This window comes from Medicago sativa, chromosome 4 (genome assembly GCF_051527215.1).
Source record: "Medicago sativa cultivar Bolivia chromosome 4, Bolivia_mono, whole genome shotgun sequence".
NCBI classification, from domain to species: Eukaryota; Viridiplantae; Streptophyta; class Magnoliopsida; order Fabales; family Fabaceae; genus Medicago; species Medicago sativa.
In genome coordinates, this window is record NC_140752.1 from 20,261,013 (window position 1) to 20,333,101 (window position 72,089).

The 72,089-nt window shown below is 31.5% G+C and overlaps 3 protein-coding genes, 1 long non-coding RNA gene and 3 other non-coding genes across 8 annotated transcripts; all 7 read left to right on the forward strand.

The window, feature by feature from the left end:
• The first annotated feature begins 7,797 nt into the window (after positions 1–7,797).
• LOC146927091 (small ribosomal subunit protein uS15-like) lies at positions 7,798–12,682 on the forward strand. Its single transcript, XM_085700480.1, has 5 exons — positions 7,798–7,900; positions 7,998–8,070; positions 11,355–11,493; positions 11,603–11,789; positions 12,449–12,682. The coding sequence occupies exons 1-5, from the start codon at positions 7,878–7,880 to the stop codon at positions 12,480–12,482; spliced, it is 456 nt and encodes a 151-aa protein (XP_085556606.1). The 5' UTR covers positions 7,798–7,877; the 3' UTR covers positions 12,483–12,682.
• On the forward strand, positions 9,561–9,648 carry LOC146927092 (small nucleolar RNA Z221/R21b). The gene has a single exon (XR_015009253.1). It is a non-coding gene; the product is annotated as a small nucleolar RNA Z221/R21b (small nucleolar RNA).
• On the forward strand, positions 10,377–10,467 carry LOC146927093 (small nucleolar RNA R72). The gene has a single exon (XR_015009245.1). It is a non-coding gene; the product is annotated as a small nucleolar RNA R72 (small nucleolar RNA).
• On the forward strand, positions 10,576–10,668 carry LOC146927094 (small nucleolar RNA R72). The gene has a single exon (XR_015009244.1). It is a non-coding gene; the product is annotated as a small nucleolar RNA R72 (small nucleolar RNA).
• Positions 12,683–20,773: 8,091 nt separating the features above from the next.
• LOC146927095 (uncharacterized) lies at positions 20,774–23,479 on the forward strand. Its single transcript, XM_085708124.1, has 6 exons — positions 20,774–20,885; positions 20,971–21,018; positions 21,100–21,209; positions 21,405–21,511; positions 22,062–22,173; positions 23,161–23,479. Exons 2-5 carry the CDS (start codon positions 20,989–20,991, stop codon positions 22,166–22,168), a joined length of 354 nt encoding a protein of 117 aa, XP_085564250.1. The 5' UTR covers positions 20,774–20,885; positions 20,971–20,988; the 3' UTR covers positions 22,169–22,173; positions 23,161–23,479.
• A 7,919-nt stretch (positions 23,480–31,398) lies between these two features.
• Positions 31,399–32,937, forward strand: LOC146927096 (uncharacterized). The gene is made up of 4 exons (XR_015008162.1): positions 31,399–31,649; positions 31,838–31,924; positions 32,096–32,151; positions 32,374–32,937. It is a non-coding gene; the product is annotated as an uncharacterized LOC146927096 (long non-coding RNA).
• Positions 32,938–38,163: 5,226 nt separating this feature from the next.
• SEC6 lies at positions 38,164–60,074 on the forward strand. 2 transcript variants are annotated; one of them, XM_085700481.1, is made up of 25 exons: positions 38,164–38,545; positions 42,374–42,412; positions 43,264–43,352; positions 43,478–43,568; positions 44,030–44,119; positions 44,669–44,748; positions 47,210–47,302; positions 48,070–48,096; positions 48,245–48,352; positions 49,310–49,448; positions 49,596–49,640; positions 52,029–52,084; positions 52,411–52,519; positions 53,188–53,328; positions 53,430–53,609; positions 54,378–54,461; positions 54,565–54,651; positions 55,573–55,617; positions 56,333–56,411; positions 56,817–56,889; positions 58,256–58,343; positions 58,496–58,585; positions 58,735–58,851; positions 59,075–59,137; positions 59,534–60,074. In XM_085700481.1, the coding sequence occupies exons 1-25, from the start codon at positions 38,414–38,416 to the stop codon at positions 59,663–59,665; spliced, it is 2,277 nt and encodes a 758-aa protein (XP_085556607.1). In that variant the 5' UTR covers positions 38,164–38,413; the 3' UTR covers positions 59,666–60,074. The 2 variants fall into 2 exon arrangements, with proteins under 2 accessions (XP_085556607.1, XP_085556608.1); XM_085700482.1 differs by lacking the exon at positions 56,817–56,889 and adding an exon at positions 56,944–57,013.
• Positions 60,075–72,089: the final 12,015 nt, after the last annotated feature.

Genomic DNA, 72,089 nt, shown 5'->3' on the forward strand with positions numbered 1-72,089 from the left:
ATTAATCAACAATGAAATTTGAACATAAATTATTTTCACTAATATGTCACTTTTATGACATTATATTATATATTTATTTATTTCTCAAATTGTCAAGGGGAAATGATGTCTATGAAACAATTTCCTAAATTAATCTCCTCATATATGTAAACCCACTTGGGTTGACCTAGTGGTATTGGCTTGTGACCTGAGAGTGTGCTCCTCCTCGAGATCTCAGATTTGATTTTCACCGGTGTCAATTTAGGTGGGCTAATTTAGTTTCTTAAAAAAAAAAAATCTCGTCATATATGTATTCTGTGTGCAAATACAGCAAAAGAACACATATATTAATCACCCAAATTGACACCGATGAGAATCGAATCTGAGAGAGGAACACACTCACAAATATCAAGCCAATCTAAATGAGTTCATCTCAAAAACACATTAAAGTAAATCTTAAGGTGATCAACAAAAAGACACCAAAGATGATTATTACACTTAATTGGTGTGCGAATTCAGAATTTTCTTTAATTGGGTCAATTTCAGAATTACAATTTTTTCAATATTTTTAGCATTGACCAGCTCTAGCAAATATTTCAATTTCTACTAAAACAATAACTACCCACTATCAAGTCGTCCTTATCCCTTAAAAAAACCAAGTATCTCATCCATTGAAATTTTTTACTAGACTAGATGTATATGACTATAAATTAACGATGCCAATGGACGGGAGATATGGCATGGCATGCCATCTATACTAGTTTTGTCATCGTGGTAAGCCCTAGAATAAACCTTACAAAATTAAAGAGTACGGCACAACTATAGTTGACTAAGATCATAAGAAACAAAATTGTTCGTCTACAAAATTATTTTTTATCAATTTATATATTTTTTTTGAAGGATTTATCAATTTATATTTAACCAAGTTGGGAAGGGTGACATTTTATATATACGTCTCTATCGTCTACAAACATCAATCTTATTAAACAATATTCCTTTCTATGATGTAAGGTAAGTAATACATGATATATCTAACAAATCCACGTCATAGTGTTTAAAGAAATAGATTGATTTGAAGGTTCAAAATTTTAAAAGGTAAAAGTTTTAACCAAATTGTTTTGACAAGAAAAGTGCTAACCAATTTATAAAATATTAGTGGGTAAAAGAAGATTTTTATCTGTATATCTTAAATTTTGTTTTTAGTCCTTTCAAAAAATTTCAGCAAGTTTTAATACACTAAAGATTTTTTGTCACGATTTTTGATCCATGTTTTTAAATTAACTCATATGCATCTTTTACACTTTTGAATGAATATTTACATATATGTTTAGAATCTTATAAGAATCTCTTTCACAGGGATTTCAAACTTTAATTTAAAAAAATATTAATTAGTTAAATAGAATTTTTAAGCATTAAAAACTTAAAAATTCGCATTATAGACCTTAGACGTCCCAGAATTTTGATCTAGATTTTTAAGTCGACTCAAAAACTTAAAAGTTCAGGTTAAATTCATCACTTGTTAGAAAAAAAAAAAACTTTTGTAAGAGAGAGCTCTATTAAATATGAATGCAAAAAATAATTCAAAATTTTGAAGGATACACATGAGTTATTTAACCGCATGGACCAAAAGTTGTCATGAAAGATATTTGGAGGCCAAAACTTGTTGAAATTTTTTATTAAAAATGAAATTTAAAATATTCATTGGACGACAAATATATGTAACCCAATATGACTATGACTTTGATTAATTGTATTATCATGTGCTCTCTTAAAGGAGGGATGTCGTGTCCTCATGAGCTTAGCTCAGTTAGTATGAACAATGCGTAATGTATGCAAGGTCCGGAGTTCAAACCTCAGCCACCACAAAAAAAAGGAGGGATGCCGCTTGAAAATAGGCATTATAATGGTTCAAATATGGATCTTTAATTCTTCATGGCCAACCATGGCTTTGTGACCCATCTGCATATGCAGCGGCGGATCTTAGTAGAGACCCATGGGAGCCATGACATCCCCTAAGCTTTCTATATATACAATATTAGGCGTGTTATATTTGTTAGTTTCGTCTGTTGCAGTGGATAGGTAGACTATAAATGGTTGTGGCATGGGTTCGACACTCACGCCATCTGCTTTTTGCATATTTCTCTTGTGTTCGACACTCACGCCATCTGCTTTTTGCATATTTCTCTTGTATTTTTTCATATTTTATTCAAAAAAAAAAATGTTTGTGGGGGATTCGAACCTGCACCCACTGCTACTTTCAAACAAATTTAACGACTAGGCCAAGTAATGACTTATTCTACTTTCTAAAACCGTTTGATATATATTTAAGAGTGGTTTGGCACCCCCAACAAATTTTCTCAAGATCCGCCACTGTGCATCTGGACGTCAATGTACATAGAGTGAACCGACTTATGCTTCTTAATTCTTGTGTTTCGAATTCTCAGTACCTTCATTAGATTTATTCAGAGAATAGTATTATGCAGAATCTTTAAATTAAAGTGTCGCTCAGTCAAAGCTAGGTATAGGTTGTGCATGGAAAAATTTAAGGATGTGAATCAATATCAAGTGGTTAGCAATTAGAGTTCGATATGGAACTTAAAGATGTCCCATAAAGTTGAGCATTGCATTTTAAGACTAATAGAGTTATAGTGAATTAGTGTCTCATATATTAGCTAGTTAAGGTATTAATTTTATGTGAAGCGTAAGACTTTGTGAATGTATCTTGTATCTGGAAAAGTTAAGCTTGATTGTTGATGAAAGATATGAACCCTTCAGAAGAGTAAGTTAGATTGTTAGACCACTTTTGTTTGCCACAAATTTCAAGGACAAAATTTAATTGACAAGGGGAGAATGTGTAGATCCTAAGTGTGTAGAATTTTCCTTAACAACCGTAGAATTATGGATTAGTAGATTAAAGAGCTTAATGTATCTTATTCTTTGAGAAATTACAATTCATGCCTTTGTCGCATGATGGGTGTTACCGCCTATACACGATCTACGTGTTTTACTTTTCGTGTATATGTCTTGCATTTGCGCGCACGCCAAGTTTTTGCGTCTCTTTTGCACTGTTGTTGCATTTTGAAAGCTGACAAGTACAATCACGCATGTGAAACAACATTAAAGTAGTTTTAGAGTGATCTTAGATGAATTCACCCCCTCATCCATTTCCCTCATTCTCTCCATCCGAAACCCTTCTTGTCCAAATAAAACTACGTTCTTTTTTTCTATACTCTCTTTTAAGAGGTAAACACCTAATTTGGATGCTTTTGGAGCGTACACATCTAAGACATACAATTTGATTGTTTAAATGAAACACATTTAATATTTTATATTACTTTATACATTCCAATTATTTAAACAACTAAACTACATTTTTTAAATATTCATACAATTCACTTAAAAAAATCAAACATCCATCAAAATTTCCAAAATAGTCTCCCTAGACCTACAATAATATCCATCATAGCCCATAAAGTGTGTGTTACTTTTAATTTTTATTTTTCTTATTCCAGCACAAACATAAAGCACCATGGTTTAATTGGGGGATGATGCAAGTTTGAGAATGTTTTCCAAAGCCAAATATCAATAATGTTTTTGGTTTCAATTAAGACACGATAATATTCAACGAGCAATGATGCTCTTAGTTTTTATTGTTTATCTTATGTTATGATTTCCTTTTTTTTATGTATTCTTTTGCATAAATAGAAATAAAATATCAAACCACGAATACAATTTCTGCCTTGTAAGAAAGAAAGAAAAAAAAAACCACGAATACAATTATTTTCTTATATATGTGTCATGCTTGAATATGTAGTTGATCAAATCAACACTTTGATTAAATATTTGATAATGTTATCTTTTCATTACTCCACGTATTAATTTATTTACAAGAAAAAGTGACATGTTTGTTTGTGTTTTTCTAATATGTTTTTGAGAGGATCTAACACAATATGTTTGTCATTTGGCCACAATTAAGATAATTAATTTTTAAAAGGGATAAACTAAAATGATTAATGAGATTTATATAAATTCTCAAAAAATTTACAATACAAAATAAGTTAATTAAGTACTTTAGTCCATTCCAATTTATGTGAAGGGATTTAAACATTTTTGGGATCACTTTATTGCATATTACAAAATATTTATTTTGGTATTCAACAGTTTAATATTTTTTTTAACAAATCAAAAGCTATTTTTTTAGAATTCTAAACTAGCTACCTTAGCTCTCAATTCACCTAACATTGTTCCTTGGAAGTTGAAGAACAAATGGCTGAACTGTCTTAGAAAGTTGAACTTTATACAATTTATTTTGACTCACGTTTATAAGGAGGGAAATCATTGTGCTGACAAACTTGTTAATCTTGGTCTAACAGTAGTAGATTTCATTTGGTGGCAATCACCTCCAACTGTAATTAGAGGGGATCTGGGTAGGAACAGACTAGGTCTCTCAAACTTTAGATTTTGCTAATTATTTTTTCATAGGGTTTTTGATTTGGTCCCCCTCTTTGTACACCACTCTTTTCTTTATTACTTTTGGATGAGGCCCCTCTTTTTTGGTTGGCTCATCAGTTTAAAAAAAAAAAAAAAATCTCAAAATAATCATCATGAGGAAATATGTGTGTGTATAATATCCGTACACGTCCACAAAAATATCTTTTTTTTAAAAGAAAAATTGATATATTAGCTACAAAGTGAGCAAGTTGTATTCTTTTTAAATAATTTGACGCAAATATTGCTATCAATTTTACATATGCATCAATAATTAAAAAATGCAGCTCCACATATAAAACAAGCAACTACCAAATAGTCATAGAAGCAATTAATCTAAGATGAGAATGATGATATGACTCTAATTAATACCTTAGTTTACTTATTTTGTACTTGTTTTTTGTAGCTGAACTAATAGATGGACGAATATTGTGTCAATTTGTCATACTATACGTTCGTACCAAAGAATCTATCATTTTCATTTTTCTATCAAGTCAAAACCTCTTATCTCACTTTTTTTTAAAATAATAAAATTTCCTCTATTTTTTTATCAAGGAATGTCGTTATGGTACAAGTCACTTTTTTTAACTTGTCGAGCCACTTGATACCAGAAAACTTCGTATTTTAATTGGTTCAAAATTTGAACAAAATACATCAATTTATGTTGATATTTTTTTGCTTACATTTTGGGACGGATGGAGTATTGAGTATTTCATGTTTTTTATACAAAAATTTTAGAATTATAGGATGGTGTTCCAATTAGACTCATCAGTGTGGAACCAAGATGAATCTTGATCTGATTCGACCAGGATGGCTTGTTTCAATTTCACAACATATGTGTTATCTAAATTTCAATACTTCATATTGTATATTTTTAAATTGAGAAAACAATTGTGATTAAAGGTAAATTTGTATTCGTATAAAAAAATATCTGATTAAACTTGATAGTTATTTTTGGAGTTGCTTTAGTTATTACTATGATACAATAACAATAAAAAAATATTTTTGTGTTTAACAATAAAAAACTTCTAACTTAGAACTATTTTTGTTATACTACTTGTCACATGGAACTAGTAATTTGTGTTAGCTTGCTTAAATCATGGACTGTCATGATCATGATTTATGAAGTGGCTTTGGTTGGCTGAATTATTTTGAGCTCACAGTGTAGATGAAGAAGTCTTGTTAAAACTTTATACATTGTGGAATTCCGATTGCTGCCTTGGTTTCAATAATTGGGAAGACACCAACAATGAAATTATAAGAAGTGGAGTTTATATGTAACTGGATTCCAAAGAAATTGTAATATTCCTTTTAACAATATGTGTTTAGTTTTTGTGTAAATTAACCGAGTGTTTGATTGATCTTTTAAGCTTATGCAAAAGTTGTACAAGTTGGAACCTAAAGTCCAACACTGTGAATGCATGGTGGTCGGTGGATGTGCTTAGCCGAGCCGGACATGTCGAAGAAGCCATGAAACTCATCTAAAAGATGCATATTCAACCTAATGATGTGGTTTTGAATACTTTGCTTAGTGCTTGTTATAATCATGAAAACGTCTACATAAGAAAGGTTATAAAATCAGCAACTGATTGAATTAAAGTCATGCAGTGCAAGTTCTTATGTATATGTGCTAGTTTGGGAATGTGGGATAATGTTAGAAGGGTTAGGACAGATATGAAAGACCTACATTTAGGCTTTGTTTGCGAGTTTGGAGGGGAAGGGAGGGGAAGGCTTGGGAAAAAATGAATAAGTAAGTGGAAGAAATAGAGGAAAATGGGAGATGAGGGCTTTGGGGGGGTTAACTTTTCTTCGTAATACAAAACCCTCCTCATTCGGAGGAACTAAAAAATTGTACTGGACGAGGGTTTTGGGGGGTTTTGGAGGGTCAATAAGAATTCTTCAAATTTAATTTATGTTGTTATAATATTTTTAAAATTAAAAGTAAAGTAATCATATGCATTGATTTATCATTCTCTAAAAAACCACTCTTTTAATTTTTTTTGAAAGATTTCTCCATTTTCCCACATATTTTCCACCCCTCAAAGCCTTCCCCTCCCCTCCCCTCCAAACTCGCAAACAAAGCCTTAGGGAATATCTCATGTTGTAGTTGGATTGAATTGGGGGAACTGTTCATAAGTTCTTTGTACAAGAAAGAACATACTCTCAAATTATTGACATTTATTCTCTGTGGAATAGTTTGTAAATTCAAAATAACAATATTTTTAAACCTGGAGATCAAATGGTGAGACTTTTGGATTATGGTTCAATTGGTTGAACAATGATTGAATCAGATGACTAGTAAATAAATAAGCATTTTAAAAAATAAAACAAAAAAATTAATCGACTGAACCAAATTGGTTCAATCTGATAAGCATTTTAAAAAATAAAACAAAAAAATTAATCGACTGAACCAAATTGGTTCAATCTGGTTCTAGCAAACTCAAAATCGACCACAATTCAACCAACCAATCAGAAAGTCTTATTCGGATGTGAAAACAGGATCCTCTAAATGGATAAAGCTTAAAATGAGAAAATTAAAGGTTGTTGTTGTAACAAGCTCATAAGAGCATCTACAATGGTGAGGTCTTCACCATTTAAGACCAGGTACCTAATAGGTACTCCCATTGTGGAAAAAAAAATTGAAGGTCTTAAAAGATCTGAGGTCTAACTTAAGACCCCATTCTTAAATGAGCCCACATCACTTTTTATTAAAATAATAATTTTCATGGCTATTAAATAATATTTGTGGGACCCTATTAGACACTATGTTAGAGGATCTCCATTGGAGTGGTTGAGTACCTATTAAATACTATTATTAAAAAATTATTAAAAAGTTATGTGTCCATGTGAGACCCATTTAAGACCTCAAAATTGAGGGTCTCCATTGTAGATGCTTTAATTTGTTATGATATACCTACAATATCTACATTTAATTTGTTAATTAACGATTTATATTGTCTAATTTACACTCTAAAGTGAGTTGTTTACTTTCTAGAAGTCGGATCTCCAGTGTAAAATAGTTTTTGAAATCATATAACGTTTGATTAGTAGTCACCAAATCCATTTATATAACAAATGTGAAATCTAATTCTTTTTCTTTTCGAGATACACCAAAATTCAAGTCAAAATACTCTTTTTTTACCAAAGGAAAAATAGTATTAACCTTTTTTTATTTCTGAACTAAAATACTTGTTTTCTTCCTACAAATGTATAAAAACGTGGATTAAGAAAGCTGGGCCAAACCCAAGCCCAATAAATCATGGGCCGATCCAAGTTTACCCTAACTTCCCTTACCTTCATATTAGGGTTTCTCTTCTCTCCTCATTTGTCACTGGCACAAAGCTCAAGCAGCAGCAGCGAAGCGTAGTTAGAGCCTTTCTTCTTCTTCTTCTTCACCTCAATCATTCATCATGGGTCGTATGCACAGTGGCGGGTATGTTTTTATTTTTTCGATTTTCATAGATTTCTCAAAATCGCTCAATGTTTTGTTTTTGTTTGTCTAACGTTGTTGTTTTTGTGTTTTGTTTCAGCAAGGGTATTTCAAGTTCAGCTCTTCCTTACAAGAGAACACCAGCAAGCTGGCTCAAGATCTCTACCCAGGATGTATGAAAATCGAAACCCTTTAAAAAAATTTAATTTTTAATTTATTTTCTGATTTTATTTTATTTTATTGGGTTTTTTGTTAAATGCTGGAAAATTGTTTCTGTTAATTGAAAATCTGTAATTTTTGTTTGTTATGTGTTTTTATTTTTATAAATTTACGAGTTTTTAGTTTTATGAGATTTGTAACGTGTGGTTTGTTAATTTGTGTTTGATTGTTTGTTTTACTTTGTTATGAAATTTTGAATTTCAATGATTATTACTTTAAGTGATTTAGTTTTTTGACACTCGGCTTAAGTGATTGTTTGTTTTACAGCTTATCATGATGAATAAGCACTAACTATATCCTTGCATTAGTTTTTTTTTTTTTTATATAGTAGTAAAAAATAAAATAATGTTAATTGTTTTTGAATCTGCTATATGCTGTTTTTATAAGACCTATGACAATAAGTTGAAAAAAGCTTGTGAAATTAGTCATAAGCTGTTTTCATAGATTCTCCCTAAGAGTATCATAAAGCTTATGTCAGTAGGGAAGCTCATATAAGCCAATTCAAACAGTTTTATACACTGAGGACTTTTTAGATTTTCATCACAATCTCAATTAATTTTGTCTTTCATTAATCACTTTAGAGGCGCCAATTCTTTTTGTAATGTCTAGTATTATTTTTAATATTGTGACGAAAACAATAAAACTGTGTTTGTGAATGTGTGTTTGATTGTTTGTTTTACTTTGTTATGAAAATTTGGATTTCAATGATTATTTCTGAAGTGATTTAGTTCTTTGAAACTAGAGAGTAAGGGTCTCTTTGGATAAACAGTTTATTTACAGCTTATCATGATAAATAAGTGCTTATGTATAAACTTGCATAAGTTTTTTTTTTAGTAAAAAATAAAATAATGTTAATTGTTTTTGAATATGCTATAAGTTGTTTTTGAGTATGATAATAAGTTGAATAAAGCTTATGAAATTTGTCATTATGGAAGCTGAATAAGCCAATTCAAACAGGCATGTACATGCTAAGGGACCTTTTAGATTTTCATCCCAATCTAAATTAATTTTTTCTTTCATTAATCACTTTAGTGGCATCAATTCTTTTTGTATTTTCGATACATGAGTCTAGTATTACTTTTTATATTGTGACGAAAACAATTGAACTGTGTTTGGCAAGCTAACTCTAGCAAAAACATTGGCATTTTATCTTCATTTTCACATATTTGATTCATGTTAATAGATCAGTAAGGGTAATAGTAACTGAAAAATTGTGTTTTTTAATGTAGTCTGGTTTATTCAATTGATTCATTGAAAGAGCCTAATCCGAATGCATTTAAATTTTAAATTGGCGTGGTCATGTGAATTGGATTTTATTCCTGATCAGTGTTGTCAAATGGATGCTATAGCGGCTCAACAGCATTGTGAAATTTAAACAAATCACTATTGTTTTGTAATATTATTCTGTAATATGCTTGTTTGTATGCAGTGTTGTTTACTTTATGGGCTATGATGAATCATAGAGATAGTCATGCACCACTCTGATATTACAGTGCTGATAATTTTCTCATACCCATTATTTTTCTGAGCCCTTTTCTTTTAATTATTAAAAATCCCCTTTTGAAGTTATGCACTTTTTTTTCCAGTATTTCTGTAGTTAATTGTTAACTTATTGTCGGGTGTTGTTTAAATTGGGGTACAAAAAGATGTGGGGAAAGTACAGCATTACAGCTTCTGGGGATGAAAATTTGGTTTTCGATGGTTCTCTCATCATTCTATGTTTAATTGTTTCTACTAGGTGTACTTTTTTTTTTCTGACTCGTTGCTTTTGTCAGATTACTTGATGAATTTAGATTTTTTTTTCCTTAGATTTTATTTTAGTTTTTTTTTATTTACTTGACCTCTAAAATTTATGTATCAAAACTTGGGATTTTGATTCTATTTGTTCTTGAAATCTCAATTTTTCGCTTTTATTATCATTACTATTCAGTATCTTTTTGTTGTCGATTTTTCGTTATAAACTCATCCTTGAAAGGAAGTGCTTTATGTCAATTTTATATTTAGGTTGTCTCATTCAGAAATTAATAACCTTTGTAAGCACATAGTACATTCCAAAGATTTAATCGAGGAGAATCGAAAACCATCCATATACCCTGTGTGGCACTCTGGTTAATGTCCTGTGTTTACAGAAATAGAAGTGTTCCCCCTTCTATTTCTGCATCTCGATCGATGATAACTATTTTATTCTGTTGATTTTAATTATGATCATCATTTTTTTTATCTACATGTGGATGATTTTTTATCATTAATGTTAAGGAAATAGCAAATGATGAGTTTATTTTACGATGACAAGAAGCTCGTGTATTTGCGAGCGATGTTTATCTTATAGTACTTCCATGACTCTGATGCTTTTTTTAGTGCTCAAGATTTATATATATATATATATATATATATATTTTTTTGGGTATTTTTGCTTTTTTTATGTATTACAAGCAGATGATTTTTTAATTTTAAACAAGTAGCAAATGATGAGATTTTAGTCTGTGATAATGAGAAGCTCGTGTATTTGCGAGCGATGTTTATCTCCTAATACTTCCATGACTCTGATGCTACTTTTTAATTCAATTTAACTAATGTTTTTAGTGCTTCAAGATTTTTAATTGTTTGCAATTTCCAATAGTTCGAGTATGAAAGCATACTCATATTTCTCTTTTTGGGGGTATGTTTGTTCAGTTTGATACTTTGATTGGCTTATCTAGAATTCTTCAGCTCATTTTTTCCTTTTTCAGTATGAAATTAAAAAATTATGTCTTAAATTCGACCTTTTAACAAAGAAGAAAATGCTAACAGTATAACACTTAACATGGTTTTTTTTTTTTCATTAAAAAAGGTCTGCAATTGGTTCACTTGTACTGCATGACTAATATCATATTTTGATCAAACTCTCCTATAAGAAGATATTAATGATAATAGTCGATGAACAACCGGATCTAAAAGATTAACTAGGTTTTTGTTGTTCATCACAACCAATCATGTTTGATGCGATGATTAAAGACCGAAAATGTTGTCCTGCATCACAACAATAATTCAGTATCACAACAAAAATGATGCAATAAAGTTTCTACAACAAAATTTAACACCAAAAAACGAAAATTGACAAAAAAATCAAATTTAAAAACATTGTTCAAACAAGCCACTTTTATGATCTGTAAACACTGGTTTTGATTGTATATTATTAATTTTCAATTTCTTTTAGATTATCATGATTTTTATGTTCTGATGTTCATGAATTGCACAGGTTGACGAGACCATCTGCAAGTTTGCCAAGAAAGGTCTAACTCCATCTCAAATTGGTGTTATTCTTCGTGACTCCCATGGAATTGCTCAGGTTAAGGCTGTAACCGGAAACAAGATTTTGCGCATATTGAAGGCGCATGGTATGCTTGACTTGTTTGTTTTGTTTCTTTGTTTGTTTGTTTTAACTTGACTTGTGTATAGTGTTTTGAATTTGATGACTTAACTATTCTTTAATTTCTCTTTTCCTAGGGCTTGCTCCTGAAATTCCTGAAGATCTGTATCACCTGATCAAGAAGGCTGTCTCAATTAGGAAGCATTTGGAGAGGAACAGGAAGGACAAGGACTCCAAATTCAGGCTAATTTTGGTCGAGAGCAGGATCCATCGCCTTGCTCGTTACTATAAGAAGACAAAGAAGCTTCCACCAGTATGGAAATAGTAAGTATTCAGTCTTCATCATCTCTATAAATGACATTTTTTTTTATCGATTTATTAGGCTTGATTAATTTGTGAGGTCACTGAATTTTTTTATTTGCTTGGTTTTGAAGGCCTGAATTTTCTTGGTTTTAAATGCTCGACTTTTCATGTTTTTATTAGGCTTGATTAATTTGTGAGGTCACTGAATTTTTTTATTTGCTTGGTTTTGAAGGCCTGAATTTTCTTGGTTTTAAATGCTCGACTTTTCATGTTTGCTATTGTTTATAATATTAACCTTTCTATAAGCTAATGAACTTCTAAGTGCTTGTAAGCTATATTTTGGAAGCTTGTTGAAATAAGTTTAGGAAATCTCATAAGTAATTATTTTAGGTAGATCCAAACAGGAATATATCATTGTTCACCATGAGATAAGTTTAAACAACCTCTGCTCTATGCATTATTAAGCCACATTTTATCTTTATAATGTTCGATTTGTCTCGCTTGCAGTCAGTATTCTCTATCTTAATTTTTGGATCATAAATTCCTTGCAACATGTTACTTCATTTTAGAGTTTTTGTTATTCTTCGCTCTCAATGCTATAATAAATTTTTGTTCCTGATTAAGGAATTGCCATTTTGCATCTCATTTCTAATACTTGTTTGGTTTATCCACTATTGCAGCGAATCAACAACTGCCAGCACTCTTGTTGCTTGAAGAGATGGTCGGCGATATTATTATAGTTGTGCTTTCTGTGTACTTTATTTTTGTATGCAAATGAATTGCTTTCATGTGATTTTGAAATTTTGAAACATTTGAAATTCATGTTTAGACTCTTGTGATGTTAGTTTTGATGATGGATCTTGTTCCTTTAATTGATATACTCTCTTTCAATCCCATTAGTTTTAAATTTTCTATTGCCATGGTCTTACAAATGAATTTATAATTGAAGATTAGTATTCTTCTATCTGTTTTGGTGAAAATTTTGTCCGGATGTATATTTATTCTAAGTGATGGACCTTGTTTGAGACTCAAATTATTGAGCATATCAAACCTTAATTAGTCAATTGCCAATAACAGCTTAACAGTAGTTGCATACTGAAATGAATTATTTGTAAATTGATGCAAGTCACCTGTCTTGACACACCCCTCCTAATAATTGGTTAAATTGTGTGTAGACAGAAATGGCAAAAACATGCAATGAGGGATGAACCAACCTATATATATTAGCACAAGTGATGGGAGTTAATATTGACTTATTGAGAAGAGCAATTAGTCCTAAACTATTCCTAGGGTCATGTTTGTGGTGTTACAAGTTTGGCGATTGCTTATCTCCGTCATTGGCGATTGCTTATCTCCGTCAACTTGTATACTCCTAAATACATTGATTCCTTTACCAATAGAGAATACATCTGCCATACATGAAACACTTGATTTATAAAACAACTCAAGCGAGGGAAACACCGAGACTTAATTTCATTGCTTGCGTTTGGTACGTATTTTAGCATTTATTAAATGTTTGCTGGAACTCCTGATTTGGTTGATAGGTTTGAGGCTATATGTTGTGGTTATTGATTTTTGTGTGAATGTAGCTTGATAATGGTTCTATATCACAAGGTTGTGTTATATTCTTCATATTTCAACTTCTTTTTCTTTGAATCGGTTTAGAGATCCTTACGCATGCATTTGAATGTTGAATGAATTTCAAAGGTTTGTGGTTCTATATAGTTTCCTGCATATACAAAAATTTCTTTGGTATCCCTTTTAGTTGATATAAAGTTGATTGAAGTGGAGGCATCAAAATATAAATATGGTTTTTTTGGTAGTGGCCGGGGTTTGAACCCCGGACCTTGCATATTTTATGCATTGTCCAACCAACTAAGCCAAGCCTACGAGGACAAAATATAAATATGGTTGAAATTGAAGTTGAAGCGTTACTAGCTGAAAATTATTATATAAAGATAATTGAAGTGGAAGCAAAATTTCTTTTTACTGGAAACATCTTAAAACATCTTATCTTCAAAGAGATCAGAAAATACAATGGATGAACCTACATTTCTAGCAATGCCAACAAGGGTATGAGTTGTGCTGCATCTTTTGGTACACAATAAATTGACATGAAACAAATGAGATAACAACTCTAAAAAGTCAGCAACAACCAAGTCTATAACAGTAAGTTTAAACTTTCCAAGGACACACTTCGCCACACTCTCAGCATCCATCTCAACTATAATATTCTGCAATTTTTGTTCTTTAATCCAATTTAAGCACCATCGTAGTTTCATAGCTTCAGCTAGGATTGGAGTCATGGAGACAGTTTCAATCTTTGTTTTTGCCGTAATGATTGCACCCTCATGGTTTCCAATGATCAAACCCTAACACGTGTGCTCGATTTCAAAGCATCCAACGGAGCAACAATTTGGATTAATGTAAGTCAATTTGGTGTACCACGAATCTGATAGTCACACTGATAATTTAGTTGATATACTTTTTTTTTTACTTTATTTATTTATTTATTTATTTTTTGGTACAAACTTCATACTTTTTAGCAATATGAGTATCCACAATGGAGACCATCAACTTTGAGGTCTTAAATGGGTCCCACATTGACACATCACTTATTATTATTTTTTAATAATAGTACCTAATAGGTACTCAACCACTACAATGGAGATCCTCCAACAAAAGGTCTAAATAGGACCCACCAATAACATTAAAAAACCAAGGTAAATTGCAATTGGAAAGCAATAGTACAATGACATTGATTATTTTAAGCAAAACTAATGTGGGATCCACTTAAGCATTGAGGTCTTAAGTGAGACCCTGGGTCTTAGAAGACCCCCAAAAAATTTCTCCACAATAGGGTACCTATTAGGTACCGGGTCTTAAATAGTTAAGACCCTACCATTGTGGATGGTTTTAGTAAATATTTTTATGTTGAAGGATTAAGTTAATTTTAGGTTCAATTTATGTATTTAACTATTGTCAGTTGTTTTTTTTCTTCCAAGTGATGAATTTTGTAGTTTTTCCCAGTGGATAAAATCATTTTGCAAATATAATTATCACTTTTCTTAGAGGTTTTGATACCAAATGATATAATATGTAACAATTATGATTAAGGAAAAAATTATAACTAAGAGTAAGATAAAAACATATTTATATATAAAGCTTACTGATGTTTCTAGTACCTGTTGTATTACAAATTACAAATAAAATGAGTCATATACAGCATTTAGGTTCATGAATTTGAATTACAATAGTATAGCAGTCATTGTTTTCCATCCTTTCTTAAATGAATGATTAGATTATGCTATATTATTTTTTTTGAAGAATCAAAAATGGATTATATTAACAACGACAGCAATGCCCCTTTAGCATAAGGTGTGCTAAAGAAGTCGCCCCTTTAGATTATGCTATATTCTGCTTCAACAAGAGCATTCAAGAGCAATCATAGAATCAGATAGTTTAAAGGTTATTCAGTTATTGACTCAAAGAAATGAGTTAGAGTTTCATGAATACAGTTCGTTACTGCTAAGTATTACCAGTTTGATCAACCATGTCCCAGGTATACTCTTGCATCATATATTTCGAGAAGCTAATATCAGTGATGATTCGTTGGCAAAATACGGAAACTCTTCCGCTATGGGTCTCACTACATGGTCCTCTTCGCCTTCTGGGCTCCTAGATCAGCTGTCTAGGGATACTTTGGGCACTTAGTGTCTTTTTGTTCTTTTCCTTTTGATTTTTTTCAATTCACCAAATGACTTAATGAAAATTGAATTTCCTCCTGCTATGTAGAGTCACTAATCTTTGATTACTTAACCAAAATATCATTATTATAATCTAAAAGAGTAAGTCATTATTATAAAATATATATAATTCTCTAATTATAAATGAATATAATTTACATAAATATCTAATTGCAAGGATGATAACATTTTCAAAATTGTATCCATTCTTTTTTTATAAGAACCTATATTAGTCCACTCAAACTGACACCAGAGAGAATCGAACCTGTGACCTTAAGAAGGAGCACACTCTCAGATCCAAGTCAATACCACTTGACTAATCTAATTGGGTTAATTGTCTCCATTCTTAATAAATTGTTTTTGGTGATATTTAATTGATAACAATAATGAGGCGATTTTAATTCATGCTTTGAATTTTAGCATAAAATGCAACATTGCACAATTCATTATATACATAAAAGATATAGTTTAATATTATTGTGCGCCAAATATTTATTTGCAAGAAGACACTTAATGAGAGTGTTTATTGTTAGCAATAGAGAAAGATGACTAGGGTTTTCATTAGAATAACAATTGTTGAATAGAGAAAGAGTTACAATAGAATATAAATACATGGTGCGAATCAAATGACAAAATGAGTGAGTCCTTTTATCGTTTGGTGTAGATAGAATCGACTATGAAATAAAATATCCTCCATGAAACTTTAGAAACTAGTTCCCTTAAGTTAATTGAGATTTATTTAATGGGTTGATATTTTCAAACAATTTGTTTTCACATACACACACCAACCAAATGGAACTAGACCAAATAGTTAAGGTGTCTAAATATCTGCTACTTATGCTACACTATTTTGGTCCACACCGCAAGACTTCACTCGTAGATTTTTAGGATATATACTTTATATTTGTCATTAAACTAAATTTTATACAATAATTCATAGTAGAAGTTAGTTCTCCTTTAAAAAATAGAAGTTTTGATATATATATATATATATATATATATATATATATATATATATATATATATATATATATATATATATATATATAGTCAGGATCCGTTGACACCAGGTGCCAACGGATTCGTTGACACCAAATCTCAACCGTACATTATATTTATCAAACGCTCACAATTGTTTCTAATTTAACTCACTGTGCACCCTTTCTCTCAATCTCACACTATTGTTATTTTCAATCATTCAAAAACTTAAATTGCATACATGATTGCATCATGATATATTTCTTGTTTGCATCTCAGATCTATTATTCTCTCTTGGTTCATTCCTCACATCGATCACATCGATCACATATCAAGAAGAAAACGGTGAATTTAGGGGTATATTTGATGATATTTCCTTTAATGATGAGATTTTATGTATGAGAGAATTGAGTTTCTAAATTGACCAGGTTTGGTGTTTACCCATGACTTATCAATATTAAAATGGTTAGTTTGTAAGTCATTGAAAATAATTACACATCTGAATGCATATTATATCTATATTTGAAATTAATCGTAGAGAATCTTTAAATTGAATTGCTGCCAATTTCTGGTGTACAAACAAAAATCAAGAGTTATCTATGCTGGATATGAATGGCGGCGACCATGTAATTGAGAAAAATCAAGAACTTGTTGCGTAGATGGAAAATACAGAGTGCGTATAAGGAGAATTAAAATTTGTATGGATTTTAATCATAATCAAAACAATGCTTAAAAACCTTGCTTACCATGAAGGAAACAAAAATTCCTCTGCTTTTGGTTATGAAAACAATGTTTAAAAAACATGAAATGTGTGGGTTTTAATCATAATAAAAACCTACATATTCTCAGAGACTTGTACAGGAGGTCAAAATCATCGTCTTGCCATAAGCCTACGCGTGTGTTAAAATCATAATCAAACCAAACCAACTTCAACTCTGAACTCACTATTCTCTTCCTTCCACTCATTAAAATCTCCTAGCTTTTCTATTCCCTTCACTCTTAAATTTTCCAGACGAAAATACTTTTATCTCCACTTAATAAAATATCTAAATTTTCATTTTCATTCAACGGTAAGGTATTTTTGTTTTGTTTTGTTTTTGAAAATTAATATTCACTTCATCGATTTCTTCTCTTAATAACATTGCTGCTATTTTTGTGTTTGTTACAACCTCAAATTCTTCTTTTCAGATATCATTCATTCTATTGTTTCCTTCAGGGTTTCTACATCTACTTGCTTAAGGTAAACAAACCTTTAACTTGTATTCTTTTTTATTTCATTTATTTTGTTATCTTGTTGTTTCTTCTTCTAATTGGTGTTTGGCATTACCAATTTCATAATAAAATTGCGGATTTTGGTTTGTTTACTACTCATTGCTTACAACTTACTTGTTTATTCTCAACCTCAAATTTGTTTTTTTTAGTATCTTTGTATCTTCTAGATTAAAAAAATGTAATTCTTTTCTTACAAAATGATTTTTACGAACTACAAAGTATACATGATTGAACGTTAAGGAAATTATGAGAGAACCATGTAATTTGGATTTCACTTCTTAAACCCATTCGTCTACAAAGTGGGGTGTGTGTGCTTGGTTGATGAGCAAACAATTTTAATTCCTACCTTTTAAGTTCGAATGAAAAAGTTGACGGTCAAGGTACGATTTCATATGTTTTTATCCAAGGCATTTTGTTGTTTCATAATTAGGATAATAAGTTGGCATTTCCTTAGACCTCCGATTAGAAATTATTAGGAAGTACAACAATGATAAATCACAGTTTGAAACCTCAATATTATGAAGAGAATTCACAATCATAATCAAAACCCACACATTCTAGGAGAGATGTACAGTAGGTCAAGATCGTTGCTTTATGCTTATGTGCGGGTTAAAACCATAATCAAACCAAACCAATTTCATCTCCATATTGAACTCACTCTTCTTTTCCTTCAACTTACTGCAATATCTCAACTTTACTATTTCATTCACTCTTCCATTTTCCAAACAAAAACACTTTTATCTCCACTTATTGAAATCTCTCAACTTTCATCTTCATTAAACGTATTTTTGTAATGTTTTGTTTTTGAAAATTAACATTCACTCCATCAATTTCCTCTCATATTATTGTTGTTATTTTTGTGTTTGTTACAACCTCAAGTTCTTCTTCTTATATCTCATTCATCATGCTACTTCCTTTGGAGTTTCTACATCTATTTGCTTGAGGTAAATAAACCTCTAACTTATGTTATTTTTTGTTTCTTTACTTGTTATCTTATTGTTTTTTTAGGGAACTTGTTATCTTATTGTTGTTTATACGGTTTTGTGTTTGTCATTAAATATTTCATAAGACTAAATCGAGTGTTTGATTTTGTACTGATGTACTTTATCAAATTAAATGAATAAACATTGTTTATATTTGTAAAACGAATAAACATTGTTCGTATTGAACTCACTCTTCTTTTCCTTCAACTTACTGAAATATCGCAACTTTACTATTTCATTCATTCTTCCATTTTCCAAACAAAAACACTTCTATCTCCACTTATTGAAATCTCTCAACTTTTATCTTCATTAAACGTAGTTTTGTAATGTTTTGTTTTTGAAAATTAACATTCACTCCATCAATTTCTTCTCATATTAATGTTGTTATTTTTGTGTTTGTTACAACCTCAAGTTCTTCTTATATCTCATTCATTATGCTACTTCCTTTGGAGTTTCTACATCTATTTGCTTGAGGGAAATAAACCTCTAACTTGTGTTATTTTTTGTTTCTTTACTTGTTATCTTATTTTTGTTTATACGATTTTGTGTTTGTCATTAAATATTTCATAATACTAAATCGAGTGTTTGATTTTGTATTGATGTACTTTATCAAATTAAATGAATAAACATTGTTTGTATTTGTAAAATGAAAAACATATGTTTGCTTATATATTTTATTAACTAGTGTTTAATTTATTTTAATTCGAAATAATTTAGTTCTCTTAATTAGTGGTGTCATTTTATCAAAAAAATAAATAAAACTATAGACAGAACAACCTGAATCGTTGAGAGGATGTCATTTTATCAAAAAAAAATAAAACTATCTAGAGCTATGGGACAGTGCTCTACAAAGAGCAGCAGTTGAAGCATTGTATTCTAAAGGATGTGTTGATTTACTAGTTTATTTGGAAACATATTTATACATAAGATGGCTCATGAAAAAAATTATTAAACATTTCACCTCACACCTCAAGTGTGTTTTGTGTGGGATAGCAACAACAACACATCTCCTTCAGTTGTGGCAACTACTGATTATGATAAAGCAGAAGACATTAACGGGGTGGTAAATCCAGACGTTGATAAGATGGATGAAGGTTTGTTGTCATGAATCTCAATTGCAATCAAAATTACTTTCAATTATGCTGCTATCATATTCATTCCACGGTTGTAACAAAACTCGGATAATAGATAGAAACCATCACCGTTGTTGTCATGGCAACACCAGGGTGGATTTTTGGAAAACCATCACAAGAAAATTGTGAAGGAATGCATGCCATCGCAGTGCCATAGGCTGCAACGGTGTCTTTATATGGCAGATTTTTTGCCTTTCACTCTATTTCGCTGTCGACAACATTGATCACAATTCTAATCAAATACAAAATTCTAGATAAATCTTAATTATATAGAACATTCTAATTCTAATTAAACTTCAAACTATCAGAGTTAAATGAAATATGCTTATCGAAAGAGGTGTAGCACAGACAAATTATATATTCGCATCAGCAATTGATATGGAGTGTGATAAAGTGATCTTGTTATTTAAGAGCATGGAAATAAAAAGAGTTTAATGCAGCATGGCAGTGGGATCAAAATTAGTCTATTATTAATTGATGTAGAACAACAAACCTACAAGATACGTTGTCAATAGCGCCGCTATAGCAGAATAGTGTAGCAGTGGTAGAGTTTGGTGCAACGCTTTTGGCCTGCAAGCCGCTGTTAGAAATACCGGTTGTTGCTACCCTAATCCACTATCGCGTCCGCTATTAGGATATCAGGGCATAATTCCTTAAATCCTTTTTTTGAAGGGGGTAGATGTCTATTCAAATCCTTTTTTTGAAGGGTGTTAATGTCAATTCAAATCCTTTTTTTCAAAGGTGTTAATGTTAATTCGAATCCTTTTAAGAGTAATGTTTGGTTCTTCATTCTGTTATGTTTCCCTAACTTGTCTCCCTTGAATATGTTTCCACAGGTAAAAATAATAATTTGAATTAAAAGATCAACAAAAGTCATTTTACCTTGTCATTTACATCTTTTGCCGTTACTTTGTGCTTTATTTTGAGTTGAAACTCTTTCAGGATACAATTTCTGGTGCTGGAGCTGGAGCTGGTTCGCTTGAGTACTTGAGGAACAGTTCCAAGGTAGGCATTTTGTTTCATCATTTATAATACACTGTGTTAAGAAATTTATGCTTGACACATCCATTTCTATGTTCTGCATATTTAGTTTCAAGCATTGCGGACAATGGTGCAATCCAATCCACACATTCTCCAGGTATCTAACTATCTATTTTCTCAATCATATAATACCTGTCTTTTGGGCATTTGTCTATGTCTGAGATAATTTCCATTGCAGCCTATACTTCAGGAGCTCGAAAAGAAAAATCAAGGCCACTTGAGAATAATTAAGGAGCATTATTTTGAGTTTATTCAGTTGATAAATGAACCCATGGACGGTACTGAAGGGTGAGTATACTGCTTTCCATGTATGGTCTGTGATAGTTTAACATGCCATCTTTGCATTTTACAATCATTACTTTACTTGATCCCATAGTCATGCTTCTATTATAAATAACTTTTCAATTTTATTAATAGTAGTTCTCCGCGTATCTTTTCCATCAACTTATGTTTTTTCATAACTTATTTTATTTGGCTCCGCAGATCTGCAAACAACAACACATCTCCTGCAGTTGTGGCAACTACTGATTATGATAAAGCAGAAGACATTAACGGGGTGGTAAATCCAGATGTTGATAAGATGGATGAAGGTTTGTTGTCATGAAGTGGTTGGTTACTTGTTTTTTTTTTTAGCTTCCAATTCCATGTTTATATTTTTTGTGAAGGAAAATCTCATTAGAATCGAAAGCGGGTGTCATTGCACCTCATTACTCATTACTGTCTCTATTCTTTTTTCTTATTGTGGATTCCATTTAAAGTATCATCGTCATGGTCATTATCAATTTCTTTTGGTATCAACCTTTTTCTGCTTCTTACAACAGTACCTTTCATTTCACCTTAACACAACCATTTTTTAATTCTCAATTGTTCAAAAATATGGTTTTGATGTAAAACTTTATTCCTAACAGTTGAAAACAAGTCTCTTAAAAGATATTATAGAAGTGGTAAACAGATGCATTCCTGTCTTCCCTCCCTTTTCTTAAGGTCTCTTGTTACAATCCTGTACTTATGGCTTATCTGTTTTGAATGAATGAATGATTGATAGCCAAAATAGGTACACTGACCCCAAAATAGATCTCATCCAATCTATGACTGTGTAGTGTTGTTGTAGTGGTGATTTTTTTCTTGTTCTTGTTGTAGATGCTGGCAAGTCTACAACTGGAGGTCAGATATTTTTCCTCAGTGATCAGGTTGATGATCGAACTATCCAAAAATATGAGAAAGAGGCTAAGGACAAAAGTCGATAAAGCTGGTAAGCTCATCTACTTTGTTTGTCTATTGAGATTGTTCTATTATACAAATCCTGCTTTGTTGCCTCATCATTTGCTTGTTGCAACTCTGGGTCTTAATTTGTTGTAGTTGGCAAGGTACTTCACTGACGGGGTTTAATTATCACGATTTAAAAAGTCGTATAATTTAAGTCGTATAATTTATGTTGGACTATCGACAATTACTGAAATTCAGAATATAATCTAATAAATTAATGGGATTACTTTCTCTTTTTGTAGCATCTTGAACAGTTTTTAAGTTGGATCCAAATATGGTTTATGATAGAGAAACTATTAGGAAAGATTTAGAAGTTAATGAGTTGGATCCAAATATGGTTTATGATAGAACATTATGGCGTAATTTGATCCATGTAGCAGACCCCACTTAGTGGGATAAAGCTTGGTTGTTGTTGTTTGTTAGGGGGATTCGACTCTTCTAAGGTGAACACTTTAGAGTGTACATCAAGTAATATAAACTATCGTTGAGAATATTAAGGGTTGATATGTACAACAATTCTTGATTGTGTTTTAATATCAACCTGTTTGAGATTACTTAATTTACTTTCAAACAACTCACTTTAGAGGAGCCAAATCTTGTTGGGAGAGGGGATATAACCTTTTAGCTTAGTTAATATACTCGTTAATTTTGAAGTTTTTAGAGGACCTTTATATTGGGTTTTTCTTCATATCTAGATATATTGTTTGATTTGGAAACCGACTAGCAAATGGTTGAGAGCCTAAAATATCAAATATTTTATTTTGCACAATGTTCCGATCATCGTGTCTACAGATTTTTCTGGTGTTTTATGTTTATTGAACAAATCAAATGATTTTACAGTAATAGAATAGGAAATTAATTTGCTACTGCCACTGGGTCGCTTGCTTGGAAATGTCAGTTTTAATTTTTGGTTATCACCTTTGTTTTATCAAATTCACTACGACTAATCGTCGTCAGATTGACATTTCTGCAGAGACAGATGGAGTGGCATCGTTGGGGCATAATTGAGAGCATGGAGTCTGCCATATATCCATTTCATTTCGGAATTTAGAATGCATTTTCCTAGGGTAGTCCTCAATGGAGAGTTAGTTGTTTCAGCTGGTGCCCATGTACTTGTATGCGTCCGTACAAGACCTGTTGCTTCAGTATTATACAGTTGGCGTCTTCAAGCCATACTACATGTGATATATAATTGAAATAGATTGTTTTGAATCGATCCACTTGAGATAAGTTGTGGTATCTGATGACACTTATATTTTAGAATAACAACAAACGAACAAACTTTGATGTTGATAAATGATATATTTTTACTATAATTACTGTTAAAACCATAATCAAACCAAACCAATTTCATCTCCATATTGAACTCACTCTTCTTTTCCTTCAACTTACTGCAATATCTCAACTTTACTATTTCATTCACTCTTCCATTTTCCAAACAAAAACACTTCTATCTCCACTTATTGAAATCTCTCAACTTTCATCTTCATCAAACGTATTTTTGTAATGTTTTGTTTTTGAAAATTAACATTCACTCCATCAATTTCTTCTCATATTATTGTTGTTATTTTTGTGTTTGTTACAACCTCAAGTTCTTCTTCTTATATCTCATTCATTATGCTACTTCCTTTGGAGTTTCTACATCTATTTGCTTGAGGTAAATAAACCTCTAACTTGTGTTATTTTTTGTTTCTTTACTTGTTATCTTATTGTTTTTTTAGGGAACTTGTTATCTTATTGTTGTTTATATGGTTTTGTGTTTGTCATTAAATATTTCATAATACTAAATCGAGTGTTTGATTTTGTACTGATGTACTTTATCAAATTAAATGAATAAACATTGTTCATATTGAACTCACTCTTCTTTTCCTTCAACTTACTGAAATATCTCAACTTTACTATTTTATTCATTCTTCCATTTTCCAAACAAAAACACTTCTATCTCCACTTATTGAAATCTCTCAACTTTCATCTTCATTAAACATATTTTTGTAATGTTTTGTTTTTGAAAATTAACATTCACTCCATCAATTTCTTCTCATATTATTGTTGTTATTTTTGTGTTTGTTACAACCTCAAGTTCTTCTTCTTATATCTCATTCATTATGCTACTTCCTTTGGAGTTTCTACATCTATTTGCTTGAGGGAAATAAACCTCTAACTTGTGTTATTTGTTGTTTCTTTACTTGTTATCTTATTGTTTTTTTTAGGGAACTTGTTATCTTATTGTTGTTTATACGATTTTGTGTTTGTCATTAAATATTTCATAATACTAAATCGAGTGTTTGATTTTGTATTGATGTACTTTATCAAATTAAATGAATAAACATTGTTTGTATTTGTAAAATGAAAAACATATGTTTGCTTATATATTTTATTAACTAGTGTTTAATTTATTTTAATTCGAAATAATTTAGTTCTCTTAATTAGTGGTGTCATTTTATCAAAAATAAAATAAAACTATAGACAGAACAACCTGAATCGTTGAGAGGGTGTCATTTTATCAAAAAAAAAAAAACTATCTAGAGCGATGGGACAATGCTCTACAAAGAGCAGCAGTTGAGGCATTGTATTCTAAAGGATGTGTTGATTTACCAGTTTATTTGGAAACATATTTATACATAAGATGGCTCCTGAAAAAAATTATTAAACCTTTCACCTCACACCTCAAGTGTGTTTTGTGTGGGATAGCGAAAACATTAGATTACCTCAGATTAAAATACCAAAAGTTATTCAAGAAAGCCCAAATAGGATGAGTTTAAATAGAGAATTTTTGGCTAATGAAGAGATAAAAATAAAAGAGTGATTAGTGAAAGGAGTAAAACATTTCTTCAAATTTAGCAAAAGTGATTCAGAAGGAGGATGAAATCTCCCAAATTTTAGCTTATGGAAATTTTAAGGTGGTTAAAATAATAACACTTTGACAAACAACTTTAACTTTATTGATAAAGCTCTTAATATTTGTTTTAACTCTAAAGTAGCTTTTAACATTAAATTGCTAGGTCAAATGTCACCTAAATAGCTTGTCAAGTTTTATTTTCTTTAATATTTACATTTAATGTGAGTATAATTTATTTTGATTTTTTATTAACATATTGGTTAAGTTTAGAATTAAATTTGGATTTAGTCTCTAAAACACTAACGATTTTTAAGTTAATTTCCAAAGATTTATAAGTTAAGCTTATTCACTCATTTGGATTCAAAATTTGATCAATACTTTATTTTGACAACCAAAGTGTTATCATATTTATCATTTTATTTCTTGTTTTGAATTTCAGCAAGCTTCACTCAAACCCAGTATAATGGATATTGTCAATTTAGTTGGTTCAAAATTAGTTGTGTTAACTGTTGATCTTATTCTGAGACATGCAAGATATGAGCTCCTTAACAAATGTAATTTAATGAAGCTATCTAAATATTTAAAAGATCTCGAGGCTGCAAGAGAATGAGTCAAGCATTCCATTGAAGAAGCAAAGTCAAATGGTGAAGAAATTGAAAATGATGTCGAAAGTTAACATGTTGCACAACAATCCAAACCATTCCAAAGCAGGGTGCTATTGTTGGGACTTCCCTAACTTGATTTAGCACCGTTATTAATTACGTCGAAGAGCCGCTAAAATTTCTATAAATGTTACAGAAAAACTGCAATGTGGAAAATTCAACCTCTAGGTCGGTTACCATCCTTGTCGTCAAGAGGATATTGTATCATTTTCCACATATGACAATGTATTATTGGCATCAAGGCTTTAAAACATCTTATTTCACACATCATCGGGGTTTATGGGTCGAGTGGTGTTGCCAAGAGCTCTTTATTTAGTGGATTTTAATCATAATCAAAACAATGCTTTGAAAACTTGTTTGTCATGAAAGAAAATTGATTTTTTTTTCTCTCCTTAAGGTTTTGAAAACAATATTTAGAAAATTTGGAATGTGTGGGTTATACATCATAATCAAAACCCACACATTCTTGGAGAGGTGTACAGTAGGTCATAATCGTCGCTTTAAGTTTATGTGCAGGTTAAAATCATAATCAAATCAAACAAGTTTCATCTCAATATTGAACCCACTCTTCTTTTCATTTAACTTAGTGAAATATGTCAACATTACTATTTCATTAACTCTTCCATTTTAAAAACAAAAATACTTTTATCTCCACTTATTGAAATCTCTCAACTTTCATCTTCATTAAATAGTGAGGTATTTTTGTAATTTTTTTTTAAATTAACATTCACTCCATCAATTTTTTCTCATAACATTGCTGCTATTTTTGTTTTTGTTACAACCTCGAGTTCTTCTTCTCAGATCTCATTCATTCTGCTACTTCTTTCGGGGGTTTCAACATCTTCTTGCTTGAGGTAAATAAACCACTAACTTGTATTCTTTTTTGTTTCTTTATTTGTTATCTTATTGTTGTTTCTATGATTTTATGTTTGTCATTTAATATTTCATAATACAAAAGCGAATGTTTGGTTTTGTTGATACTCACTTCTCACAATTTACTTGTCGGTCCACAATCTCATATTTTATTGTTTGTTTCTTTGTTTTTAAAGGTTAAAAATAAATAAATACTTTCTTAAATTTTTTACGAATATTTACCAACTTTAATTTGTATTGATACTTGTTTAACTATGAAAATTTGTATGGGTTTTAATCATAATCAAAACAATGCTTAGAAACATTGTTTATCATTGAAAAAAAGATTTTTTTCTCTGCTTCTGATTATGAACAATGTTAATAAAACATGGAATGTGAGGGATTTAATCATAATCAAAACCTACATATTCTCGAAGACATGTACAAGTGGTCAAAATCGTCGCCTTGCCATAAGCCTACATGTGGTTTAAAATCATAATCAAATGAAACTAACTTCATCTCCATACTGAACTCACTATTCTCTTCCTTCCACTTGTTGAAAACTCTCAACTTTATTATTCCGTTCACTTTTATATTTTCCAATTGAAAATACTTTCATTTCCACTTTTTGAAATCTCTCAACTTTCGTCTTCAATCAATAATGAGTTTTTTTTTTGTTTTTTTTTCAAAATTAACATTCACTTCCTCTATTTTTTCTCATAACATTGGTGCTATTTTTGTGCTTATGACAACCTTAACTTTTTCTTCTCATATCTCATTCATTTTGTTGCTTAATTCAGGGGTGTTTGAGGTAAATAAACGTCTAATTTTTTGTACTTTTTTGTTATCTTGTAGTTGCTTCTGTGGTTTTGTGTTTGTCATTACAAATTTCATAATACAAATGCGGATGTTTGGTTTTGTTGCTACTCACTGCTCGCAACTCACTTGTCCGTTTACAACGTCAAACTTGTTTTTTAGTTTCTTTGTTTCTTCTAGAATGAAAAAAAAGTAATTTTTTCTTACAAAATGATTTTTACGAAAATTTAGCAAGTTTGATTCCGAGTGCTACTTGTTCAACTATGAAAATTTGTGTGGGTCTTAATTATAATCAAAACAATGCTTAGAAACGTTGTTTGTCATGAATAAAAGTTATATTTTTCTCTGCTTCTGGTTATGAAAACAATGTGTAAAAAGCTTGGAATGTGTGGTTTTTAATCACATAGTTTTTGATGTTTAAATCAATTAGCATATATGTTTTATGATTTTTTGGAATATATAGTAGCCAATTAGGAAGGAACTAAGACCTTAACTACTTTGCTTTCTCTAATATAGTTTTTTTTTGTTAAAAAGTTTGTATGAAGTTTGAAATTTTAATTTTTATGTTAATTGGTGTTCTATTATAAATATATGTCATTTATGTGTCACTTACATGTTTTTTAAAAGTCAATTTTAATTTTCCATAGAGTCATACGAGTCTTCGAGTCGAGTCTACATATCTTCTTCAAGTCTATGTAGACTCGTGAGTCTAACAACCTTGGTTTCATGTCTTTATAGTTTAATACCTTGTCTACTGTGATCATGTGTGAGTAGACTTTTCTAGTATTGGGATTGTTGAAATAATCTTATGATTGAATCCTAATCAACCCAAGTCTAGACTCTATTTTATATGAATATCTTTTCTAAGGTGGATTCTAGGGTGAGGGTCCAATTAGGTCCCTCACCGATGGACCACGAGAAAAACACCGATGGATGAAATGGATGGTTCAGATTTATTCAAATTAAAAGAGAGAACATGTGCAACTTTTCACATTCAATATTGTCCTCAACTGATTTTCACTTATCATGCACTCAAAACATAAAATCTGAGATCAAATTATGAACCCTAAATTAAAAAAAAATCTTATTCTTCTTCAAACATCAATTCCCCCTTTCATGTGCTGTAAATAACTTTCTGTGAAGCCAAATGGAGAGGTTGAAAAATGCCAAATCAATATATCTTAGCAATCAATTCACTTTTTACTGCCATATCCATTTTTGCCCATTTCAATTTATCTCAACTATTTAATGGCTTCTTTCCCGTGGATCACTTTCTGGATTTACTGCATTTCATATTTCTTTCCTCTGCGCTGTAATCCGCCAAATTTTCAGATGCAACTGCATTCAAGCAAAGGTTTCCTTTGAAGATTTTATAGGATTGCAATTATCAGATTTAATTTGTTGAAGAAAAAGAAGAAATTAGTTAATTTTAGGGTTCATAACTTGATTTTCATATTTGATGGTTTGAGTTTAAGAGCGGTAACTGATTATGGATGAAGAAACTGATTATGGAGGAAGAATTAGAACATTGTAACTAGGCTGAAACCATTTTAGGATAGAATTGAATGTGAGTAGTTGTATATGTTCCTACTTTTAATTTGAATAAATCTGAACCATCTACTTAATCTATTGGTATTTTTTTCGTAGTTCACCGGTGAGGGACCTAATTGGACCCTCACCCTAGAATCCACACTTTTCTAATATAGTCTCACCGTTATTAAATTGTATAACAAATATCAAACGAAGAACGGAGAGGTGAAATTTGATATTGTTATTTAATCATATATCAAATATTTGTTTAAAAAATTCATATCTCAAATATCAAATGAAGAAGTACCGAGAGGTGAAGTCTGATATTGGATCAAATGAAATTAGACAAGTAAACAAAACACAAGAATAGTTTTGTGAGTATTGGAGCATTAAGGTTGCACTCAAAGGGTCTCAATGATAATCAACCATGAGAATATGCTTGATTATTGTTGAGATATGTTCATGTATTCTAAGAGAAAACATGAAATACCAAAGAACACCATGTCCTTAGAAATGAATTCATTATAGAATAGGGAAATAGATAGAGAATGTTTAAGATTTAATATTATGATGAAAACCTTAATCCCATGACACTTTTTAATATCTGAATTTTAGTCTAAAATCAAATATTTCTCTTAACCAAAATATTCTTATTCGGCTAATCGAAACTAAAAATTAGATTGATAATTACTTTAACTTCCTATGGATCGATATTTTTACTACTCAATAAAACCGTACACTTGCTGAAAGCTATCATTATACATATAATTTATAAATCATAAAATAATTCGACATTTGTTAATCTTGACTAAATTAAAGAATTTTTTTTACGGTCGTGCGCAGGAGTATTGTATAAGAGAGAAAAGAGTGACATATGGTAAAAACCGTATGTCTGAGTAGCACCATAGGAGGTTTATTCTATATGAGAATATAAAAGAAATATTCTATGATAAAATCTCTTATTTCTAAAAATTAACCCGTGACGCAGTATTAACCCTAGATTTAACCGAATTTTTTCGCGTGACTTTACTATATTAACCCTAGATTTAATTTATGCAAAATGACATCTCTTATTTCTAAAAGTTAACCCGTGCGCAGTATTAACCCTATATCAATCTATATATAAAAGTTGCCCCAAGCAAACAATTTCGCCCTAATTTTACCTAAGCCCTAATGATTATAATTACTATTTTACCCTATTCCAAACTTTAATTATGAAAAACAAAAAGAAAAATAGGGCTTTTCATCTGTTTCCGCTGCAAACACAGTTGTTTCCGCTAAACCCTAACTGATTTACCCTAATCCAAATTTTAATTATCTATTTTTCTATAAAAGTTAACCGAAAGGTTATTTTAGCCCTAATTTTAACCTAAATCCTATTGCCTAAATTTACTGTTTTAACCCTATTAACCTTATTTTTTTGTTGAAATAAATCGGACCAAATCTCCTGTTTCCTATTAACCCTATTTTTTTGTTGAAACAGATTGGACCTAATCTCCTATTTCCCTATTAACCCTATTTTTTTGTTGAAACAAATCGGCCACATCACACCTAATCTCCTATTTTCTTGAACAAAACAAATCGGCCCTAATTTTCACACCTTTTACTAAACGGAGTCCATCCTATAACAATTTCCTCCTATTTTGTTTCCAACGCAAAAATCATTTGCTACTATTAACATATTGCTCCTATTAACTCCTATTAACATATTGCTCCTATTAACTCTATTGCTCCTATTAACTCTATTGCTCCTATTAACTCTATTTTGCGTAAATAACTCCTATTAACATATTGCTCCTATTTTTATGGAAGACAAAAATCATTTGCTACTAAACAGATAAACATAAAAAATAAAAAAACAAATCACTCCTATTAACAGATTGTTCCTATTTTGTTTGCACTCTAAGAATCGTTTCCTACTAAACAGATAATCATAAAAAAAAAAAACAAATCAATCCTATTATTTCCTTTAAACAGATCGCTCCTATCCTTTCCAACCTAATTATCCTATTTTTGTTGAAAAACAAAACAAAAATTTGCGTGAGTATGCAATGTTTCATCTTTTGACAAATCCTTTCTTTTTCCGTTAATAAATTTGAGAAAAGCAATGTTTCATTTGCGTGAGTATGCAGATCCTTTCTTTTTCCATTCTATTTCCTGATCATTTGTTCTTCTCCCACTATCTCTTCAATTCTCATCCTTCCCATTCTATGAAACGCCATCATGATGAAGAAATATCTCATGTTTTCTTCTGACACTGATTTATATCTCTATTTTCTAATTATTACTTTTGTAATTTCTCTTTGGCATCGACTTTTCAGATCGATTGGAGAAATATTTTGGTAGTACGAATGATAGATTTTGAGATAAAGAATTTAGGCATTTTTCATGAGTAATGGATTCTAAATATTTTTTTTAGCTCATTTGAATCAATATGCTCTGTTTCTCACTGCCATACCTTTTTTAAATTGTGATGCACAAATCCTTTTTATTTTATTTTTTTCATATTTGTTCTAATTCAAACAATTTTGTTGTTTCTCTTATTGTTTTTTGGAAATGTGATAGGTGAGTGAATTGATATATTGATAGGTTGCTCAATATCTCCAAAAAGGGATGCTCATATAGAGTATGGAATCCTTTGATTTTGGTAGAAGGATGGCTGTTAAGAAAGAAATAGAGAAAACAGAAAATGCACGGCAATCAAATGCACTTTTTGATGATAGCTTTAGCTTTCTTATATAAGCAACCTTGCTTGGGAATACAGTGAGTTTTTTCTTACTTTACTGGATTACAATCACTTTACTTCCTTATGATGTATAATTTTGTATAATGCAATACAACTCTAGCTAGATGAAAATTGATTGTGTTACGTGTTTTACATCTTCTTCATCGTTATAAATGGTATTACTATTATAGTACTAGCATGAAGTCTGCTTAGTGCTCAAATGTAGGGATCTGATGAGTGGTTGGAGTAAGTCGATGAATGATGATGATGGCTGATGGTTGATTGTAACCTCTTAGGTTGATGTGCATTGCAGGTACCAAAGTTGTTTCCATTCTGCAAATACCCAACGTTACTTTCTTTTTAGTGTATTTTTTGTGCCTTTTTCTCTTTACCTCTCTATATAGCCCTCAATCTCTTCTGTTATGTGGTTTCATTTAGCATGAAAAGTCTCATGAGCTAATTTTTATTTGGTTTTCTTTGTTAGGGATTGCTAACATATTGACTCAGTATTTTAGGGAATTATTACATCCTCCAATTGAGGTATTTTTCTACAACATTGCTATTATCCCATTTTTAAAAATATATTAATTAGCTTAAATGCAGAATTTTCCAATTTTTTCCTTTCAATGTTGCTAAAGAATATATTTTATTTGACGGGGACTACAATGCAAACCATTAACCTAAATAATATATTTTATTTATTTGATGGGTACTACAATATTAACCTAACACAATGATGTTGAGTTTGCTTATGCTATGCAGGATATTTAGATCACTATTGAAATTTGATTGTTGTGTCACTTATGGCTTGCTTTGTATCAAGGTACTTTTTTTTTTGTGTAGCAGGATTTACACAAGACATAGTCATGTAGATTAAATCATTTGCTTATTTTTTTTTTCCTTCTACTCTTCTCTTTAGTTTATATATTCACTTTTGTTTTCAGTTTTTCTAAGTTGATTTTGTTATACTCCTATAAACCATACTCAGTTGATTTTGTAAGCATTAGGAGTTTTCTTACCTTTACCATTAGAGGACACTCAATTACATTGGTTTGCTCACTGACCAATTAATATCTTGGCTCTTATGTCTATTTTCTTATAGTTTAATAGTAGTTTAATGAAAAAGATGTCTTCTTATTTATGTCTTCTTATCTACGTCTTCTTATATATTCTTATTTATGTATTCTAATTTATGTTGTGATATGGTGGTTCATTAATTATATGGTTGAGCAAAATGTATATCAATTTCTTGACCACATTCAATTTATTGTGTTATGGGAATGAAGTTGCAGGAAAAATCGAATTGCTTATGAAGCTCAAATTGGATTGTTCTCTTGAGAACCACTTGAACTTACTCAACTATACTGGTGTATAGAATGATATTGTTGTTGGTGATGGTTTCAAAATGAACAAGGGGTAGTCAATCTTTTATTTTGCATAATTGAATTTTGGTTTTGCATTGCGTGATGTTTTAAGTATAATTGAGGGATCAGATTGTTCAGCCATTAAGTCGGCAAAATTGTTGTATGTGTAGAGTTTTCACATGAATATTCTAAATGGCTTATTGAAATTTGTTGTTCCTTCAATTAAGTTTGGTTGCTTTTGAGATTGAAAGTGTTGAACATTAGTTCGGTTGCAAAATTGTTGAACATTTGCAAGGACCATTGAAAGGATTTGCTATTTTAAATTGGGAGTTCTGACAATATTTTAGTTTCTTTTGTGCAGGTTTGATTTGTGGTCTGTGAGGATCGATTAAAGAAAAATACGAGAGGAATAAATTTATGTTCATATTTTTTATGACATTATAATTTATGTCCTGTGCGAATCAATCAATTATGAAAGTGAATTACCATTAGCTTAGAGAATAAACTTTTGTTAATCCTTAAAGATGCTCATATGCAATATACAAAACGATTGACATAAGTATAACTTGGCAACAACTAATTCATGATAACAGGCAACAACCACTCTAGATGTGGAAGACATAAGAATTGTTAGTCCTTTGGTTAAAAAGTTTGAGATACATTGAATGAATTTTAGCAAAATTTCCCCATTACTATCAAAAGAAAAATCTGTGGAAGGAATTGAGAAATAATATCCAAAGTTAAAAGTATAATAGTAAAAGAAAGGAAAATATGATGATTCATTAAACACTAAAGAAATGCTTGGAGGATAAAATGCACTCCAAAGACCGAAAGAATGTGTTACATGTTCAATGAGGATAAGTAATAAAGTATATGATGCACCAAAAACAAAATTAATAAATAAAGTATATCATTTGTAAATAACAAAAAACTATCAACATTGATATTCATAGATCAGTTTCCGTTAATTGTTTCATTTGCAATGACTATCAACGAAAGCCAAGGTTAGCCACTAAAAAATGTTGGTGTCTATTTACCTTCTCCTGTTTTTTCACATGGACAATTGTATGTTGCAATATCAAGGCTTACTTCAAGAGATGGTTTGAAGATCTTGATAAATTATGAAGACGGTGACGATACCAATGTTACGTCGAATGTGGTTTATAAAAAAGTTTTTTGTAATGTGTAGTACTTCGTTGTATAATATATTTTTTTCTGACATATGTTCATTTTAAAGGTATTAGCAAACTGTCAAACTTTTTGTGTTAAACGACTCATGCTATTTCAATATTATGTTATATTCGCAGAGTAGATGTTTCATTATAAAATGAACTACCATCGCACTTTTATATTATTTTTTATTTCATTGTCAATTATTACTATTGATATGACCCGTGCGAAAGCACGGGTCGATGGTCTAGTTTAACCTAATTTTTTCGCGTGACTTTACTTTATTAACCCTAGATTTAATTTATGCAAAATGACATCTCTTATTTCTAAAAGTTAATCCGTGACGCAGTATTAACCCTAGATTTAATCTAATTTTTTCGCGAGACTTTACTATATTAACCCAAGATTTAATTTATTCAAAATATCATCTCTTATTTCTAAAAGTTAACTTGTGACGCAATATTAACCCTAGATTTAACCTAATTTTTCTGCGTGAATTTACTATATTAACCCTAGATTTAATTTATGCAAAATGCCATCTCTTATTTCTAAAAGTTAACATGTGACGCAGTATTAACCCTAGATTTAACCTAATTTTTTTCGCGTGACTTTACTATATTAACCCTAGATTTAATTTATGCAAAATGCCATCTCTTATTTCTAAAAGTTAACCCGTGACGCAGTATTAACCCTAGATTTAACCTAATTTTTTCGCATGACTTTACTATATTAACCCTAGATTTAATTTATGCAAAATGACATCTCTTATTTCTAAAAGTTAACCCTAGATTTAACATAATTTTTTCGCGTGAGTTTACTATATTAACCCTAGATTTAATTTATGCAAAATGTCATCTCTTATTTTTAAAAGTTAACCCGTGACGCAATATTAACCCTAGATTTAATCTAATTTTTTCGCGTGACTTTACTATATTAATCCTAGATTTAATTTGTGCAAAATGTCATCTCTAATTTTAACCTAATTTTTCCCTCAATTTGCATTTAATGTTTATGTAAAGTAAAATAAAATTATGTTCCTAATTATAAGCTGTTTTTTTTGAAAGGAATAACCATTAACCCGTCTCGCTATACTTAACCTAATATCTTACTTATAAATCTTAACCCGTCTCGTTATACTTAACCTATTATGTTACGTTACTTATAAATGTTAATCACGGATTGTATTTTGTAGAACAAAAACTATAATAATGAAGAGGAATGCTAGCGTCACACCCTCTAACGCTCCCTTTTAACACACTCCAATAAAAATAAGCCACTTCATCCAAGTTTTATTTTCCTTTACCCATTAACCGGTGATACAAGTTGCTGAACTAACAACATTTCTCACCCAAAAAAAAAATGGTTGAACAAAATCACCATGGCTCCTTCAAGGTTCTCCACAAAAATCAGCATGACTGCTCCTTCTCTTTCCACAACTCATCTTGTTCCGATCTGGCGCAACTCATCATCATTCTTTCCAGGTTCAATACGCCCCTTCACATCTCTGTTTGTCGCCTCTGTATCGTATTGGTCGCGAGCTCTGGTTCCCTTCGATGTCTTATTCGCGAGCTCCGATGGCCGTGATGAATTGGGTTTCCAATTGAATCTAATTTTGTTGCTGTAGCATTTCCAGATTCAGGATCCAATTGGATTATACGAGCTTTTCAGATCTAAAGTAATTTTTATTACATTTATAAAAAAAACGATGATAAAGAATAAAGAAAACCCAAATTATCAGCAATTTTTTTATTTTCCTTTTGGTTTAATTTGGGTGAAAAGACACAACTTTCTTCTTGACATGAGAGCTTGAAAAGCCACGACTTTCTTCTTGAAGGTTGAGTGAAGAAGATAGAAATTAAAATCCAAAAAAATGATAAATAAAAAATATAAAATAAATGGTCACAAAGTGAAACTTGGATGAGGTGGCTTATTTTGATTGAAGTGTGTTAAAAGGGAGTGTTAGAGGGTGTGACCCTAACATTCCTAATGAAATAAAAAAGGGTAAAATATGCTTTTCGTCCCTGTAATTATAGGCCATTTGAATTTTCGTCTATGAGCTTACTAATCCTCCCATTTTGTCCCTGTAATTATTAATCATTTGAGATTTCATCCTAATTACAAAAATTTGCTGAGGTGGAGGGTAATTAGTGACGTGGCATCTGTTTAATTGGATAATATCGCGCGAAATTACGTTTTTGCCCCTGTCTTTTTCTTTTCTTCTTTCCCTCCCTCTTTTCTTCTTACCCGTTCTTCTTTCCTTTTTTTCATTCTCTTCCACCACCACCAACACCAGATCTCTTCCATGTCCACCACCACCAACACCAACACCATCGAACTCTTCAATCAACACAACCAACACCGTCCATTCTCTCTCCGTTGTCTCCTCCGCCGCACTCCGTTGTCTCTGCCACCGTTTCTAAAAAAAATTCTTAAAAACATTATCAACATTACAGATCACCATCTCTTTACAAATCGTAAAAAGTATTGCTTCTTCTTAACCTGCACTTTGCAGTTTGCATATCAGCATCGATTCTCCGGCGAAAACCACCATCTTCCGTTCAAGCTTGAGGTGTTTTTTACGCCCGCGCATTCTCCAGCCGTCAACCACCACCATGAATTATCGCGCTACCACCGTCTTGATCGGCGTCGGCTTCGCTGAGGACGATTACAGGGTTGAAAGGTGAAAACTTTATGGGACGGCGGCGGCGAAAGCCTTGTCAACATGAAGTAACGATTTCGTCGGGAAAGGACTGAGACGGTAGAAATTTACGGCGGCGAGAGAAAACGGAAACTGAGTTCTCAAAAAAATCCAATTTTTAAATGTCGTGGGAAGGACAGATCGACAATTTGGAGAGGTAGAAATTTTGCCACTTTCCATCAGCTAGGTATTGGTACAAGTAGTTGATACTAAGTATTGTTAAGAAAAGGATTGTTGTGGATTATAATAAAATCCATTATAGTACATGATTGTCTATTGTCTATTGTACTTTTGATTTTTTTTACACTTAATCATATAGTGGTTGCTGGGTCAGATTTTGTTTAATTGCTGAATTTTATTTCATCTTGTTGTTGTTGTTGCTGGGTTCATAATTGAGATTGATGGTGTTGGTGGTGATGGAATACATCAATGGTGTTGGTGGTAGTGGAAGGAAGAAGAAGGAAATGGTATAATGGAGGAAGAAGGAAGGAAGAAGAAGAGGATGAGAAGATGTCGTGAAAAGAAGAGGAAAGAAGAGAGGAAAAAAAATAGAAAGCCAGGGGCAAATAAGTATTTTCACGTGTCTCAGATTTCATTAAGGGCAAAATTCTTAATTAGGACCAAATTTAAAGTGATTAATATTTGCAGGGACAAAATGGGAGGATTAGTAAGGTTAGGGACGAAATTTCAAATGACCCATAATTACAGGGATGAAATGCATATTTTACCCAATAAAAAATGACACAAAATTGAACCAAAATAATCAATAGGGTTAAATATGTTTTTAGTCCCTATAAAGATGTCAACTTTTTATTTTAGTCCCTCTAAAATTTTCCTTCAACTTTTAGTCCCTATAAAATTTTCAATCTTCACTTTTGGTCCTCTTTTAAAGTAAACTCATATGTAGAATTCATATTTTTTAATAAAATTTTCCAGAAAAATTCAAAATATTATAAAAATCACTCCAAATTTTTTTTAGAATTTTTTAACAAAACATGAATTTAATATGAATTTTTATATTTTTTACGGTTAAAAATTCATATTTAATTTGTGTCTTGTTAAAAAATTCTAATTTTTTTTAGGAATTTTTTTTAGAATATTTTACACATTTATGCACAATTTCATTAAAAAATACAAAAATTAAATTTAAAATAGGGACCAAAAGTAGTGATTGAAAAATTTTATAGGGACTAAAAGTTGAAGGAAAATTTTAGAGGAATTAAAACGAAAAGTTGACATATTTATAGGGACCAAAATTATATTTAACCCTAATCAATATTCTCATCGACTAAACTACTCGTCTATCTTCACCCGTCAGACACGGCCAATTTCTAACCAATTTGTTCTTCACATTGACAGTTCCACCACCTTTCTCTCTCTATAACCGTCGCTTTCTCTCTCTACATTTCCCATTTCCATTTCCAAATCTCAAATCACCATCACACCAACACTCCAATCTCAAATTCAATTCTCACGCTTCATCGAATCACCGGTGAAGAATTTCTCCACACGAACTCTAGAATCTTCGAATCCTTCAAGAACTGTGTGTTTTGCTTGATTCCGTCAGAAGATGATGATGGCGGAGGATCTCGGTGTTGAAGCGAAAGAAGCATCAGTTCGTGAAGTTGCGAAGCTTTTACCTCTTCCGGAGCTTCTTCAGTCAATTGCATCGATCAAAGCCGATTACATTTCTCGTCAACAGGTTTCAGATCTATTTCATTCACTTTCTTTTGCTTTTTTTTTATTTGTTATGTAATTATGTTTTATGTGCGTGATTGAATTTGTGATTTAGTGCATGTTTGATTGTGCGGTGACGAAAATTGATTTCTAATGAATTGAGTTTGTAAAATTGATTTAACTTGAAAGTTAGTGAGATGAATAATGTGAAGTGGTTTATGTTTGGATATAGTTGAATAGTGTAAAAATTGCGTTTAGACTCAAGCTACAAATCATAGCTTCGAGTTAGAATCAATTCTGGAGGCAAAATAAATTATGCGCGAGAGCAACTAATCATGTGAAAAGCCGTGTTTGGTAGTGTGGTGTATCGGACAAGAATGTGATTTTATAGAAGCAACCAAGTGGTAGCTTCCATGTTAGATGTATTTTAAGACTAATTGATTTTGTAAAATTGATTTTACTTAAAAGTGAGTGGGTTGAATCACTTGAATTGAATGTAAAGTGGTTTATGTTTGTATACAGTTGAACAATAAGATCACGTTTAGACTCAAGCTACATATCATAGTTTCAAGTTAGAATCAATTATGGAGGAAAAATAAGTTCTACGTGAGAGCAATCAAACATGTCAAAAGATGTATTTGGTAGTGTGGCGTATCGGACATGGATGTGATTTTATAGAAGCAACCAAGTGGTAGCTTTCATGTTAGATGTATAAAAATAATTACAAAATTGACACTCTAGACGTGGAACCAAACGATGCAAAAAATTTCACCTTTATAATCAATTCTGGCTGTTCCAAACGTGGAACCAAACATAAGCGTTGCGAGATATTTTAGCTTATTTTTTATCTGGTTGGAACTTCTCGTTTTGCTTTTTTGGTTCTTTGGGTTTTGGTTTAGCCGATATAGGTGTGATATTATCTTTTAAGGATGCGATGTGACTATTGGGATATCTGTTTGCCTTTAGTTTGAATCAGATTTTGTACTGGATATTTGATAGCAGTAGCTGTTGTTGATTCATCAAAAGACGAATCACTTAGTGTTATCGAATAGCGGCTATTGCGGTACTATAGCACTATAGTGTAACAGAGTTTTAACAAACCGCTATTATTTTGAGATAGATGATTTAGTACAAGAGTATTGTCGAATGGTTAGAGGTAAAGGAAGACCTAGAAAAACTATACATAACTATTGTGAAAGACATGCAGATTAATTAACGCTGGATAGATCATAGATATATGATTTATGACAGAACATTGTGGCGTCGTTTGATCCATATAGCCGATCCTACTTAGTGGGATTAGGCTTGATTGTTGTTGTATTGTCAAATAGCGGCTATAGCACCGTAGTATAGCATAATTTGAACAACCCACTTTTTTCAACAATCTGCAAATGACTACACTGGTCACTTTGTATTGGTCAGGTAGAAGATGAAGCCAGGGGCTCAAATTTATATTTTTAAGTTGGACTTCTATACAATAGAGTTTTAAGGAGGGGGTGGATTTTATTCTTGATTCTTGATATGTGGTTTTGGTGTAATACACATTAACTTTTTGTCTCTTGGGCTGATGCTCTTGAATTGAGTGAAAAGTGACTGGAGAGAAAAAATTGGATGGATTGGTGATGTTGATGTCACCTTGTTTGGGGCAGCTTTCTTATCCATGATTGGAGACCCAATATTATCACAATAACACTGAATGGCAAGAGGATTCAGTACTAAAGCTAGCCTTTTTTGAAGACTACGAGAGCCTATTTGAAATAATTTATTCAAGTTTATCTTCCAACATAAGAACTTGTGTATGTGTTTGAAAGAAATTACGAAAAACAACTTGAGTCTATTGTTGATGCCTAAATCCTCCAGAAAGCGAGTGAAATATATTTGCTCTCCTCTCTTATTTGTTTGACTCATATTTAGAGTTAAAGAGTCTATTGTTGATGCCTAAATCCTCCAGAAAGCGAGTGAAATATATTTGCTCTCCTCTCTTATTTGTTTGACTCATATTTAGAGTTAAAGAGATACAGCCATGAATAGCGAGAATAGACATCTAAATATATAAGATATTATTATATTAGATAAATTGTCATAAGAAATAGTGTTGAAATTTGGGGCGTAACTCAACCTTACAAAACCGGCTTGTAAGGTGAGGATTGCCTCCTCTATATAAACTCTTATCAAGAGTCTTATCTATCTGATGTGGGACTTGGGTTTTTCCCAATAAATAGGAATAGCCCACATGAGGAAACAAAGGGTGTATGACCCCACAAATCACCGAAAATGAATTCCAAAGGTGACTCATAAACAATGGTAGATGAATTAGATGTAAAATCAATTGCAAATTTATTAGGAAGTGTAACACCACATTTTTCAAGTACCGGATATTGGTATGCCATGAATTTTGGAGTACCCATGCTTTAATCACTTTCAAGAGTTTTCATCCGTTTGTTACAACTTTTAAAAAAAAAATTTAATCTGAAAAATAATTTAAACACTTCAAATGAGAAGCTGTTTTAAGTAGCTTCTCATAAGTCATAATAATAATTTTCGATCGATGATTTTTAAATGATTTTCATTTCGGAGAACAAACGCAAAATAGTTTTTTATTTTAAATCTATGAAAAATCTCAAAAATAATCTCAAAATTTTTGAATGCCAAAATCATTTATTTTAATCCGCAACAAGCAGGTCTTGTATAGAAAACAAAGCTGCAGAATATAGAATTAAAAAGTATAAATGCTATTGATATAGTAGTAACATTAGAGAAACATAGTTTTGTAACATTATTTCCCTATAATATAGTAGTAACATCAGAGAAACATAATAGCATATAGTTCTGTATCTTCGAATAATTTTAAAGTCGCTGCAATAAAAAAACTCAATAAAACTGTCAAATGAAATACTAGTACGATGAATTAAAATTAATGTATTAGTATTTCGAGAATCGAATGACAAGTAGTTACATATTGAAAAGTATTAAAGAAATAGATAATTATTTATTTTATATACTAAGATTATGTTAGGAAAAATTTAAACTGGATCCTTCTTGGGATTCAGTTCTTGCAAAATTGATTCTAAGAATTTAGTTTTGATTTATTTTATTAGTAATTCACATGATTTAGTTTTTATACCTTTTCATCCCAATAATTTCAAATTAATTCTTATTATTTTAAAGATATGATCCTTGAATTTTCTTGTTTATTCTTGTGTTATTCTAATGTTATCTTATAGTTTTAACTAATCAGATATTTAATGATTTCAAAGACTTTACTCTAACAGGGGAAATTATAATGCATATCAAACACAAATATGTTGCAAGAGTCTTATTCTACTATTCAGAAAATAGCAGACGTGGATCTAAGTGTAACATGTATATGAAATAGGATGGGTTTTGTGTAGGTTTTTGAATATAGGGTTTTCTGTAAGATGAAAAAAATAGAGAGGATGGTGGAGTAATTACCTTCCTGAAAAACTAAAATGATCAAAGTATCAGATTGTTAATTTATCATGTTTTTAATTTACCAATTTCTAATAAAATTTAGAGTTTTTTCTCTGTCCGACAATTATATTCGCGTCGTGTTTTTTCAGTTTTCATTATATATTTAATTATTTGTTTAATTTTATCTTTTGACTAGTAACACGGTGACTCAATATCCCTCCCGAGTTGGCTACCTATTCAAGCTTTATAGCGATGGCCTATTTATATATCTTATAGCAAATATGACTGATGTCATTGTTGTGGGTGTCTGTACTCTGTAATGGCATTTACAATTACCAGATAATTATTGTTGCAGCTATTTTATACAAAAAGTTTTATTGCTTGAGTCTGAGTTTTTTTTTCTTCTTTTGATTGTTTTCAGGCCAATGACGCACAACTTAGTACAATGGTTGCCGAGCAGGTAAATTCTTCCCTTTTTGATTGACTTAATACTATACTGTTAAATGCATGTTATTGAAAGAATAACGTACCTTTTAGTAGCTGCAAACCCTAGTGCTCATTTTTTGTTGTAAAATGATGTGCATCATCTGCAAAGTCAGTATGTATGTTTGGATTATACCTTGTTTTGTTTTCCGAAAAGTTATTGACAAAATATTGTAGTTTCATTTAATCTATGTAACTGACTTCATATTGTAGGAATATGCAAAAAATTTCAAACTGTCTAAAAGTTTGTCATGGACTGAAAAAGCTTTTTATAATTGCAAAATTAACTAAATTCATGAGGATGTCGATACGGTTTTAGTACAAAGCTCTTGGGAGCTATTATCAGCAAATAGGAACTATAGATAGAAAGGTAAGTAACCGTTTCCATAGAGAAATTAACATTATGGGCAGATTTTCTAAGTAAAGGAGCCTGTAAGGAACTAATATAGATGATAAATAGGTTACTACCAAAGAAAAAAATATGCTCTTACTAATCTATGGGAGCAATAGACTGACATGATCTAACTTCTAAAGGATCACTCGCCGAGTGAACATAGACTAATGATGCGTAACTACTACCTTACGCATAAACTGAAGGGCAATTTTTATTCAAAATATCTCAAAACATTGACAGCAGATATTTAATTCTAATAACCACCAATGGCATTGCTGGTATTATTTGTGCGTTTACTATTTTGTTATCATGTCCCAAAGTTTAGCCATTAAACATGAACTGCATTGTAGATTCTGCTGCTCCTTATATTTAATCAACTGGGGCTCCGCAATCTTATTTCTTCTGGTGCTTTGCCTGAAAACACTCTACTGCAGGTTGAGAAGTCACAGGCAGGACTGAAATCACTCTCCCTTTCTGAGAAGACAATAAACCAGCTTCGGGAAAACTTTCTCGCCATTGAGAAGTATGTTAACAATGAGATAGACTGATTCTGTTTTCACTTCTTTGAGAGTGGGTGTTTTCTCTTTGCAAACTTGCTCTTTTGACATCGTTCTCTTTTAGCTTACTTTGATTTTCCTGGTGCATCAGCTTATGTCAGGAATGCCAAACATTAATTGAAAACCACGACCAGATAAAGATACTTAGCAATGCAAGAAATAACTTAAACACAACCTTGAAGGTGCTTTTTCTATCTTTTAGTTAACCTTTAGTTATTGATTAAAATATTGCTAGTCTCACATTCATTCTATTGCTTCATAGTCTTAGACTTGTTATAGAACTTCCCCTGCCTGTTTTTTCCTGTAGGACTGAGCTTATCACCTGCAATTATAACAAAAGGGATTATTTTCTCTCACTTTATGTCCTGTTGAATCATGGTTAAAGGAGGAGATTCCATTCTGTATTGAGTGTATTCTGTCAAGTGTTGCTTTTATTGTGTCTTAGGTTCATAACTTAGTTAATCTTCCATTGGTAGAATGGAATTGATAAATCATGGTTTTTAGTAAACATAGTCTGAGCTTGGAATCTAAATTTGTCATGATTTTTAGTAAACATGTTTTGAACTTGGAACCTAGTTGCATTTATATGAGTCACACTTCATTTATTTTTTTCTTTTTGGCTGACTTCTTGGTCTTCTGATAGGATGTTGAAGGTATGATGTCCATTTCTGTTGAGGCAGCGGAGGCTCGGGATTCTTTGACTGATGACAAAGAAATTGTCAATACTTACGAGGTTAGGCTGGTCTTGGATTCTAAACGTCTTACTTATAGAACAACAGCCAAGCCTTATCCCATTAAGTGGGGAGGCTGGTCTTGGTTATATTGTAAAATATTGATTTTTTCCTAAATAATAGTTGGCTTGTCCAAAAGTCAATTTTTTATTTTACTGATACAATAAACTGATATAAAGATTTGAAAAAGAAAAGATCTTTATTGAACACTGAGGTCTCTCTGCTCAGTATGAGCTAGAGGAACGAATTACAGAGCTCAGGGAATTTGAGAGCCTTGATTCTTCCACTCTTCCGATGACATAATTGCCTCTTCCCCTCATACCCGGCTACCACTTCTTATATACATGTTACCTTCCATTCAATTACATTTGTTCATTCAATCTTATCCCTTCTCAAATGCCTTCTATTCTATCATTCAATTGCATTTATTTATTCTTTTATTTGGTTATGACCTCTCTGACACTAGCCTATTTCACACTCTGCTCATAAAATAAACCCTTTCAACTATAGCTGACCTACCATAATATCTCTAACCTTTTATTATTTTGCAGAGGTTAACAGCTCTGGATGGAAAGCGAAGGTTTGCATTAGCAGCAGCAGGATCTCACAAGGAAGAGGTTGGAAGACTGAGGTTTGTGTCTACTTATGTTCTGTGTCCACATTCACGGGCTTTGTGAGAACCCTGGAGGGGACCACCACATAATTTGGATTTAATTTCAATATATGCATAAGCCCTCATCTATAATTATGCCATGACCCACTGGTATTCTTAATCAGTGGCATGTACATTTTTAAACTACTGTTTCAGGTATTGCAGTCTTGAAATTGAAACTTTTCTATGACCCAATTTATCTATTTTACCAGATATTTATTTAATGGCTGGTATATTATTTTGATTTCGTAGAACAGGAATATTGCGTTTTCTTTTGGAGTAGATAATTTCTTTCTGAGAAGATTGAATCAAACATTTTTTTTTTTTTGACGGAACATATTTATTTTTTATATAACAGGATTCATTCAACTTTTTCTATTAAAGGAATAGATAAAATAGTTTTAATTATTTTTTATATATTTGATCCAAAACTACGTGAAATGTTATAATTTATTGTGGTCAATTGGAAAATTTGTGTGAGGGGTGCTATGCATTTGGTGGCTTTAAAGGTTCTAAAGAATGTCATTCTGGAAGGTTTAGAAGATTTTTTTTTTTCCTCCAAAAAACCTGTGACAAAAATACATCTTTTAATTTTTTATCCTTTAGGAAGATGCCACAAATTATTTTTGTATCTTTTTGCATTGTGTTTGGGTGTGCTTTGCATCGTCAAGTCCAGATAGTCGATTGTCGTATGACACTTTGACACTGCTTATTTGATAAATGTTATATTCAAAAGATATCTTTCCTGTGAAATATAATAATGTAATGAAAATGAACTAAGGTGTAAGATTCTTTTATAGTCACACTGTTATTGGATTGAAACTGATAACACATGTTGATAACACTTAGACAAAACTGGTAACGAAACTCATCAAGAGCATTTGCAATTTGATTGAACTGGACATGCAATTCTTTTTTTTTGAATCGGCCAAATATTATTAACCAACGAGCCCGTGCAAGACGCACTAATAAGCTCGGGTGGGAAAAAAAAAAAACAAATACAAGGGGAAATCGGTTGCCGCTAAATCACCGGCTCGAACAAAAACCCCAAAAAAACCACCCAAAAGAAGGAACAAACCCGCTGGTCCAGAAACGGAAGCCAGCAACAGCTGCACGGATGCAGCAGCCCCAACAGCTGAGCAGAAGCAGCAACACCCACAGAAAAAACAGCCTGCCGAAAAGAACCCTCGATTAAAATGATTTTTAGAACTGTAAATTCAATATCTTCTATACTATATATAAAGGCAATCCAAGTTCTTGTTTGTTTATTTCTCATCAAATTTTATCCTTAATTTAAACTATTTCATTTACAATTATCTAATTTTTACTCAATCAAACAACTATTATATATGTATCTATTCTTACTATATAGTATATATAAGGGGATACAAAATTTTGCTGTAGCATTTTTCTCTTTCAATTTTACCATTTGTTTAAACTATGTTATTTACAATTTTGTTATTCTTTACTCAATCAAACAACTTTTTTTTTTTTTTTTTTTTTTTTTTTTTTTTTTTTAATTTTTTAAATATCTATACTCTTATGTAAACGAGATACCAATTTTTGGTGCAGCCTTTTTTTTATACCAATTTTTCTCTCTGTTTAAACTATTTTATTTACGATTTTGTTATTCTTCACTCAACTAAACAATAACTTTCAAATATTCACTCACAAACATACATATATAAAGAGGATACCAACTTTTGGTGTAGCCATTTTTCGTATACTTTTCCCCTTCTTTTAAACTATTTAAGTTATAATTTTTCCCTTCTTTAATCAATCAATAATTGAATTTTCTATACCTATTTATAAAGGAGGAAGTAAAAGGGAGAGAATGAGTAAAGCTGATAGTAAAGCTGATAGTTCCCGTCTACACGCTAGTATTCATAAGGGATCTAATTTATGTTATTTTGTTCCATTACTCCTCCCCATATACATACAGAATTCTCATTACTAAATTCATTATTTATTGGCCAGACATGTTAGCGTGTTGGTTATTTATCCTCCAACTAAAATTTATTTGAGATTCAGTTATTTTGTTTTGTTGTTCATCTATAGTTTTAAGGCTTAGTAGTTTGTATCTTTGAGAGAATTACAATGAAAAAGCATTTGAGTGAGTCCATGTGTTACACAAATAAGCTTTGTTAACTTTTCCTATTTAATAATAGGGTCATGCTAACAAGTGCCTTAAGTGCATTGTTTAAGGAATACATATAAGGAAAATTTGTCTTGGAAGTACAAGTCAAACACTTGTCATAGTCATAATTACGTCATTTTCTATGCAAAAGTTACGTCATTTGGTTTCCTAAACAATACCCCTAGGGCAATTCTTAGCATTTTCCTTTATAATATTTACATGACACTATCCAACAATAACTATTTATGGACACAATTTCTAACGGTATCTATTGTTAACATCTTATTTTTGTATTTGTTGTAGAGAATATTTTGAAGATGTAGATCAAACCTGGGAGAACTTTGAGAAGACACTATGGGGACATGTTGCCAATTTCTATAAACTTTCTAAAGAAAGGTTAGTGCCATCTCTTCAATATGAACATAGCAAATGATGTTGCACATTGTTTTACTATGAAACTGCTTGAACTTTTATCTATTGAGTGCTATTTAAGATTCAAAAGTCTTGTGTTTTCTGTTGATTTTAGGTTTGACACATTTGATTATTATGTTCATTAAATTACACATTTGATCTATATTATATTTCGTTAGCACTTATTTAGATCCTTGTTGTTCCTCTCATATTAGTTCGCGCTTAAGATATCCAATCCTGAGTGCGAGAAGCTGTGTTCAAAATATTACATTGACTAGAGATATGGTCTAGGTAGCCTTTATATGGCTTTGATAATCCTCACCTCACAAATTACAGGTTGGTTTTGTGAGGTGAGTTAGGCCTTATGTCCAAATTCTAAGACGGTAACAGAACCTATCCCAGATTGGTTATTGGGCCAGATTCTCTATTTCTGCCCTCACATTCTTCCCATGCTCCAGATGTCCAGTCCTGGCCATGAAGGGCTGTGTTCAGATCTTGTTATTCCTCCTGCATTAGTCCACACTTTAGATGACTAGTTTTGAGCATGAGATTCCAACATTAGCTAGAGATACGGGATATGTAGCCCTTTTAAGGCTTGGGCAATCCTCACTGGTTATCTGGAGTGAGTTGGGCCTTAAGCACAAATTTTAAGAGAACTTTTTGATGAAGTTATATACTGTGATTGTGATATTATCCTCAATTTTATTCTTTATTTTAATCATGTTTTTTGTTTTATTTTCCTGTGTTTGCAGCCCACAGACTTTGGTTCGTGCTTTACGGTATGTTGCTGATAGACTGTTGCATTTTTCTTTAAAATTTTTTTATTTCTCATTCCTTTCATTGTATCTTTATTTAAATGGTTGGTTGTATAATTGGAATTTCTAAACTCAATGTAATCACATTTTCCTTGTGTTTTACCTATTCTAGGGTTGTTGAAATGCAAGAAATCCTTGATCAACAGGTTGCAGAGGAAGTAGCTGAGGCTGAAGGGGATGGTGCATTGGCATCGACCGCAAATCCTCATAGAAGTGCCATGTATGTTATAATAGTTTGAATTGACTTCCATTATCCTAGATATGTTGTAAATCTTAGGATCTTAAAAATCTTTGATAATGGAACCAACAACCTTAACTGCCATCTTGATGCATGAATGCTTGAAAGTGTGATGTAGATTTTCTTATTTTTTCTAAGAGGATTTCTTATCATTTATTTACATACCTCTTTCTTATTGGAAGGATCATTATTACTTTTTTTTTGGTAAATGATCATTATTACTTTTATTAATATAATTAAAAAATTTCATCTTTTTACTTGGGACTGATCAAAAATATATTTGTATTTTTTCTTGATACCTATTAATTCAGAGAATATGATAACTGAAAATTATTTAATTGATAGATGATTCTGAATGATGCGTTGTATTTATACTTGGAGTTTCTCTGTTACAGCTATAACAGAATAACCGATTCAGTTACTTACAGCTATGTTAACAGCTGAATAACCGGATCTAATTACTGGGTGGGAATAGAATGTGCTACATGCTATACCCCTTACTCTGTACTGTAACATACCCCCCCTCAAGGTCAAGGTGGTTGGCCAAGAGAGTGGAGGTCAAGCACCTTGAGCTTGTCTCTCAATACCTGTTTTTTCGGGTAATTTAAATTCTATCCACACTAAGAATATTTGATTTCAAAAAGTAAATCAGTATGTGGTAGTAGTTTGAACACATTCCGATTCTGCCTGCTTGTTTTGTCATGAGACTTATGTCTGAATTTTTATCGTGAATATTTCTCAACATTATAATGTCTTAGGGTCATTTTGGTACGGGAGCAAAAATGAGTGAAAATTCAAGGATCATTTTCCAATACAATGTTATTGATAAAACTGATCCACGGATTTTTTTAACCCCATACCAAATTGTTCTGTAAAGAGGGAAATTCTCTCCTTCCCTCTCTGTCATTACTTAATTTTGTTAATGCTAATGAATCACAGAAAATCTACAAGCGCAATGGCTTCTTCGAAAAATTTAACACAACATAAATTGAAGATTCAGGGGAAAGGCTATAAGGATAAGTGCTACGAGCAAATTCGGAAGACTGTTGAAGGACGCTTCGACAAACTTCTAAATGAGGTAGGTCACTAAGTTTTACTGGTCCACACCCTCTCCAGTTCTCCTGCTGCAAAAATGCACACACTCGTATTCTCTTAAACACACCTACATAATTCTTCATTATTGCCATACGCTAAGCAACTTATTTCAATTTCATTTATGTATCAGCTTGTGATTGAGGACCTGAAAGCAGCATTAGAGGAAGCTCGAGTGGTATGTTAGACTGATTGAATTTAAGCTTCTGAGCTATTTACTTCCCATTATCCTTACAGTGACTTTTTAAGCTTATTCCCCTTTCTCCCAGCCTATATCAGTTGTTTGTTGTTTTCTTCTTTAGATAGATTGATCATGATGCATGATAATATTTGTAATTTTGTCTACCCAAAAATGTTTTAGTGGAATGCTAGATAGGCTTGATGGCTACTTACAATTATAAAAATTACCGAAATTAATGATATTCATTTCATTTATAGTTAACAATTCAAAAGTCACCGTCCAATTCTAAACACAATCACCATCAATATAAATAAGACATAGTTAACATAATCCTTTAAAGTGTACACATACACACTGACACTCAGAGACCCTTGACGAAGATGGGTTTTAACCCTTCAGTACTATATTGACAGTGATCTCAAGTGTGATGGACGTGATTCAAAAACAATTTACGATGCCCATGTAGCCTTGCATAAAATGGGATTAACTAATAACTATGGTTGAAAGTATGCTATATAGTGGAAAAATAAATTGTAGTTTCTACTTAATGAAAACTGTACAGAGTGAATAAATAATAATACAGGGTCCATTCTGTACATCAATCTTGTCCTAAGAATCAGGGTAAAATAATTCTCATTAATGCTCTGTAACTATAAAGGAAAGTAATAATCACAGGAGTGGATTGCCACAATCATCTACACAATACTATTGAAAACAAAATCTTTTATTTCCCAATATGCATGTCTGTTGTCAAAATCTTTTCCCCATCATTCTTACCAATGTTTTCGTAGAACTGGTGTTGAATAGTAATAAATTCCAAAAATCCTGTTTGCTCACGCAATTCAGCTTTTACAGCAGTCTCTCAAAACCCCAAAAGCCACTAAATCCTATAGTTTCAGATGGGGATGGGAATAGGCCAGGCCGGCCTACGGCTTATATGAATTCTTCAAATTTATTCAATGTTATAATATTCTTAATATTAAAAACATTTGAATCATAAGCATTAGATTATCATTCTCTAAAAAAACACTCTTTCAAAAAATGTGAAAGATTTCTCCATTTCCCTCTATATTTCCCACCCCCCAAAGCCCTTCCTTCCCCTCCCTTCCAAACCCCCAAACAACGCCTTAGGTTTTTTAGAAGCCTATTTAGCTAAAAAGGGCAGGCCGCAAGCCATAAAAAAAGCCTCTTAGTCCTATCATGCTGGCCTACAAGTAAACATGAATAATATTATTTATTATTAATATTATATTTTTTTTTTTTTTATGTTTATGTTTTGTTTCAATCTCATTTTTTTAAGGTAAGACAAGTCTTATTCTTGTAGATTTTCAGTAATAATTGAATGAGTATTTTTCTAGTCATTAATTATTAGCTATTCCCCTAAAAAATTGTTAGCTATTATTTATGATATTGTTAAACTTTGTAAATAATTCATCTTTTTATATTCAATATTTTGGCAACTCTTTTTAGAAGATAGTTTATGAAATTTTATTCGTTCTATACAAAATTCACTTCTTTTAGTAAATAAATAGTGTGTTTTTTAAAGAATTTATCTTCTTTCAAAAAAAGAATCTGCTTTTTAATTCAAAAATATCCATCAATTCATGTGATGGTACGTAAAAATCAAAGTTAATTAAAATATTTAACCAAACAACTTCTAATTTTAACTTAAGCTGAAAAAAGAGTAATTACCAAACAACTTTTACTTTATTTCCAAACTCTTATTTTTAACTTTATAATAACTTTTGGATGCTAAAAAAGCTAGGCCAAATGTACCCATAGTATTAGTTATTTAATTTGTATAAAAATAATAATAATAGTGGTCACCCTGCTAGCACACTATAGAAGACTCCATAGATTCCTTCAATATGCTCCAAAGAGACATGCAGAAATACTGACTCACAACAAATAAATTTTGCAATAAGGTTATATATTTGGGAGTTAATCATCATTTTTGTCCTCTAAGGAATAAGGCTACGGTACCCCCACCTTTATAAATTTTAATAATATATCCCGTCCAGAACCTGTTAGTCGTGCAAATAAAATGCCAGAATATTGTTTGAGTTTAACTTAATATATTACACTGCATAAGACTAATTTTTGTCATTTATTTTCCTTGATAATACATCAAAATTTACGTTGCCCTCTCCTCCTCCTTGCTGCCTCCATTCTTTGAAGCACAGAAGTCCATTATACTAACCCGTTAATACTACAAAGTCGTTTTGTATTAGATAATTCTTCTCTGGATCTCATGTTTATTTACAATAAAAATGTTTTGGTAAATTATTTGAAATTTAATACCGTTTTTGCTTGCTCCTCTTGAGATCCAGTTTTGTTCCCTGTTACTGATTAGTGCTGCAACCTTGTTTCTTATATGGTATATAGATTGGTGAGGAACTTGGAGATATCTATGACTATGTTGCCCCCTGCTTTCCTCCGAGGTTTGAATATACTACCTTTTTAATCTTCGCTTCTTGACAGAATTTCTGCTATGTGCTAATTAATAATTTCGTTATGAGATTTGGTTTGCTTCCTTGTATAATTTCTTTTCTTTTTAGGCATGATATATGTTTTGTGTATAATGTCTAGTTTTATTTATGAAAAATCAATTCATCAATCATTGAACTTGGTGTTCTACTTTTCTTCTTGCTGCTCTCTTGATTCCGTCTGAATACATTTCTCTTAATCTAAGGAAGCTTTTGCTTATATGGGGTATCTTTATGTACATATTCTATTTGGTCTAATTATGTTTTTTCAATTCTGGCAGATATGAAATATTCCAACTAATGGTAAATCTGTACACTGAGAGGTTTATTCAGATGCTAAGGTTGCTTAGTGACAGATCAAATGACTTAACAAATATTGAGATATTAAAGGTATTTCACTATAGTTTTATGAATGTACAATTTACATGCTTAGAATGTCATTTTCTCCTTGGATAAAGTGATCCAACTTTGCAATTTTTTAGCATTTGGGAAGAACTTTTCTAGCTTTCCAGTTCATTCATATTACAGACAAATGTTGTGATACTGTGATTTGTTAGGAATCGACAACAGAAAATAAGGAAAAAAAATTTATTTGTTGACTGAAAAATGAACAGAAGAGAGAAAACATGTCTCTTCCAAGGGTTTCCTTCCTCAACCGAGCACTTGTTCAAGTATATTGAAATGCATTTCTTCAATGGTCCTCCTACCTTTATTTCCTCCTATTAATATATCTCATCAGTCCCCTCTAACTAACTACCTTTTTTGCCTTTACTGCCCAAAATAACTACTTTGTCTTCCCTTTATTGTTCCAATTATATCCTTCTGTCCTTACAACACCATCCCTGGGTTGAATCTGCCATTTCTTTAATACACTTATCATTGTACTGTAATGAGCTTTTCTTTTTCTATTTCATAATCATTACTGTACTTTGGTATAATTCCTTGATACATGTAAATCTCTTCGTAACCTTTTCTCTTTTCCCCTCTCTAATTTTCTTTAACTCCCCCTGAACTTTTATGTGAAAATATACTTATTTTTTTTTTTTGGTCTCAAGTAGGTAACTGGGTGGGTGGTTGAATACCAAGATAACCTGATTGGCTTGGGTGTTGATGAGTCTCTGGCTCAAGTGTGCTCCGAGAGTGGTGCAATGGATCCTCTTATGAATTCTTATGTTGAGCGAATGCAAGCTACAACAAGGGTAATCCTAGCTTTCTTGTTTATTCATTTTGCTTTGGTAATCTATGGTGTTCCTTGGATGATTTCCTTATCTCACTAAGCTTTGTTCTTAATGTTTTCTAGAAATGGTACTTGAATATTTTGGAAGCAGATAAAACACAACCCCCAAAGAAAACTGAAGATGGGAAGCTATACACCCCAGCTGCTGTTGATCTATTCAGGATACTTGGAGAGCAAGTTCAAATTGTCCGAGATAATAGCACTGATGTCATGTTATACCGAATTTCCTTGGCAACCATTCAGGTAATGTCAGATAAGATATACATGTAATGTGACTGTTGGGAAATCTGCCTTATTTTGCTGCCGCCCTTTCTGTCTTTTATTGGGCCACTTCATTTGTCTTCATTGCAACGGCACAACTCCTTCAATGTGCTGTTGAGAGAGGGTTAGTTTTCCCCTACATCGCGTATAGATATTACATTTGTAGTGGTTATGATACATGGACATTTCTCACTTGCAAGTTGGTCCGGTGGGGTTGAGTTCGGCCTAAACCTGAATTCTATGATGGTATCAGTACCTATCCTATATCCGTTTCGGGATGCCCACATCATCCACACTCAAGGACCATCGGGCATGGGCGTGAGTTGGGGTTTTGGGAAATCCACTTTAATTGCAGCCACCAATGTAGTCTGCTATCTGATCACTTCTCTGGCTCCGTTGCCGAGGTACTACACCTATATTGTGCTGGGTTGAGGGGTAGGTTTAGAATCTGCATCGCCTAGAAATATATAGAATTTCAGAGAGCTAGGAGAATTTAGAAATTGAATTAGATGTATATTGATTTTCTGATTCTCTAATTAGATGAATGGCTTGGATACACTCTATCAAGATAAGGCCCTTTGTAATGCTTATAATGCTTGGGTAATCCTGACCTTGCGAGCTGGTTTTGTGGGATAAGTTCGGTCCTAAGACCAAACTCTTATAGTAATCGATGTGCATTGTAATCGTTTTCTCGTACAACAATTAGTATAAGCATTTTTAACACAATTAGATGACACTGTTATTTTACAGGTGATGATTGATTTTCAAGCAGCTGAAAAGAAGAGACTTCAAGAACCAGCTTCTGAAATTGGTCTGGAACCTTTATGTGCTATGGTTAGTGTATTTTTTTAATTAGTGTCGGCTTATTATTTCAACACACGACTGTTTCCAAATAGTACTTTCTGTTGATATAGCTGCAATTTAATGTTCTATTTAGATAAACAATAACTTGCGCTGCTATGATCTTGCAATGGAGCTCAGTAATAGCACCATAGAAGCCCTTCCACAGAACTATGCAGAGCAGGTTTGGAGCTTTAGTTTGTTGTTTTTCCTAATTTCATTACTTTTGTAAACATTGCTTTGTTGACATAATTGTTGTTTTGTTATTACGTTTTAAGTGAAAATCACAATTCTATTATTGAAACCACCGATGGTAGTGAAGCAGAAGCGAAATCCTGAATTTTATGGTTAGCACTAAGATGGAGGGGGCAAGTGTGAGAGGTGGGCCGGGTAAGGGTAGAGAGGTGGATGGGTATTAGGGGAGGGGGATGAGAGAGAAAGGGTGACGGTGGGGAAGTAGGGAGAAATTATGAGCTGTAGATTGAAAACCATCTAAAAAATAAAAGTAAAATTTGATATCCAATGGTTTCAACTAAAGCTGGACCACGCTTAACCAGTCCTACCTGTGAAAATATGGATATAAGCACAGTCAGTCATTAACGTGTAAAGGCTTCTTGAGTTAGCTGCTGTGTAAAATGTTATGTATGAAAGCGGCGACCAACTCAAAGTTGGTGTAGGATAAGCACAACTGTACATTGTTGATGTCATCATCTGTACACAATAGCAACTCATTTGCAATGAACAAATAAATTCATCTCTATTTCTTCTCCCAGATTCCCCATTCTCTTTTTTATTCTAATAAAATAAACAAGAATAACAAACATCCTGGATAATCAGAAACTTAGAATAATATAGTAAAAGATATCAGCATCCTTAATAGAAACAGATTACTAAATATATAGTTTCTTATTTATTCCTCATAGAATACTCTCCAAACCTTGAGACCACTACTCTGCCTTATTAGTCGGGATCTGTCATTCATTGTCCGAGACGTTTATTGTCTATCAACTCCTTGTGATCCTTGTAGTAAGACAACATTAGTCCCCTGCCATTTCACTAACCATTCTTTTTATTGACTTCATACACAATTTCTGTTTTTTTACAGGTTAATTTTGAAGATACCTGTAAGGGTTTTTTGGAGGTTGCTAAGGTATGAAAGATTGTAACTTTCTATATGCTACTTGTTGACTGTAATTAATTGTTATTATTTTCTTGATTTTTATTAATTTGGTTTTCCATGGTTTCCTTAGATAGATTAGATAAGATTTTCACTACACTGTTAGTTGCATGCTGCCTACTAAATTTGACTAAATTGTAGCATATATAATTTAAAAGAAATTTAAAATTGATATTTATCAGTTCCCTCATTTAAAGGTAATTGTTACCTTCCATACACCAACTTGTTTAAACCTTTAGAAAGCTAATTGTTACATGTTGACAACCTCTGAAAGGCTAATTCATTTGCAATTGTGTTCTATTTTCCTGGTGCACATTTTTTTTTCTCCATTGTTGTTAATCTGACAGTCATTCCAATATTTGCACAATGTTGTTTTCCATATTACTTTTATATCCAAATATGAGCATGGCTCATGGATTCATTCTGCAAAAAAGGTTAACAAAAAGTATGGATCTAAAATAAACTACTTGAAGATCTCTTGTGCTGGAAAGTACTAGCATGCCTGTCTGTTGTGTTTATATGTCAGTTCATCCACTAACCAGCATATGTGTATTGTTTGTTTAGAGAATATTTTACTTTGGATTTATATTAGAATTTTGTTTGTTTTCACTGCATTTACCATTTTGATGATATATGTTGCTTGGAAGAGATTGTATTCTGATAATTTGAATATTCTTATTGATGGTAGGAAGCCGTGCATCAAACTGTAAGTGTAATATTTGAAGATCCTGGTGTCCAGGAGTTGCTTGTCAAACTATACCATAAAGGTAAAGCAATTTTCACCATCACCTTGTGGCCCTCTTATGTGGGTTTATGCTAAATGTTATTGAGGATGACATCAAATCCTTATTGTTCAACTCTACTTTTGTGCTGTAACGAATTCTCCTTGAATAAGATTTGCAGTGCCTGAAACATTATGATATAACTTACTGAACTGTCGTTAAAAGTTTTTGTAATTAAAATTGGTTATTGTTTCTAGTTCTTTATAGTTGCTGCTAAGTGATTGGGTATTTGGATTCATTGTTTCTTGCTATCCAGCATTATCTTATTCTATTGCTAATGGTCAATATAAAAACTGTTCATTTACTGTTTTCTTTTATATCTAATCAATCACATGCTTTATATTTGATATTTTTAATATGAGTATTTTTTTTTTGCTTTGCATATATCAGAGTGGAGTGAGGGACAGATTACTGAGTCCTTGATTGAAACATTTGACGATTATTTTACCAATTTTATAATAAAGTGAGTTGATTTTCTTATCTCAGTAATTTTTTTCATTTGCTTTGCATCTATCAGAATGGAGCGAGGGACAGGTTACTGAGTACTTGGTTGCAACATTTGGCGACTATTTTACTGATGTAAAAATGTGAGTCAACTTGCTTATCTCAGTAATTTGGTTTTGCTTAGTTCGTACGCACGTGCTTCTGTAAGGTTTTTGCTCTGGCATACATGATGAAACTTGCAATCCTGAAAGCTTCATCTTAAAATTTTGGTTAGACCAGTCAAAAACAAAAAGCAATAACACCGAACAGACGCCAATGGAAATAAGACTAGACAAAAACAGAGGAATACAACTCGGAAGCAACACAAAGAACCAGTCAACCCTTGCTAAGCAGAAAACAGAGGAAAACAAATATTTAAGCATGGTCCTCAATTCCTCAAGATTTTGCTTCTCCATTCACTGACTTAACATCGAGCGGCTCCTGGGATCTTGGAAGCTATTACACCATTTGATAGAACTGATCAGAACTAAAGAACAGAAAAATGTTATCATAAACTTGATTATGACTTGATGCAAAAGACTAAACACTAACATCTATTTATAGGGCATCACCTAAGATACTCTAATATTATAATCTTATCCCAAGAGAGAAAATAAAATGCTCTAACAGTCCCCCTCAAACTACAGCTTACTTACTACAAGAAAACATTGCATTTCTTTACAAATAAGAAAAAAAAATAAAGGTTGGGACTGCAACGCAAGGATGCGGTAATCAAACAAATGAAGGTTTGGCCTTCTTGAAATCACATTTGGAAGCTTCAAACAAATAATGTTGGAGACTCAAAATCTTCAAACTCGAAACGAAACTGCCTCTGGGACAAAGGTGGGGCTAGGCCAGTGCATCTGAGACGGAGATAAGGCCAAACCAATGAAGGATGAGCTTAGAGCATCTGAGACCAAGTGTTGTGTTAGCGTACGTCGTAAACGATAACAGTTGCAATCAGAACGACCATCGACAAGAAAAGTAGTCATGACTAATATGATTCATCACTGGAAATAGAGTCACCAGCAGAATCACCATTAGTGGGATTATAAGTCACTCGTATGAACCATTAGTGAGCAAATAATTGCATGACAAGCACCAAAGAAGAAGCCAACCTTGCAACATATAACTCTTCAACTTTTGAGGACTCTTCAACAGGGTAGGGACAAGTCAGGTCGCGGAGGATCAAACCAAGTGCTATGGTCTAAGAACAAAAATGATTATAGCCAAGATGTAAATAACACTGAGGGTTGAAAATGAGTGTAGTCTTCTGGTGTAATTTGATCCCTCCTCTTTTTGATTATTATGGAAAACTAATATTTTTAACTTCCCTTATATTCAAGGTACATTGAAGAAAGATCTTTTAGGAGATTTGTTGAAGCTTGCCTAGAAGAAACAGTGGTTGTATATGTTGATCGTCTTTTAACACAGGTTATACTCTCAATGAAACTGCAACAGTCAATACTTATTTAAGACAAAGTTGTCCATTTCTTCTTCCATATCAGCTTTCAGTTCATTTGATGTCTCACTTGTAATTTTTTTTTTTGAACAAGCCAAAGTCTCACTTGTAATTTTAATTGCAGAAAAACTACATCAAGGAAGAAACTATTGAACGGATGAGACTGGATGAGGAGGTCATCATGGACTTTTTTAGAGAACATATCAGTGTTTCTGTAAGTTCTCCTTTAGACATATTGTCTCTCTTGTCCTCTAATCATAATGTTAATATTATGCCAGTCCCAAAGCAATATGTTATTAGCAGTTAATCTTGGTGCACTGCTCCCAAGTTTCTTACTCTAATTTCCTTGACATTCTGTATTAGAAAGTTGAAAACAGAGTGAGTGTACTTAGCGACTTGAGGGAACTTGCTTCAGCAGAGAGCCTGGATACCTTTACACTCATCTATACAAATATACTTGAACATCAACCTGACTGCCCGGTAAGACTATGCCCAATATGTTTTAAATAATTTATTTACTTTAATGTTTTTTATTTGCATATAAATGAAATACCGACTTTGGAAAGGCTTTTGATATGATTTAAAGAAATTAAATTATAGAAATACTAAGTTTGAAAAGGACTTCTATATGATTTATAAGCGAATGGTGATTTCTTCTTTGAGTTGACCTGGTTGATGAATCTGTTTTTTTATGTAACTGTAGCCTGAGGTTGTTGAGAAACTTGTTGGTCTACGAGAAGGAATTCCTCGGAAGGATGCCAAGGAGGTAAATGAAATTTCGTTTTCATTTTGCTTAACATTGATGTCCAGAAATATCTTCATAGGATAAGAATTTGACTGTGTTTATTTGGTTGTTTTATGACCAACTTGCTGCAGAATATTTTTAATGTTCCTGTTTGCTGTGCCTGAAAATTTCTTGAGATATTCCCCAAACAAGAAATTTATAAATTTAACATGGTCTATATAATTTTAACATTGGATTCAATTTCTATGGGCATCATTTTCGGGGAACCAGTTGTCTCATACTTTTAATACAATGGGAAGAAGGAAACATATATGAAGTAATAAATTTTTCTAATTTGATCATGAACTGAAAGTTCTTTTCCAGAGAAATTTTTAGGTTATTGATTTTGGAACTGACGATGTTATTCTTGTTAATCAGGTCATACAAGAGTGCAAAGACATATATGAAAATTCTCTTATTGATGGAAGACCTCCAAAGACAGGTTTTGTTTTCCCCCGGGTGAAGTGCTTAACTGCTTCAAAGGGTGGAATTTGGCGTAAACTCACTTGATGTCATGATTCCTTCACCTGACAAGGTCAATAATTTACTGATAGTTTATTGAACTACCTTATAAGTATGTTTGAACAAAGAAGAGGTGTTTGACATAAACTTGATACACTAACTTTAGTTTATAGGGTTGTTAAAGTGCCGTTTGATCTTATAGCTCCTAACATTTTCTCCCAGTTTGTTTATGTTTATTTGAAGAAAACTGAACGCTCCCTACACATTTTTCTCATTGTTATATATAAGTGGGTTGCCAAATCTTGCGAATCATCTCAAAAGTAGCGTATGTATTGCCATATATACTATGAGAATGTCATTTTTTGAGGGGATACTATGAGAATATCTAGTTTTCTATTTGGTTGATCAGTATGTATATATATAATGAATTTTATATAATGGTTTCAATTTCAATCTACAGGGCTATATCTTTCTACATATTTGTCTCATTCGTATATCCTCGCTCAATAATGAATTAATTTATTGAGCAATGGAAATTTCTCTCTGCAGTATACATATTCTCATTACTTGCAACATAGAATCAACCGTTTATTTTAACAAAAACAAAATATTCAACCACTTATCAAGAAGGTACTTGCAACATTGAATTCGGATATGGTAAGGGCTATGAAGTCAGGATCAGTAGTATGAGTGTGACAAGGATAACCGCATACACAATTTTTTTTTTGAAATTCAGGATATGATACAACTAAGTCACGCTTGCAAATTTTTTATAACACAACTTATATGCGTATAAAATACTTGAAAAAAAATATGCATTGATTCTTCTTAATTAATATATAAATTCTATGGTATACCTAAAAAATTGAGTGTATCGATACATCAAATCCTTAAATTAATAGTTAAATGAGTTATTTTTCAAAGAAAAAAAAAATATAATTTTCTATCATTTATAGTTATGATAATTAAATCTTATTTACCAAAATAGTTATGATAGGGGTAACCAAAATAGTTATATGCGTGCAATACACCAAATGGTGGGACCCTTCCCGAACCCTGCATATGCGGAAGCTCTAGTGCACCGGGTTGCCATACCAAATTAGTTATGATAATTAAATCTTATTTACCAGAAGCATTGACATAATAAAATTTAATTCTTCTGAATTTTTTATTACTCATAATAAAGAATATTGATTATTTTTTACGATAAAATGTAAAAAATTAAGTATGATTCTTATAATCAGTGAAATAATGTTTTTTCTTATAAAATGATATTTTTTAAAATATTAATATTGATAAATAACTCTTTATTTCATAAAAATGATCGTTAATTTATAGATTTAGAAAACAAGTGTATCGAAACACCTTAATTTGCGAGTCTATTGTAGAAGTTCTCAAATAAATACCATAATTTAAAAAAAAATTTTTTGATCAAAAACAAGTTTTTGGGTAAGTCATAATTAGATTTACAAAAAAAAAATTATATATTTTGATGTAACAATTTTGCCCCCTTATTAAAATTATTTCTTACTCGGTCAATGCATAGATGTCACATGACTTAGCTTAGTCATATGCCTTGTGTGTAATTTTTTAATTTTAAAATAAAAATTAATCCAACTCATTAATGATTATCATGAAATATTAAAAAAGAAAATAAACAAATTCATCTAACCTTTTGTCGTCCCACCATTATCATTTGAACTTTAAACCACCACCACTTCCCGCCCTCCCCCCAACCACCACCATCACAAACCCTTCTTTCTCTCCCTACTCTCTCTTTATCGACCCTTCTTTCTCTTTACAGCAACAACAACGACCAACCCCCTTTCCAAATTTCAATTTTGATGCTGGTTTTTAGAAGCTTCTCGAAGTCGGTTTCAATTTCGACACTGACGAGTCTGTTGTTAGGGTTTCAAATAGCACTAAATTAAGTTCATCTTTTCAAATCCATAATACAATATAAACTCATCAGTCATCATGCATTTATCATATTTTCATCTGCAAATTTTAACACAACCAACCTCTTAAACACGATTCATTAGTCGTCCTACACAAAAAATAGCGACCCATTAAGATTTCCTTGCATTATCGTTAACCCCAGGCCGTTGTTGGCTTCATTATTTGCACACTCATGTCGGTCCTCATGAGTCCATACATTACTGTTATCATTCTTCATTCAGCACTTTTACCCTCTCCTTAAATTCATACACTTTTAAAATAATTTAATTTCATACACTTTTACAATTGAATTAAACATTAAATGATCAAACAAACATTTGTCTACATAATTTTCTAAACCTTAGATATCAACCTGTCTACATGAAAATTGTCGAGATTTCTTTGAGGTGTGGAACTATATATTAACCTCCCTATTACAAAAGTTTTTGACAATATTATAATACAAGTCAAACATATTTTTTCTAAATACTTGAGAATAAAACGCACATCCTTATATTTCAAGGAATATTTCTAAGAATAAATTTAGTAAACTTTAAACAAAATGCTGCTTTATTTTTTGATAGAAATAAGTGGACTTTACCTAATTACAAGCTAGTTACAACAATTTTAATTTTCCAAAAAAAAAAAATATAACTTCATTATAAATTTTTCTACTAAATTACACCATAGGTCCTTTAAGTTATTTAATTGTAACAAACTGGTCCTTTAAGTTTTTTTCGTACATCTTAGGTACTTTAAGTTAATTAAATGTAACAAGTTGGTCTTTAAGTTTTTTCTGTATCAATTAGGTCTTTTAATTTATTTAACCGATTTTAGAATCAAATACTTAAAGGACTAAAGAACTAAAGGACTAAGTGGTATGAAAAATACTTAAAGGACTAACTTGTTACAATTAAATAAATTAAAGGACGTAAGTGGTATGAAATAAACTTAAATAACCAACTTGTTACAATTAAATAACTTGAATGACCTATGGTGTAATTTAGCCATTTTTCTATTAAAGTTAAAATTTTGTATTTCTACCAAGTTTAAAATAAGAAAAATTACTCTCTCCGTCCCTTAACTTAATTTCAAGTAATAATTTTGTCATTTATCTTTTTATTTTTACTGTCACTTTCGTCCTTTTGATCAATTTGCTTAAGAATTCTAAAGATTCAAATCTATGATTTTATTTCATTATGAACTCTAGTGTTCAAATCTATGACCACTCATTTATGTTTTTATATGAATTGTAGATTCGATACACGAAAATTCATATACAAACAATTTCTTTTAAGAAATATGCGAACGAATTTAAATGACAAAAATGACGTGAAACTAAAAAGATAAAAGGTACGTGAATATTTTTTTTGATCAAATATAAGTACCGCAATCTTTTTTTAGGGGATTAATACCGCAGTCTTAGAAGTTACACTAACAAAAGATGAATATTCTAAAGGCAAAAGTACACTCGCTTAAGTTACATGGAGGGTTGATTTACTTCCACGATCATGTACTACAACATCAACTTTTTCAAATATAAGCTAGTAGTCTCTCAGTGTACTAAGGAAATGGTGTTCATTCATAGTGAAAACTGAAAAGAACAAAAGCTTTATCTATAAATTCGGTCCCCTATGAAGTAGGTAAATTGAAAGTTCTTTTTTTTGGTCGAAAGTATAATTAAAAGATGAAACGCACAATGCCATATGGATCTAACATACTATAGGAATTTTATGGTGTCCACATACTTATGTTTTGTGTGTGAAAACTAAAATATTGAAAATTAGTTTATCAGTAGTGAACTTTGTGCAAAATCAAAAGCACAATCAAGAAATGATTTTTTTTCGAGGGAATCAACACCATCTGCTTATCCCGATGTCAATTTTAATGCACTAAGAGCATCTACAATGGGAGAGTCTTAAACATTTAAGACCTGGTATCTAATAGGTACCTCCATTGTGGAAAAAAAAAAGTGAGGGTCTTAAAAGATGCAAGCTCTAAATTAAGACCTCATTCTTAAATGGACCCACATCAATTTTTTATTAAAATAATAATTAAAAAGTGTATTAAAATAGATAGTGTATTAAATAAATAATATTGGTGGGACCCAATTAGACCTTTTGTTAGAGGGTCTCCATTGGAGTAGTTGAGTACCTATTAGGTAGTATTATTAAAAAATTATTAAAAAGTGATGTGTCAATGTTAGACCCATTTAAGACCTCAAAAATGAGAGTCTCCACACATACTTTAAATATGCATCCGTGTTCGTAGGCTTATATATTTTATTGTTTTAATAAGGATGTTGAGAATTTGTTCTCAAATTCATCATATTTATTTTTAGCGACTTTCATTTTGTGTTGTACCGATATACTTTATCAAATTAAATGAAAAAATATTGTTTATTTTTGTCAACAAAAAAAAAAACAAGTGTTTGCTTATATATTTTATTAACTAGTGTTTAATTTATTTTAACTAGAAATAATTTAGTTCTCTTAATTATTTCTAATTAAGAGAACTAAATTATTTCTAATTAAAAAAAAACTTGTGTGTATGTGCACGCGTGCGTGCGTGCGCGTGTGTCATTTTATTAAACAACTAAAAAATATATTTTAAGTTGGTTAAAATAATAACAGTTGGCCAAACAATTTTAACTTTATTGATAAAGCTCTTAATATTTAGCTTTAATTGTAAAGTAGCTTTTAACATTGAAAATGTCAGGCTAAATTGTACCTAAATAGCTTGTCTATTTTTATTTTCTTTGTTATTTACATTTCATGTAAGTACAAATTATTTTGATTTTTTGTTAACATATTTTAAATTTGGATTTAATCTCTAAAACACTAACGATTTTTAAGTTAAGTTCCTAAGTATTTTAAGTTAAGTTGATTCACTCATTTGGATTCAGAATTTGATCAATACTTTATTTCGACTACCAAAGTGTTATCATATTTATCATTCTATTTCTTGTTTTGAATTTCAGCAAGCTTCACTCAAACCCAGTATAATGGATATTGTCACTTCAGTTGGTTCAAAATTAGTTAATTTAGTTGTTGATCCTATTCTGAGACAAGCAAGATATGTGCTTCTTTACAATTGTAATTTCATGAAGCTATCTAAAGATTTAAAAGATCTAGGGGCCGCAAGAGAAAAAGTCAAGCATTCCACTGAAGAAGCAAAGTCAAATGGCGAATAATTTGAAAATGACGTCGAAATTGGTTGTAAGAAGTGAATAAGTCATTCTCGAAGTTAACGTGTTGCACAACGATCCAAACCATTCCAAAGCTGGGTGCTATCGTTGGGACTTCCCTAACTTGATTTACCACCGTCATCTATTAAGTCGAAGAACCGCCAAAATTTCTTTAGATGTTACCGAAAAATTGCAATGTCGAAAATTCGACCTCTGGGTCGGTTACCATCCTTGCCGTCGAGAGGATGTTGTATCATTTTCCTCAGGCAGATGTATTGTTGTCATCAAGGCTCTAAAACACCATAGTTCACACATCATCGGGGTTTATGGGTTGAGTGGTGTTGGCAAGAGCTCTTTATTTGGTGGTTTTGGCTAAAACTTCCAATATTGGATCATTCAATAGGTGATTGCCGTAAGATTAGGTCTAAAGTTTGATCTGCAAAGTGTTGATTCTAGAGAGATCCGCTTAAAGCATGACACAAATTCTGGATGATATTGATGATACTATTGATTTGCAAAAAGTGGGGATTCCCTTTAGCGTGACACAAATTGACACGATGAACCAAAATAAAAAACCCATTGAAAATCAAACCTGGAAGTTTGAGAGGAGAACACTTCTATGCCAACACCACCAGCTCAACTTGATGTCAATCATGATGGACTAACCCATGCTTTAAATGAGCCTCCACAAGTTGACGGTGAGATTAAACCTCTCAGATTAGTTTTTCCTTAGACCAGACTAATCCATGTTCGTAGGCTTATATATTTTGTTGTTTTGATATGTATGTTGTGAATTTGTTTTAAAATTAGTCATTTTTATTTTTAGCGACTTTTAATTTGTCTTGTACCGATGTATTTTATCAAATTAAATGAATAAATATTGTTTATATTTGTCAAAAAAAACTTGTGTTTGCTTATATATTTTATTAACTAGTGTTTAATTTATTTTAATTAGAAATAATTTAGTTTCTTAATTATTTTTAATTAAGAGAACTAAATTATTTCTAATTAAAAAAAGCTTACGTGTGTGCAAACGCGTGCGTGCGTGCGTACGCGCTTGTGTCATTTTATCAAACAACTAAAAATATATTTTAAGTTATAAGTAGATTGGTGAAATATGTAAACCTAAATGCCAAAATTGGTTGATTTTGTTCTTCAACCACTAGATTGAATGCAGCACAATATTCAATTTTTAAGTTATAAGTAGATTGGTGAAATATGTAAACCTAAATGCCAAAATTGGTTGATTTTGTTCTTCAACCACTAGATTGAATGCAGCACAATATTCAATAATATTCGAGTAGCAACTATGTGTACGTATCTCATTATTTTCTTTTTGGTGATATCCGGGATTTGAACCCCAGACCTTGCATATATTATTCATTGTTCTTACCAACTAAACTAAGTTCATGGGACGTATCTCCTTATTTTAACCATAGGCATCAATGATCAAGAGTCGAGAATTAATCTCTCAAAGCACTAAATATTCATTTCAGGAGCATACATCTTTCAACAATATACTTAAATACGAATTTGAGATCAAATCCCTTATTATGTGCTTAATTATGTCTACAAAATAAGGAACACGTGTAATTTTTTTTAGGCCCAAATTAGTCACTACTACAATATTGACTTTTAATTGTGCAATTTTAATAGCGTTTCTGGATAAACAGTACTAAAAACGCAACCCATAAACATGTTATAGCGCAATTTTGATTCATCCATTTGAGTTCTTCTACAACTCGTCGATTTTTTTTCTTCAAATTAGTCACTCTTTCCTGCTTTGTAATTGACAAATACTCATGGTTTTCGGTGTTTTTCTACCCCAAGCAGATTAGACTAATAGAAAATTTTGGAAATTAATTTCTAGTATAGTAGGTTTGGGTTTAGAGCTGGAAAATCATTTTTTATTGAAAAAAATGATTTCACTAAGGGGATGGGGATATCCCAACCCGCCGGGGACGGTGATTGGGTTTTATTTCTCTTCCCCATCGGAGATGGATAAGGTAACGTGTAAGTATATGAGATTCGAAGACGAGAAAGGCGAAACTCATCCCCGTCCTGCATCATTTGCATGCCTAAGCACACCTCATATGGTAAAAAACTTCAGACACTTTGGGATGTTGGGATGCATATTCAAACTTACAATTTATCATTTCTCATCATTATTTTTTTGTTAAAGAAATCATTTCTCATCATTTAGTGTATGTGAATTTATCTACTAGATTCTTAGGGTAAAAAATTGTTATATATATGTTCATTTTTTATTTCATTAGGAAATGGTAGAAAGTAAACAAAAATGAGAGATAAAAAGAAACTAATGTCATGTATTATTCTTGACTTGCAAACTTCAATTCTATTTCAATAGCTTGGAAATATCATGTAGAGTTGTTTTCTAGTGCTGCGTACAGAAACTATAAAGAATTCAGCCTTTAATTAATTCATTCCCTATCTATCACCCTCATTGGAACAAAAATGAAAACAGTAACATTCATGGTAAGATTTTTTTTTTTTTTTTTCACTTGGTTCATTCTGAAACAGATATCATCATTACAACCCTTTCTTCTTAACTAGAAAAATTATACTATTCTAATCTTGCTAAATTAAATAGAGCCATTAGATTAAATGTTCATGAATTTCTTTTTAACTTGGGTAGATTGTTATGCAAGAAACTTTCACCCAATTGGCAGTTTTGATTTCCAACACTTTTTAGTCTTCAACTTCAATCATACATGTAAAAAAGCAGATTCATAAATGCAGAAGAACGTTAACTATTAAGAAGGACCTATTTGCATGTTTCAAGTGGGGCTACTACACACGTTAAACTCGTAGACTCATTGCCTTTCATATAGAAGCTCAATCAAACTCTTACACTTCACACCCCCAATAGTAAAAGAGCAAGAGAACATCTATCATTTATTATCATGATAATTGATCGTAGAGAGCATCAAACAAAACAATATTTATGGAGAATGTTTTTTTTCTTCATATTTACACGGTTATAGATCTCAACCATCCAATATGATCGACAACTTATTATATTCTAAGATGTATGTAAAAGTATATTTGGTGATGTAAGTAAAATTAGCTTTGGTATAGTTTGAATGTGAATAGATATATTGATTTTGCACTTCAATAACTAGAAGAATTCAAATCCATATTCTTCGAGTTGCAACCATGTGCACATCTTTTATGTGCACACATCTCCTTATTTAAACAAATGAGTATCGTTTTATTTTTGTCAACAAAAAATATTCAAATGAAGGAGTAAAATTGAAAAGGAAAAATACATCTCAAAAGAGATGTATTCTTTTTATATATTGTTATAGATTAGTTCAACTTTTTTTCGGGTTTAATAAAATTTACATATCCTCTTATCCGAGACAATCATATTCTGCACGGTTAAAAAACAAGAATTTACCTCTCTCTAAAAAAGATTACTATTTATGAAGATTTTTCTCACAGGCATAATATATTTTCACTATGCCAAATCCATTTGATTAATTAAATCCACTAATTACTTGTACTATATGTCTTATTCAACTTTTTAAATAGTTTAGTCACATGCCCTTAAACAAAAAAAGTAGTTTAGTCACAAAAACACTTTTTAAAATATTCATAAATAAACTTTTTTATTTGAACCACACCAATCTCAACCACTCTAACTAAGTTACATGGAGGGTTGATTTACTTCCACGATCATGTACAACAACATCACCTTTTCAACTAAGTGAGTTAGTGTACCAAAGAAATTGTGTTCATTCATAGTGAAAAGAACATATTATCTATAAATATGTTTTTGTTTTGGTCCCCTATATATGGAGTAGGTAGAATTTAAAGTTGAAACACACAATCCCATGTGGATCTAACAAAGTTATTGGAATTTTATGTCGCCCACATCAATACTAGTATTTTGTTATATAAGCTCTTACAATGCTTATCCAAAAAAAGAAAAAAAAACACTCATAACAAAATACATGCACTTACTATTGAAAAAGACAATTCTACATTGGTAGAGGTAATAATTGTAGTGCAACCTGTCCTAACCTTAAGTCAAATTTTGTAACAAAATGAAAACAGTAATATTCATGGTAAAAAATATTTTCACTTGGTTGAAATAGATATAAAAATATTTTCACTTGGTTGAAATAGATATATATCATCATTATAACCCTTTCTTAATAAGTAAATTATACTCTCTCCGGTCCTATTTACAAGAAACACTTGATTTTTTAGATACATTGAATAACTTATGAATTTGGTATTATTCAATATATCTAAAAACTCAAATGTTTCTTGTAAAAAGGACCCGAGCGAGTACTATATTTCTAATCTTGCTAAATTAAATGGAACCCTACACCTAATACTGAGTAGCAACTTGTGTATGAAACTAAGGTAGGTTTATATATCTCATCATATACAATGGAAAGGAATAGGATATCCAAAACATGGACTAGTACATTTCATTGTTTCATTGCCACATATATTGATCATGATATTACAATTCTTGCCACATATTAATGATGCAATATTACTTCATTGATGTCTAAGGAAATATTATTGATTAACGATGACAATTTATTTTGTTTGGTTTGCATAACCATGCAGACACATATTTCAATCAAAATATATATATGCTAATCTTATACGGTAGCCTCAAGCCTCGTTTGTCTCATACAGTAAATGGTTTGATGTGAAGGGTAAGATGAAGTTGTCAAAATCCAAAGTTTAACCAAACTCATTTTGAATTCTGAATTACATTCCATAAATTCCAATTCATGATTATTTTCCTTTCTTTCTTTCTTCGAGAGCTATTCTTGGATAAATTTCTTTTTAACTTGTGTAGATTGGTATGCAAGAAACTTTCACCCCATTGGCTGTTTTGATTTCCAAGACTTTTTAGTCTTCAACTTCAATCATACATATAAAAAAGCACATTCATAAATGCAAAAGAACTTGACAATTAAGAAGGACCTATTTGCATGTTTCAAGTGGGGTTACTACACACGTTAAACTCGTAGACTCATTGCCTTTCATATAGAATCTCAATCAAACTCAGACACATCCCCCCATCCGCCCAAAGAGTAAAAGGGTAAAAGAGCATCTATCATTTATGATCATGATCATTGATCGAAAAGAGCATCAAACAATATATAGATTATTTGTGGAGAATGCTTTTCGCACTTTCTAAGATGTATGTAAAAGTAGGACTGTTCACAATGCGGTGCGCTTTGGTTCGGTTTTGAGACTAGAAATCATCTGAACCGTAATATAAAAAACATGCAGTTTGGTTTGGTTCGGATCACTTTTAAAATAATATGTAAACCAAACCAAACCAAACCAATGTAGTTTGGGTTGGATCGGTTGGTGCGTTTTTTTTCTCTCGAGAATACAATTTATTGTTTACAACATTAATATCAAGTTAAAAAGGTAAAACACAACATATTTTCAGCAACGTTTCCAACAATGTTTTAAATTTCATCCAATATTACAATTTCATTTCAACCAACAATGTTTCCAACAACATAGACCAAATTAAAGACAAAGACAAAAAGTAATCCTATTCGGTAAGAAATGCAAAAGACTAAGATTTTATCATTCTCTAGAAGTTTAATTTGCATTTTATGAGAGAAAACAAAGAAGAGACTTAACAAGGAGAAAAAATATGTCATTTTATAAAAGTTTTCATTGAGTTTCTATGAGTATTGATCTAGGTGACATATGTTTAATTAGTGTTTATCTTATGTTGTGGTTTGATTTGGTTTGGTTGGTAAAATAAAAACCACAAACTGAACCAAACCATGCGGTTGAGTAAGAAAATGATCTGAATACATCCAAATCAAATGCAGTTTTTTGCAGCTTTGGTTTGAGTTGGTTCGATTTGCGATTTTTCTATTGGATTGATTCGGTTTTGAACACCCATATATAAACAGGGGTGGCCCTGAGGGCGGGCGCGAGGGGCGGCAGCCCAGGGCACCATTTCTTTAGGGGCACCAAAATTATTATTTTCACTTGGTAGTTCCTACAAAATAGATATATTTCTTTTTAATTTGTTTTGATTAATTCTATTAAAAATATCTTTTTGTAGAACTTTGATTATAAATGAATCTTGAGCAACAAGAAATAGAAGACGAAAAATATTAGAATAATTAAAAGGGCACAATTTTTTCTTTCGCCCTGAGCACCAAAAATCTTAGGACCGGACCTGTATATAAAAGTATATTTGATGATGTAAGTAAAACTTCCTTTGGTGGAGTTGCAACGTCAATCGTCTTATAGAAATTGAATGGGATAGATATATTGATTTTGCACTTCAATAACTAGAATAATTCAAATCCATATTCAAGTAACAATTATGTGCACATCTCCTTATTTTAACCCTAGTTATCCCCAAGAACCATATTAAGATTCATTTAAGGAAAATACAACTTTCAACAAATACTTATACACAGATGAATCTAAGATCAAATATTAAACAATACACTTAAGTCAATTGTTTAAAAGTAGAACCGAAATGTTCATCTAATGAACTGAGAACCAACATTGTCCATGATTCGAATATTTGAGTGGATCAATTATAATTTTGTTTTGATTAAAACGACTCAAAGCAATTGAGTCATAATCTAGAAGTCTCTTCAATTCCATATCTGGTTAAAATTTTAAAACACTGATGTGATATGTTCATCATATTATCTTCAATGAAGATGACACCCCCTTCTCTTTATACCAATAATTTTAGAATTTCTTTGTCCTCATATGCTACTCTAACAAATAAAATAAAATTGAAAAGTAATTTTTAACTGAAACCATAATGTCCACATGGTCGTGTTAGGAACGGCATTGGGTAACTATCACATGTAGTATCATAATTAAAGCCTTACTAGTAATGGTAGCAAGGTGGTTGGTTGAATTAATTATTAAAAATATACCAACCCATTATAGTTGGACTAGTATCACTGTATCACATGTTACAGAGGTGCATGTGTTTCAGAATTTGATGCAAGCAGTCTCTCAGTATACCTTGTTCAGAAAATTTGCGGCTGATTCAGAAAATGAATGTGACTGTAGTCCATGGTAATGTTAATTCAGAACACACACATGTATAAGGATTAAATGCAATTTTGATACTCACATTTTGATAAAATCACAATTTTGGTCCTATTTTTAATTATACAATTTTGATCCTCCACTTAATTTGTTTTATCAATCTATGATTTTGACCATCAAATTTGATGACGCGTCAATATATTAGGCTACCTGACATGAAAATGAAGGGCATAATTGTTGGTAGTCTTCAAAAATATGGATTTTAAATTGTGTTGTTACCAAGTATACAAAGGCAAAAGG

Excerpts from the sequence above, each read along its gene's own strand:
- LOC146927091 (XM_085700480.1), top strand. The coding sequence starts at position 7,878 with ATGGGTCGTATGCACAGTGGCGG. Across the intron at positions 7,901-7,997 it reads GGTCGTATGCACAGTGGCGG|CAAGGGTATTTCAAGTTCAG; the intron begins GTATGTTTTTAT and ends GTTTTGTTTCAG. Across the intron at positions 11,494-11,602 it reads GCGCATATTGAAGGCGCATG|GGCTTGCTCCTGAAATTCCT; the intron begins GTATGCTTGACT and ends CTCTTTTCCTAG.
- SEC6 (XM_085700481.1), top strand. The coding sequence starts at position 38,414 with ATGATGATGGCGGAGGATCTCGGTGTTGAAGCGAAAGAAGCATCAGTT. Across the intron at positions 43,353-43,477 it reads AACTTTCTCGCCATTGAGAA|CTTATGTCAGGAATGCCAAA; the intron begins GTATGTTAACAA and ends CTGGTGCATCAG. Across the intron at positions 43,569-44,029 it reads ACTTAAACACAACCTTGAAG|GATGTTGAAGGTATGATGTC; the intron begins GTGCTTTTTCTA and ends GTCTTCTGATAG.
- LOC146927095 (XM_085708124.1), top strand. The coding sequence starts at position 20,989 with ATGGTGCAATCCAATCCACACATTCTCCAG. Across the intron at positions 21,019-21,099 it reads CCAATCCACACATTCTCCAG|CCTATACTTCAGGAGCTCGA; the intron begins GTATCTAACTAT and ends TTTCCATTGCAG. Across the intron at positions 21,210-21,404 it reads CCCATGGACGGTACTGAAGG|ATCTGCAAACAACAACACAT; the intron begins GTGAGTATACTG and ends TTGGCTCCGCAG.